The sequence below is a fragment of the Schistocerca americana genome, chromosome 8, assembly GCF_021461395.2.
Source record: "Schistocerca americana isolate TAMUIC-IGC-003095 chromosome 8, iqSchAmer2.1, whole genome shotgun sequence".
Lineage (NCBI taxonomy): Eukaryota > Metazoa > Arthropoda > Insecta > Orthoptera > Acrididae > Schistocerca > Schistocerca americana.
In genome coordinates, this window is record NC_060126.1 from 259409242 (window position 1) to 259481330 (window position 72089).

General features: G+C 40.3%; 1 protein-coding gene across 1 annotated transcript; it reads left to right on the plus strand.

Moving 5' to 3' along the window:
• Window positions 1-18640: 18640 nt before the first annotated feature.
• Window positions 18641-54641, plus strand: LOC124544730 (26S proteasome non-ATPase regulatory subunit 13). Its single transcript, XM_047123380.1, has 7 exons — window positions 18641-18799; window positions 18971-19084; window positions 19160-19349; window positions 19666-19917; window positions 23288-23476; window positions 40186-40383; window positions 54441-54641. The coding sequence occupies exons 1-7, from the start codon at window positions 18684-18686 to the stop codon at window positions 54537-54539; spliced, it is 1158 nt and encodes a 385-aa protein (XP_046979336.1). The 5' UTR covers window positions 18641-18683; the 3' UTR covers window positions 54540-54641.
• Window positions 54642-72089: the final 17448 nt, after the last annotated feature.

Consider the following 72089-nt stretch of genomic DNA (forward strand, 5'->3'; position numbering starts at 1 on the left):
GAAACCTCTGCGAAAAAGCGGCTGAAGGCATTGGAGACATCCTCAGGGGCCACAAGGACGTCATTCGCGACCGTCAAGCCAGAAACTGGTGAGTGGACCTTAGTGCCAGATAGCCGGCGCAGGCTACCCCAGACAACAGAAGGAGTAAAACTGTTGAAGGTGCTTGTGAAAGCAGCCCAGCTCGCTTTCTTGCTTTCTTTAATAATACGACGACACTGCGCACATAATCGTTTATAATTGATACTATTCGCCACTGTAGGGTGGCGTTTAAAGGTGCGTAAAGCACGTCGACGAGCACGTAAAGAGTCTACATGCTGCGGTCCACCAGGGGACTGGTACGCGACGTCGAGAAGAAGTAGTGTGAGGGCTGGAATATTCAGCAGCAGTGAGAATGACTTCCGTGAGGTGTGCAACCTGACTATCGCAGCTTGTGAAGGTTTGATCCTCAAAGGTCGCCCTGGAAGAGAAGAGCCCCCAGTCTGCTTTGGAGATGTTCCAACTAGTTGAGCACGGAGAGAGGGTATGATGCAGGAGATGGATAACACACGGGAAGTGGTCGCTCGAATATGTATCAGAAAGTGCATACCACTCAAACCGGCATGCAAGTTGGGTAGTACATATAGAGAGGTCTAAATGGGATTAGGTGTGAGATGTGTCCGAAAGAAAAGTAGGGGCGCCAGTATTGAGGCAGACAAGATTGAGCTGGTTGAAAAGGTCTGCTAACAGGGAGCCTCTCGGGCAGGATGCTGGAGAGCCCCAAAGGGGATGGTGGGCACTGAAGTCTCCAGTTAACAAAAATGGTGCAGGTAGCTGAGCAATAATTTGCATCATGTCTGCCCTGGTAACGGCAGACGACGATGGAGTGTAAACGGTACAAATGGAAAATGTAAAAAGTGGGGAGAGTAATTCGGACAGCAACTGTCCGCAGGCCGGTGTGCAATGTGATGGGATCTTAGTAAATATCATCCCGGACCAGCAACATAACCCCTCCATGAGCCGGAATACCTACCACAGGGGCAAGCGGAGCAGCAACTTTAAGTCCTCTCGGTTGGAGCGAATGCTGCGAATATTCCAGTGAATAAGTGCCATCGCGAGAAGAAAAGGAAGATGAAGTAAGGGGTCACCTCGAAGGCCGCTGAGGGCCTGGCTTCGAGCGAGCACTGCCCTAGCTATCAGTAGGCGGACAGTCATCGTCCATTGGTTCTATAGGTTCATCGGCCATCTTGTTAAGATGGCCGGGAGGGGGAGCTTCCTCTGCAGGTGAACGGCCAGATGCTCGGCTACCAGCTGTGTGGCCAGGCGAAACGGATGACGGCCTGGGGCGGCAACCGCTGGGTGGCGCAGGAGAAGAAATGCACCGTGGCGGAGAAGGAGAACTGTGCTTCCTATGAGCCTTCTTGGAAGGTCGTTTAGTGGAAGTACTGGTCGATGGCTGGGAGTTCAAGGTACGTAGGAAGTCTGCACAGGACGGTTCCTTCTTGAAGGCCCATGCATCTGACTTCTGGTTCTTCGTCTTGGCAGAAGCTGATGAAGGTGCTTGTGTCTGAGGGGTGACAGGAGGAAGAGGAGACATCGACCGCGCGATCTTAGCACTGGCCGAACGGACGACCATGGTGCTGAAGGTCAGATCGCATGTCTGCGTCGCCACCTCCCTGGTAGTCCGAGGAGAGGCGAGGACAGTACTGTATTTCCCCGCTGGGAGCAGCGTGGGCTTCCTACTAGCAAATAGCTTGCGAGCAGCCAAGGTGGACACTTTCTCTTTGACCCGAATTTCTTGGATACAGCGTTTTTCCTTGTAGATGGGACAGTTGCGGGAGGACGCTGCATGGTCACCCTGACAGTTCACACAACGAGGAGACGGAGGTGGACAGTCACCCTCATGGGCATCCCTGCCACAAGTGACACAGTTAGCCGCATTGGAACAAGACTGGCGAGTGTGACTAAAATGCTGACACTGGTAGCAGCACGTAGGTGACAGGACATAGGGGCGAACAGAGATAACCTCATAGCCCGCTTTGATGCGCGACGGCAGCTGAACACTATCAAAGGTCAAGAAAAGTGTCCGGGTCGGTACAAGGTCATTGTTGACCTTTTTCATGACCCTATGGACAGCCGTCACGCCCTGCTCAGCGAGGAAAGACTGAATCTCCTCGTCAGTCAATCCGTCAATTGATCTAGTATATACCACACCATGAGATGAATTCAAAGTGCGGTGAGCCTCCACCCGGACAGGGAACGTGTACAGGAGTGTGGCCCGAAGCTGTTTTTGTGCCTGAAAGGCGCTCTCAGTTTCTAGTAACAAGGTACCATTACGCAACTTGGTACAAGACTTGACAGATCCGGCTATAGCATCTACGCCCTTCTGGATAACAAAAGGGTTGACAGAGGAAAAATCCTTGCCATCCTCAGATCGAGAAACTACGAGGAACTGTGGGGCAGGCGGTAGTACTTTTGTCACTGGTGGCTGGTCAAGTTTCCATTTGTGGGCAGAAGTCGAGAGAAGAAGAAGAAGAGAAATCCATTACGGAGGGATCCCCCATGATTGCCAGCGTCTCCGATGGCGCGCTCCTTCCTTGTGGGTACCCTCTCAGAGGGCACTCCTGCCTTAGGCGAATGTTTACACCTCAGGTCACACCTCCCGAGAAACAGACAGAGGGACCAATCGGCATGGTCATAAGGTATCAGCTCAGGCAATGACCCCTCCCTGGGCCTGGCCTTTACCAGGGGGTACGTGCGTGCCTTGCTTGTCTACCCAGGGCGGGGAATTACGCGTTACCCCGTCACCGGCTACGCGTGCGAACGCGTGGGTCGGCCTTCAGGCGCACACAGGGAGGAAGAAAGAAGAGGAAAAAGAAGAGAGAGAGGACAGACTGTCTCAAACACCGAGGTGGAGACCAGAGAAGGCAAGGAGAAGAAGGCAAGGGAAAGAAGGCAAGGAGAAGAGTAAGGAAGACAGTGAGATGGAGAAGAACAAAGAAAGGAACCAACCAAAGGAAGGAAGAAACGAGAAGAAGTGAAAAACCAAAATGACCGCAAATATAGGTCATGGAACCATCCGTCTCCGGACGCAGGCACTAACTACCCCCTTGAGTGGGAGGGACTCCTTTTAGTCGCCTCTTACGACAGGCAGGAATACCTCGGGCCTATTCTGACTCCCGGACCCGCAGGGGGGATGAGCAGCACTGAAGTGGGTAGGGGAAACATCGTTGAGGAGACACAAATCAAAGCCTGTGATAAGTTGGTTGATTAGGATGGTCGAGTCATTGATGTAACACTCCCCCACGGAGAATGGCAGGCGTTGAAATCACCAATGAGGAGAAATGCGGACGGGAGTTGCTCAAGTAAGGTAGTATTAGGGGGTAGCTTGTGTTGTTGCCCCGGATGATGATTGTAAGCGGTGGGTCCTTGAGGTACGGCAATATGCGAACACGAGAAGTAAGTTTAAACAGTTTTATTGACGAAGGCAGATTATAAAACACACACGCTACGCGCGCCCATCATCATTGTGCCTGACATCCTAACACCGGCTAATTGCGGTCATATCTAAAGGCTCCATGGTGAGCTAAGAAAAAGAGATATATTTGTGCCCGAGTCTGCGCTAGTTAACACTGCACGCTGCGGACAGCAGCCAGAGGCATTACTCTGTCGCAGTGTGGCCGGACGCAACTCTACTGACAAAGCAAATTATCAGCATTCCAGACAGGTCGGCTGGCGAGCACGTGTTAACGTACCGTACGGCTGCGTGCAATCCATAGACCCTTACAGTAGATAGTGCAACGTAAGCAAGTGGCCTACCTGGAGGGAGGTAGGCATTGCAAATGGTTTGTACTCTAACTGCTATCACTTCCAAGGTGGTACGTAGGGGGATGCAGTCACTAAGGACATCGGAGCAAACCAAAGTGCAGACCCCACCATATGCTATCCCAGGGCCAGCACGGTTCCGACAGAATGTCCGATAACCACGTAAAGTGGGAGAGTGGTCGTCACTTAAATGCATTTCTTGGGGAACAAGACAGAACGCAGAATATGCGGAGCCAAGACGTTGCAGTTCTGGCAGGTGACGATAGTAGCCGTTGCAGTTCCACTGGATGATCGTGTAGTGCGAGTCCAAGGTAGGCATGAAGGAGCTGAGGAGGAGGTCAGGTAACTTGGTCAGCAGTTGTCACTGACAAGGATGGGGTGACATCCATAAATAAGATGTCAGACTTAGGTTGCGAGAGTGGAGTTGGCACATCTGGGGCCACCAGTGATGCCTTCTCTTGGGATTTATGTTTCTTCTTCTCTTTCTGAGGTGGAGGAGGACAGAACACGGGGAGTACAGGCATCTGCAACATCAGGAACTGAAAGAGAGTGGGCAACCTTAGGGCCCACAGATGGTGCTCCTCATGGCCGAGTTGTGGTAACAGTCCTCTGGCCTGAGACACACTGGGGAGAGGGTTCCCAGGAGGGAGCCCGATCACTGACAGATGCCAAAGAAGGGGGGCACTTCTTCAGCTGGGGTGGGGGAGCCACTCCCTGATGGGTGGTCATGGGAACGGTAGGGTAGGTGGAGGGGAGAGCAGGGTGGGGCTGGTGTAGGGACGAGGAGGAGTGGGAGTAGGAGTAAAGGAAGTAACAGAGGCAAAAGTTGAAGATAGTGACACCGGATGGAGTCACTCATACTTTTGGCGAGCCTCAGTGTAAGACAGGTAAGACAGGCAATCCAGGGACTTATATTCTTGTATCTTCTTTTTTCTCTTGCGAGCCAGGCAACCTGGTGAGTGAGGGGAGTGGTGGTCAGCACAATTAACACACAGAGGTGGCGGAACACAAGGGGGGTTCCCTCATGAACAGGATGGCCACAATCACCACACAAAGGGTCCACTGTACAGCAGGAAGACATATGCCCAAAATGCAAGCACTGAAAGCACCAAATAGGTGGGGGGGATGAACGGCTTCACGTCACATCTGTAGCACATAACCTTGTGCATCTCTGGGAGGGTATCCCCCTCGATAGCCAGGATGAAGAGGCCAGTATCGGTGCAGTCGTCTTTGCAACCCTTCTGCACACGTCGAACAAAATGAATGCTATGTCATGCCTGATTAGCCCGAAGTTCCTCATCAGTGTGCAGGGTGAGGTCTCTATAAAAAATGACTCCTTGGACCATATTCAGACATTGGTGAGGAGTGATGGACACTGAGACATTGCCAAGATGATCACAGAAATGAAGAGCTGTGGATTGGGTGGCACAAGAACCTTTGATCAACAGGGAGCCTGACCGAATCTTGTCCTCGGTATTTTCCATGAAAAACCAATGGCTTTGTGGTGGTGAACGTGTCCCCATCTGCCCTAATACAGACGAGGTAATGGGGAAAAGGTTTCAGCCCAAGATGGTGAGCCTGGCCCTCCTCCCATGGGGTAGCCAGGGAAGGGAAGGCTGACAGATCATATGAGACAGCACTTAAGGCTCCTTCACCATTGAAAGAGACGACTGTGTGGGAACAGCCAGATTTTTCGCAGCTTGATACGCTTCATGTGCCAAGTATCCATCCTGATACCACCCACTCCAACCAGGAGCTCTCCCCATGGGTGCCAGCCAGCCACAGCAAGGGCTGTCTGGCATGGCAGCCATTTCTGTTCCGATGCTCCAAGAAGACAAGCAACCACTCCTTGGCACAGGCTCAGGTATTCAAGTATCAGTAGTGTGATCCCTGTGTTGTCAGGGGGCTCAGCTATATGGGTACATAACAGCCCCACCACACGGACTGGCTACACATGCTGGTGACCTAGCAGGGTGGAAGGGGCTACAGTGGGGAAGGGAGAGGGGAGAGAAATCCACACCGTAGACACTAGGGAGAGAGTTCTTCACCATATAGCTCACACTAAAAACAGGAAAATTTGAAGTTGAGGTCAAACCTCAAGTGGGGACCAAAACGTCAAAACGGTGAAAGAACCGGCAAAAGGAACAAAATTGCAACCAATACAAGAAACCAGGGAAATAGCCAGGTTGACATAAAGCAGAACACCGAGAGAGGGTAAGGAGGTGGCAATGGGGAAGGAGTGGGGATAGGGAGGGAGGGGGGCAGGGGAAGGAAAGGCAGCTAGGGAGTGAAGAAAGAGCTGCAATAGTTTGGGGTCCATATGCGCCACGCATGAACTCACGAAAGAACTGTGAGCCTGATGGGGGGTGGGGGGCAAAAAGGTTAATGAAGCACAGTAAAAGGCCTACAATTTACTAAGAGGATGTGGTTTCAATGACTAACTTCATTACTGCTTATAACTGTTTTTATGTAAGTAATCCAAGGATGCCACTTTCAATTTAATGACAAAGAGGAGAGTTTTTAAAAAACTTTAGTGGAAGTTTTAGTTAAATAATTTTATTGTTAACACAAGTGCATGTCCAGACTGAACCAGTGACCATTATTAAAGTGCTTTAACTTACATGAGTGGAGTTGTTCTGCTCATTTTAAACACACTATACTTTCTTCTTTATTCTTCACTGTACTGAACTTTCAAATCACTATTATAGTATAGTGATCATAGAGGAAATTATGTTAATGTTATTACTAAGTATAACAATTTCTGTACATTTAGTTAACACTTTCATGGTCAACATTCCTCCTAATTTTACTGAAAGTGGAAGGTTTAGTTTTCAGTAAATTTAACACATTTAGCTTTACTGTTGTATAACCTCACACTGACTTCTCTATAACAAAAGGCTTTCCAAATACTTGCAAGAATTGAGTGGTACCCTCTGTCCACTTATCTAGCCTCTTGCGCATTGGCGGAGTTGACAAACATGTGGCTACAAGACTGGAGCACAAGCAGAACATTAAAAATTATCCACATACAGAGTGCATTCCACAAGACCTTATAGTATGATTGAAACTTTTAAAATACAACAGGAAAAGTAGCACTTAAAATACATCCCAGTGCACATCATTTTCCTGAATAAAATGATCTGAGAAGATGCGTCCCACTTTGCACCTAAACTATCAATCACTTAGAAAGAATAATAAAATGATGACCATTACAAACCCTCTGTTGCATAGTAGTCAAGATATTGTCCCTCCAAGTATAAGGGGCGATCAGAAAGTTTCTGCTTGAGGGCACTGCTGCAGTTTATATGCAATGTACTGTGACTTCAATGTGGGTATATAAGTGCCAACATGTAGGCATGGGATCTGCATGACATTCATGTCTTTCTGGCACATGTGCAGTAAATGTCGAAATGTGAACCACTGCAATGTTATTACCAAACGCATCCAAATAGGACCAATGTGCTGTCAAAAGACAAACACGCCAATGGAGAATGTGTATGGGGCAGCATATCTGGTGGAAACCATCAAGTTTTGTGCTGGTCGCAATTCAACCCAAGACACTGGTTGATCTGGCTTCATCCAACTCAAGTGGGAGACATTCACGCACCCACCCTATAGTGCTGATCTCTCCCTACATGATTTTCACACCTTTGGTCCCTTGAAAAAGACCTCGAGAGGTTGATAATTCGTGTCAGACAAAGATGAGCAGCAAGCAGTTGAATTGGTCAGGAAACCAATGTAGTGAGGAATTTTGAAAAAAGCTGTTTCAGAAGAAAAATACTAGGAAATAATGAAGTCTGTTCATATGAACTAGTAGCATAGATGCCCCTTGATTGGTATATGCATTAGTTATTACATGAATACTAATAGATGCAGTGTTATGGATGTTTCAAATATGAAAACATCCATCCTTAAAAAAAAAATGGTTTCATAAGAAAAACGCACAGAACAAAATGTTGATATTTTGCCACATTAGTGAATTAAATGTTACAAAAATGACCCTAAGCCACAGAAAATGAAAACATCACTTTTAAACTCATAAAAGGAACACGTGGAAATATCTGAAAAGCTACATAAAATGTGTTTTCACTTGTGATGAACTGTTCCACAGTCATCATCATGTGCTGTACTACTGTCAGTAGTGCAGCTCAAAAGTTCCTTGTAGAATTCCATATGCTCATTTGGAATGTAATGCTGTATCTTTTCTAAGTCTTGAATTTTTGTACTTTGACACTTGCCTTGCTAGAGAGGCAGGGTTTTTTGGTGAAAGAACAGCTTTTCTCTGATGCGCAACAAAGAATGTGTGGTTCACTAACCAATTAATACAATTGATCCTTTTTTAGGAACCCAGCTCTGGCAAGTACACAAAGTGAAAGAAGCTGCTGATTGCAGAGTTATAACTGTCACCTCTTGGCTTGTTCCTTGTTTCTTCAAAAACTGTCATCATCTTACAATATCGTATCAACCAGCCTTTAAAGTCTATAATGTCAGATTTGTCAACTTTAAATTTCCACGTTTTGTTCTGCTTTGTAGAATGCGACTTATTTGATCAACAGTGAATATCCTGTCACTCTGTCGAAGTTTCTTTGAACTGACACCAAAGTCTTGATCGTATGGCAAAAAGCTATGTCCTCTTACTGGGAAATATGTTGAATAAGTCTGAAATCTCCAGAATCTGTCAAAGTAGGAATCTAGACAGTGTTTGGTTTTTGTTCTGTCCCTTGCAGTTATCATAGAACAGTCGAAGCTCTGATATTTTCGGGATAGCCTTCAGATAATCAAAAAGGAACAGACTTCACTCGCACCCTTTCCACCAGTTCCTTCAAAATAAATACACAAAGTGCTTGAGCCCTTATTTGTGTCCTGAATGTTTGCAGTCACCGGACCACTGGCTACTGTTCAATTTCAAAAGGACGTATGTCAGTGACTTATGCATATTCAAAACAAAATGTAATTTTCAGTTCCATGTTAGAAGGCAACCATACATGTGAAAGATGTCCTTTAAAACACAAATGATAGATCTATGCTCATAGTTTATGAATCACTATAAAACATGCTGTAGCCAAAGTAGCGACTTACGCCCTTTTAAAGAAGACCAATTCAGTTACAGACTTCTTCACACAGCAGGACATGTGTTTTACCATATGGGTATATTCAATTTGCTATGTCAGTGGGACTGCCTCAATGCTCAAGGCAATTTCCCTGACTGGCATACTGATTCTGGACTGTACAATCTTCAAATGGAAACTTTTTGATTGCTCCTTATAGTATCATGGTCAAAAAATGTATCAATGAGGAATCACAAAGGAATGTCTTGTATTGTCACTTGCAGGTGAATGAGCTTGTCAGCTACAGAGTGATACCTTCTTAATCCACACTAGAAGTGACTGAAGATTTCTTTTTCCCAGAGTTTATAAAAGGATACTGTTGATAATGTGTTCAAGCATTTTTCTGCTACAATTGGCAAGACAAACACTTAGCACTTTGAAACATGACACTTCTGATTTTATTAGAGGATTCATGGTAGCTTCACTCTGGTAGTTGTGATGCTGTCTTCACAATCTTAAAGGCTGCTACATTCTTTTTTGGTAGCCAGGATGTTACCATTCACTTTGGCACAAAAGCATCTTTAACTGTTGACATATTCATTATTGCCAGGAGACTGACAGCCTCTTTGCTGTTCTGAGGTCTGTGGGATGCATACTTCAGCAGTACAATGGACAACACTTTCAATACTGTTAGATGTCTGTACATTGCCCAATTTTCAGTGGGTAACCATTTTGGTGGTTTCCTTTCAGGAACTGCCCTATGAGGTTTAACAAGATTGGTAAGTGGCCATTCAACTATAAATTTGTAAAAACTTACCACTCAGCTGTGGCCACATGGGCAAGTAAACAAATGGAAAGGTCTGTGGCAGAACAAGATTCTGTTGCATAGTTTAAGTGCATCGCTTGGTCTCTAAGATGCATATGTCCTCTGACGAGACGAGAACCAAGCATTTGGCCACTAGGATAGGTGCTTTGGAGTCCCAGAGATCAAAGGAATTAAGTTCCCAGGGAGGAGGAATAGATGAGGTAGTTCCCTAATTTGCAGAGCCTCTGTCAAGTGGACTTGATTGTCATAGACTCACTGACTACACTGATCTCATCCAATGTGTGAATAGCTAATGGAAAAAGATCGTCTGATGGCTCCCACAAGAGCCTCCAGCCAGTAAATCCACTATTACACCCAAGACTGTATTTCAGCTGGTCATTCCATGAAATACAATGAAACAGAAATTTTGGCCCATACTCCTCTAACTTTTGCAACTCCTATCAATGAATCAGTGGAGATTCAACTGGATGTGGCCCTTGTCAATCAGGATGACTGTTTCTAATTGCATAATTTATGGAATACTGTTACAGGAAAACTTCATGCTCTGTGTAGTCAGCATCATTCTGCAATTTTACAATGTGAAGCAATTGATTCAATACCGACAAATCAAGCTTTCATCTAGGACAGCACTCAGCAGTGCACAGACTTTCAGCAGATGCACATGTGCTCTAACAAACTTACACAGTGATAGCTTTGTAAACTATAAATTTTAAGCAGGAGACCTCAGTGCACTTTCACCCAAAGATGGCACAAAAACAAAGCACAAAATATTGAGGCAGCAAATTACCCCATCCTGCAGTGCGACCAAAATTTCATTTTACTACAAAGTTATTTTCACAGTCTGACAGCAAAAATGCTCTAATCCACCAGCTTTTAAGGGATGGGCTTTGTCTTTGCTGCAGTTTACTCTACTTGTCTGCAATTTAACTCCATATTCTTCTGATGCAATAGAAAAAAATTGCCTTGACTGCATGGTGTACATATCATTAGTTTTGGAGCAGGTATGGGCAATGGTACATTTATTACCTTGCATATACTGGTATTTGTACATTTCCTTGATCTCAGTAGAGACATTCTCTTACATTGCCATTTCTTCAGGGTTTCGATCAAAGAGGTTATATAGCTTTTGAGACAGCATCACCTGCAATGCTCACTTTATTTCACTGTAGTGGATTTACTTTCAGCTGCTTAGCATATACCATGGATTCTCAGCTCCAAATGGGATTACCTTACTGGTAATTAATATGGTTGACTGCTGCACACTTAATATGTATGGATGTTTCACTGCCAGGCCAGGCACACAGCGTGAGGTTCTGCTGTGGATGCCGGCAGCAGTCAGTGTGTTAATATACTTTAATTATGCAGGATTACATGGGGATTCTGTTTCATGAATTGCTGATCAACATCCATCATAGGTTAGTTCACATGTATATGAAACAGTGCTGTGCCCAAATCTCTGGCATTTGAAGCACCTCTTTGGCTTTTGAATATAGGTCACGAACTTAACACACAGCTCCAGTATTTGTATGTTATGGAAATGTATCTGTTTTAAGTAAATGCCTCTGTTTTCTCCAGTATGACATTTTCTTTTCATACCTTTTTATTTCTGCAACATCCACTTCTGACCATTCTTCATGCAACTTTCACAGCTGTTTTGATGGTATCACAGCACAACACATTTGTAGGAATTAAAACTAGGAGTACCAATTTTGATTTACAAGGGTAATCTAGTTTTGTAATTTATATTGAACATTTTGAAAAAATTATTTTTCATGATTTTTTTCACTTATTTCTAGAACTGTTTTAAGTGTTTTAGCTGAACTTCAAAAATTTAAATATAATGGAGGTGTTCGAAGTGACTTCCCCCTTAGCAGACGCAATTTTTCACAACAAATCTCATACTCAGTATTTTCAGGTTCTGTGCCTTGCTTACCCATCACCAATTCTCTAAAAATCTCTCTTTAATAAAAGCCAACAACTATTGATAAAATTTATATAATTTATTTTTTTATTTTTGTGATGCTGATGAAGTAAAACCCCACCTTCCAAAGGCTGTATATGGTTTTGAAAATGTGTTTGTATTGCTGGACTCAAGTGGTGTGCAATTCACAGTGGGATTGAGATCCAGCTTATTAGTTATTTGTAGCTTGTTGAACTGATGCAGCCCCAGTCAGAAGGGTGTCTCCACTACATCCTGATTTTAAGAAAGGTCATTTTTTTTTTAAATGAAGAGGACTACTTTTTTACCTAGTAACAGCAAATTTATGTTGCCAAAGATGTGCTCAGTTATTATTCATAGTTTTACTTCGTTTGAGACCTGATGAGGTCGATATCACTCTCGAGTTCACTTGGTTGGGTGTTTACAGTCCCTAGTGGTCTACTCAAACTCAATGAAATTCCAGTAACTAGTTAAGAATATACGAGTTAACTCAAACAGAACCCCACTTGCCTGAGCAAGCCTTGTACAACTAAGGTGGAGAGATTGCCCAGAGACTGCCCACGAAAAATTATTTTGTTTCAAGCCATCCATTCCACTGGCATATAACACCATCTTGCGATTTTATTTACTGGAGGTTTGTTCAGTCGTCCTGGTCCAAGCTGTTAAACCAACATTTCACTGGTGCACCACATGATTGTTGCAGAAGAATGCCCATATCTCAAGGTTACAGAAGGGACAGTGCTCAACAGCCACACCGCAGGCACACTGGGTTCATCAGACCCATACCTGAACTAGTCTTGCCAAGTTCCCCTGGGGCACTCACCATTTAGTACAACTCGGGAGGCACCTGAAGCCTCCCTCGTATAATGCATATTGCATTGTGGACTGATCTTCTCATAAAACTCAGATCCCTATCCAGAAGTAACATACCGGTACATTAAAAAACTGCCTGGCTATTTGTCACAAACTATAATCATTTAGGGAATATTTCATTCTGTTGAAAACGATGAGCATGTTCTGCCTTACTATTTCTCCAGAAGCATTTCCAATATTTTACACTCTTAGTCTGTTATTTGTACATCCAGACTCCTCGTTGGAGAATATACTGTTTTAGTTTTACTTTTAATTACGCCACAGATGTTTAGCAATTTACAAAAAAGGATTGCAAAGACAAGGAGGATACCGTGACATTACAAATGTCACGATGTTGCGCAATAATACACCATGCGCCCGAGTTGCCAATTCGTTTATTCCATCATTCAGTATACAATTAACTACAGTTTACACAAGAGAATGGAAGCGAACACAAGTTGCTGAGCGTCTGTGGGCAGTTTACCAGTGTGCCCTGCCATTCGTTTCTACACGGTCGCCCGTATAGACTATATAGGAGGCCAGTATTTAAGTAAGCTTATTTTGTATGGCGAACGTGCTTTTTTTTCGTGAAACAAACAAAATAGCACACGAAAAGGGAATGTACCGTACTGCCGATTTGTACGTAAGCATAAAACGCGTGGAGACAGCGCACTTGATATTAAATTGTAGCTCCAGCTATATAATTCCAAAAACTTTGTGCATATTTCCGATGACGCTTCTCTCATTATATTTGAGGACGGAATTTAAAAGCATAACAGTAATTTGCAACATAACCACAAGAACGTATTAGATTTTCTTATAAATCTTAAGTTATGGCCACACGACGATCTCTCCCACGCGCGTACTGTATCAGCACAAGTTTGCCCACACGTTACGACATTGCTCAAGCCATCTGCTTTGGCTTCCCTTTTTTGCTTGTGCTGCGTTTATTGCGATGAAAAGGGGTCAGAAAACAAACTCAAAAGCGACTGTAGGTAAAGAAGAGTTTAAATAACAGATGTACGAGACGAAGTGACAACGTTTAGTTTGCAAATTTCAGAAGGGTGCCACAGTGAGATTCGGATTTTCTACTGGGGAAACTGCAGCGATATGGCTAGCAACTAAATTTCGTTAGTAATTGGCTACTTGTATACGAGTTTAAACTATTTCTTTCAAAACAAAGCAAGCATTTCAATGATTATCCCTGAAACTAGGAAATACTTAAGGGAAGTTCTTAATCTTCATGTGAAGGTTAATTAACTTTAGACGCGTCATTTGCACTTCATAACAAATTTGTTTAAACATATTTTATCATGAAATATACGAAGATTAACATCCTGGGATTCGATAAATTTGGGAATTTCACAGACCGCAGAATCCACTAGAACGGAGGTTATGTTTTCCAATTTCGTATTTTTTGGATTATCAATGATCTCCATTACTGTTTCTAGTAGTTTGTTGAAGAGCTACACAAATCCTATAATTTCTTGTTCTCAGATGTCAAGCTCTTCAGTGATTGTGCTATCAAGTCGCCAGAAGATAAATATTTGTCCACAGTTTTCCTGGAACCTTTTTATACAATTCTGGCTTAGTCCTTTTTTTCTACTCAGAATCTTACGGTAACTTATACTTCACAGCAATACAGATACTTTTTATCTAATAATTGGCACCACATCTCAAATTTTCATTTAAATCTTTAGAAGCGGTATGACTAAGCACGCTTTCCTTTGAACCTACAGACACTTAGCCAAATTGCTCATAAATCGCATTACAGCGTAACCTCACCACACTAGCCAGACAAACACCCTATTGTGGCATATGCGATGCACTCAGTGATTAAAATACGGCACCGGTATGTTATAAGGAAGGTGTCAACGCACAATTAATGAAATGTGGAATGTACGTACAACCCCTCACAGGCTACTTTATAAACTCTATTAAGTAGTTTCATAGACGGGCGTTAGCGTGGCTCGCTGGTACCTACATGAAAATACCTTTACAAGCCAATGATAGTTCCATGTAATTACTGGCTACCATGAACGTAAGCAACGAGAATGATCAGGTGTTTTGTACTTTATTTTAATCAGCATAACATACATTCGTGCATTTTACGTTTTTATTCTCAGGGAAATGTATTATGCTGTTCCTTTCCAGTAAAAACCAGTCAAAGCCTGAATTTATACGCTCCGTTTCTCCGTGACTGAAGTACCTAATGAATTTATTGTCAGTCACGTCCCTAGTTCAACCTTTTCAATGCTTCGGCAGCTAACTTTTTTGTATTTGTGCTATGGATCTCTCTACTCCCAAAAGCACATATGATATCTCATTCTTCTGCTGCCAATTCATTCGCATCCGGATCACTCCATTATCACTCAACTCTCGCTCGCTCTCTTCGATCCGTCATAGCCCACTCCATCCGGCGATATTGAAGTGCGCGTTTCGCAGCTCTTCTGGAGGACCTGCCATTCGGGACAGGTCGGCATAGGATTGCGCTGGCGTTGGCGATTGGCTAATGCCCATGATGTCAAGTAAGATGCAGTCTGCTCACTGGACCTATACGGTACTGTGAGCCTTTGTATCTACAGTATTCAAAACTAATTTCGTAGCATAGTGTGTCAAGTGTTCCGCATGTTTTCAACCAAGTGACATACTGAATGAATCTACGAAACACCTCGTTATCACGAGAGCATTGGTTTTTCTTGTTTCCGTGGTGCATTTGATCAGAAACTTCAGGTTTTTTCGGTACACCAAGACAACGCCTGTCACAAAATCGTGCCCAATTTCCAGGTGCAAATTAGATATGGAAACCCTGTAGCATTGCGAGTAACAAGGGATTACTATACAGAGTTCGAAATTAGACACTGCAACCTTCTGAAAAATACGGAAGACTAATTGAACGAAAAATTTCAGGATTGTAAAGTAGTGTGTATTGAAAGAGTGCTTCTATAAAGGAGACTTAGCAAACGCTCGTGCGTTCCGTCCTTTAATGTTTCTCAAGCATGTGAGATCTACACCAAATAGTATTAACAGACCGTACTAACCGAACTATAGACCTGCCCTATTCAAAGGGGCATTTGCCACGTTAACAAGTCGTCGTCAAAAGTAAAGGTGGTAACAGATTTTTAAAAATCATGGCATCAATGTGGGACTGAACCCTAGACAACGTGTTAGAAGCGACTTATTTACTGAGTGCCACCTAACCCGATAGGTACTACCCATTTAACATGCAAAATCAGCCGTTTACAGCTTGTAGAACTTACTACTTAAAAAAAAAGGTAATTCGCGAGAATGACGTTTGCAGGTTCTGAGCTATGAAAGAAGAAAAAAAAGGCAGCAATACCGCCCAAAATTGCAATGAAAGTGTCACTATAAGATATAAAGAGCTCCCTCCACCTGCTAGAATAGCTACCATCGTGTAGGATCAGGGAGAAGTTATTCTAGATCACGGTAACTCTACTACAGACAGCTGTGCCATCGATAGTCTAGGATACACAGTCAGTCGCTACCGAACTGCGAGTTACCATATTTGGTATAACCTTATATTTCTCTCTTTAGTAGCACTAACTATACAAAAATTCCAGCAGAAAATGTAAAATAACAGCAATAGAGACAGCAAGTAAAATAGGAGTAGGCAAGTGTTGCACACACGTGAGCAGCTACTGCAAAGACCTTAGCTACTGCTACAATTTTAGAACAATTGTAAGTAGGAGTTCTCGGAAGGCGGGTGGGTATAGTCACGTGATAATTTCAAGGCCGATAAGCCAGCGCGGCTGGGGGGGTTTACTGGCACGAAACACTCCTTTATGTGATACTAAGATAAGTGGTACATCCACCACATTAAATAAATAAATAAAAAACAGCCGTAATGCGCGGCAGACAGTGGATATCGTTATCTCTACAGAATAAACCACGTTCACTGAGCATGTGATTCGAACCGATATTTATTAAAGTAACAGGTAGTTACTGTTTTGTATACTTAAAATATTCTAGAGTCATATTGGAGTACGTTGTGACCGTTATCCTGTTTGCTGCTTTCAGCAGTGGCGGGGAAGAGGCTTATTTCCAGTCTTAACATTAGCAATGTTTATTGCACATGGAACGCCATCTTCTAGATTTCCCTCAAAGTTTACCTAAGAACTAGTCAGCTATTATGTCACTTTTAATCGCAGAAAGGGATTTATGCACTAAGCATTTATCCATGTATTCATGTCTAATAATAATAAACAGCAGGTAATTCACCAAAAACAGATCGAAATATGATGAAGGTCAAGAAAGAAAAATTAAGCCATCAAGGGAGTGAAAATTCCCTTCAAAAATAGAAAACAAGCACCAGTAATTATTATGCATATTTTCCATGAATTCTGTTACGAATTCAATTCTCAATAATCTGAAACGGTATGTTATATTTCAACGAGTAACATAAATATCAAGAAAATGGGACAAGTTCTGTCACTGTTAGATTAGCCCAATAACTATTTTGCTTGTCTTATTACGGCCCCCAGGAATATTACAGAACTTTTGTTATTCTTTGTTTTCAGAGTCGTGATTCAGTGGAATGGGTAATACTTTTTTCATGGATTAATTTTTATATAATATGGAGTCTCCCCGTGTCAAAGATTCGTTTTAGAAACTTAGGGCTTTAGTACTTTTCGCTGTAGAGTGTCTGCAGGTACTTTCAGAGCCGACCCGTTTGATCACGGTGCGGCTGGTTTCACATTTTCTGACTATAAAACATTTATCAGCTTGTGACTTCAGCATTGTTAATAAATATATAAAAATCCAACTTTTACTCAACTGTAAATAAAATTCAAAATATTTTTGTTGAGCACCGATAACTTGGTAAATGCGGAAACATATTACGCAAACAGGGGACAAATTAGATAGTATAGCTGCAAATGTTTTAGTTTCTTTATGCTCAAGGCGTCTATTTAACTCTCCAGCATTTTTTTAAAAAAAAGAAGAGGCAAATAAAGAATTTTGTTGTTTCAGATGGGTACAGTATGTCACTTTTTAGTTTGTACAAGTAACCTACCAAATTTACATTTTCAATAACGCTAAAAATTCCAATGAATTGACCCAAATAATGGATATAGAGATGATCTTCGCACCAAGGAAAGGAGCTGTATAGTAAAAGATAACTAACACTGATCGACTCTTTCATCCAGCAGAAAGTATACTTCACAATTTCCTGATATCACAGTTTTTTGACGGCCACTAGGGACTAAACTAGAGTCTCTGCCTCGGGCATACAGTTTTAATCTGTCGAGATGTAATTAAACTGATACAAAGTACACTCTGCACTCCACGAGTTTCTATATTGTTACTGATCACGTTAATCATTAGCGGTGCTAATACCTTGCTAAAGCTGCGTCAATCCCGCCACAGTCACCAAGGCTGGCCGCTGTATGAATGTCCATCAAAACTACTTCTTCCGAAGTGAGCCAATAGTTCTGAACACAGCATTTAAGCGTATTTGACATATCGCTGAAGAATTCCCTGTACATGTTTGCATGAATGTCACGCCTCTGTTCCTTTCTCTTCTTACTTGGCTGATCTTCCAACGATAAAATTCTTGGTAGATCATGAGACACTGTATCTGTTTCCTTCGATGTACTCAAGCTAGTCACTTTTGTGCTCATATTATATAGTATCAAGTCTACATGAGAAATTTTTTTAACATTTGCATTCATAATCTGACAGATTATACGACCGGACTGACGTAAATAAAGTTAAACTGCCACTAACTTGTTGGGCAATTTCTTCTACCGCGTAATCTCTTATTTTAACTGCCAAGTAGAACTACAACTCTAAACACGCGTAGACATTCATACAAAATTATCTATACTAAGCTGTAGCGAAGGGAGAGTACTGCTTCAGGTGTACGAGAGCCACTGAAATGGAACGGCCCATAGGTCTCCTCGGGCGTTCAAATGTGTGGAAATGATGGATACTAGAATCTACGAATCGATCGTTAATTAGTGTAAGAATATTAAAATTTCAGAAGTTTTGGACGTTTATTTAGCAATTCGTTATGAAATAGGTAATGAAAGATTCCATGTGAATAAAATTGTTTGCCTAATGGCATTATTGACTCTATGGACTATGAGTATTGGGAACATTTTAGCACTTATTTGCTCTGGCTCAAATTGTCGATATGTGTTGATGTCGATAGCCAGTGCTTACACAGTTCAAAATATGCAACGTGATTGTTAGAAACATGGCGACTGTAGCTGTGAAAGATGTTAGTAATTACCTATCAACCAAACAACGAGAAGAATCTAGTAAAGAAGTCGCGTCAGTTTGGGCTCAGCTTGAGGATTTATACAACAGAAGGTTAGAACCGACCTATACGAGTCTTAAATGTTATTATTACTCAGTGACTTGGTTAGAATTTTTGATGCTTATCGATGTTACAGTGAGCTCTAGTATTGATGGAAATATGTCTCGTCACATGATGTTTTTTTTTATGTCAGTGAGGGGAATGTAAAATTAACTGAATTTCAGATTATGGCATCAGATAACTCTTCTGCTGGAATCTTTTGTCACTCATGACTCCTTGCAAAAGAAGGACAGTCTAATTCAGCTGTACAACAACTTCATACAGGTGTTTGAGAATAAGTAAGTAAACGTATTGTGCATCTCTTGAACATATTTCAAGTCAGTCTGCTGTCATTGATGTATGCACTCTTACAGGATAAATCCACTGTCACTGGTAGAAATCGTTGCTCATGTTGTGGTTCAGTTCGAAGATAAAAGAGAAGCGATTTCATTTTTGGAGAAAATCGAGGCAAAAGTAAAAAGTAACAATGAAGCTGTTGCGTTGTGTAAAGTGTTAGCAGGTCAGATACTACTTGACAAACTAAATGATCAAGATGGCACCAAGGTAAACAGAATTTTATACCATAGTAGTTGTAAGTAAAAGTTAATGAAAAATATGATTGATATTTATGGTGTGAACTTGTGTGCTAGTCAGTTCCTTTAGGAACAAATCTATTGTGTTCAGCTTTCTAGGCATTTTAAAGGATGCTATTTTTCAGTACAGTGAATGACTTGAGGAAAAAAAACATTTTTTTGGAAATGTGTTGAGGTTTCTGTGGCCCTGTTTGCAGCTAATATAGGCTAAGTTAAGTTTAAATGTTGTCTGTAGTCTCTAGAGTAAACTTGAATACATGTAATTTATTTATATTTATTTTGTGCAGAAATTGATAGATGAAATTGAAAAGATGCTCGATGAAGAAGATGGCATAACAACAGTACACGGACGTTTTTACCTATTGGCTAGCCAGCTGTACAGATTGCAAGGGAAACATGCAGATTATTATCGCACAGCTTTACGTTACTTGGGCTGTATTGAGTTGTCTAAATTATCTAGGGAACAACAGGTGCAACATGCATTTTTTCTTGGATTAGCTGCTCTTCTCGGTGAAGGAGTGTACAATCTGGGAGAGCTGGTGAGTATACACGATTGAAAGTTCAGTTCTGAATGTGTCATTGGAAAATTACTTTTGATAGGCCTAAAATTTTACCCTAGGCTGTTGGCAGCGTACTGTACTGATGTTATTGAAGTAAATAATTAATGCAGTTCCTGCTCTTTCGTTAACAGGCTCTTGTATGTGTCCTTGTGTGCTGAGTAAATTAATTATCCTCATAAAGCAAACATCTCATAACAAAATGCTTGCATTTATGAACATTACATAATTTGCAGCATTCAGCAATTCATTGCCAATATCAGCTTACTACTAGTAAATTTTTACCTATGTTTATTAGCACTGAATTTCATTGCATGTTACGAATGCTCATTGTGAATGCATGGTGCGGTACATTTATCTATTTATTTATTTATTTATTCATTCATCCATCTGTTGACCATTTCCATTGTGTAGATGTAATTAGGACAGGCACAAAATACACACATCCTGATTCTGTCAAAACTATCACCCCTAAGATGTGTCCACACGATACATCTTTTCTGGTGCACAGTCATGGGTGCACAGGAACAAAAGTGCATGCATAAAAATTAATAGAAAGAATACATGCAGTCATGCATGTTCTCATGTTCATTTGTTACTTCGTTTTCAAGCAGTCTTCTGTGTCTTATTTCTTTGCTTGGCAGTTTGTGCTGCATTTATTGTGATGAAGGATAATAGTGGAAAAAAAGAAACAATGGCAATAATGAGTACAACAGTATCTAAATAACAGAGTTTTAATTAAATACGAAGTGACACAATGTTTTATTTACAAATTGCAGACAGAGCTTACATCGAGATTTTAGATTTGCTCCTTCGGAGACTACTGCAGTAATGGCGGGAATAACATTTCGTTAGGTGGCAACACTCTTCTTATATACCAATTTTAGCTTGTTATTTCATGTTTCAAAACATGATTATTCCTGCAACTGAGAAATTCTTAGGGGCGGTTCTTAGTCGTTACATGAGGGTTAATTTACTTTCAGTATGTCATTTGTATTTAACTTTATAAAAAGTTATGTAAACAGCTTCAGTCTAAAAAGATTGCATGCAAATGAATATCATTGCTCAAAAAATTCGGGAATGCCCCAGAATCTCATAGAGGTTGTCTTGTCCTACTTACTATTTTCTGCATCGCTGATATACTTCATTTCAATTTCTAGTAGTTGTTAAGGAGGTCTATCTATCCTAGCTTTTCATTTATTCAGTTTTCGAACACCACAATTGTGTTATCAAGTTGTCGTGACATCAATATTTATCCACTTTGGGAATACAGAAGTATGACCCATGACATCACCAAATGGCGGAAATGGCCATTCTCAATGTCTCCACTATGGCGCCTATGACGTCATTACATAAACGACAACAAACATGAAAATACATATAAAACCAACACACACCTCTCTCCAAAAAATATACTCAAACTAAAGGGACCAGTGCGGGAAATGGGGGTTTTTGGGTGGAGACAAACTAAATATAAACACATTCAGACACAGGCCACAATCCCAAACCACACAAAACGATGACATAAAAACACCACAAAATCCCAAGTTCCGCTACACTTACAATATCGACAGAAATTGGTCACTTCCCTTCACCTACATAGCTCAACCACAATTGTTGATACCACAAAATAAAAACAAACTATTCCAAAAATTATAATCACACCACAACTGTCGATACCACAAAACCTACACCTAAAACAACAAAAATTGGAGTCTGACACTACCCTTGACCTATATAGGTCAACAACAGCTCACGATACCAAAACACACATAGCTGCGATGACAAATTGCAATCTGTCACTTCCCATGACCTATGGAGCTCAAATACAACTGACGATACCAAAATAATTGAAATTGACTACTTTTCTCTCAAATACATAAATAAGCCACAAGTGCTGCTACACATGCAGTAAATAACACTGACCCAGCCACACACAAAAACCCCACCAAACATCATAACACATGAACAACAGACCAAAAAAAATGACTACTTACCATAAAAAAGTTCTGCCGCTGCATATTAACCCCCAGCTCACATATTCCGCTTGCATACGCCGCATGTCGCTATCCCCGTCACAACCCCAAAAAGTTGCAGAAACTTAATTACGGACAACATGTCGCCCCTCATTTCAGTCCATAGACGTGTGCACTATTAAACTTAGAAGTCATATCCATATCTAACAAAAGAAGCCACAAATTGAATTAAACGACTTACCGCACGCCAAACAGAAAACCAATAACATCAAATGACACCACAATAACATAAACACAACAGAAATTTAATTCTTAACTCACTGAAACTAATTTCCAATCTACTATAACAGTCACAACCGATAAATTGACACTTCAAGCACCGACACCCGGCCTCAACTTTACTCATCATGAATTTTATGTTGCCATTTCACTTCAAATTGCTCTACACACACTGATACTAAGGTGGACACAGCTCCCCTTATCAGGTGCCCAACACTTGCTGTAACAGACAAGAGAGATCCAAAGGTATTCATGTTTTAGTTGCAAGTGCCAAGGAAGGAAATACCGGTTTTATAATTTTTTTAGGTTTTGTTGAGTTGGCATCTGGAATATAGTGTTTAGATTTTAATCGACATTCAAGAGTACCAAATAATCACGGCAGGTTTTGACATAAGTCTGACCATTCTCATATAAGAATGCATGACAGCAATCCACATCAAATTCAGAATAATAGTAATGAGACTGCAGTAGCAGATTTTTCAGTTTTATTGTATTCATATAGACATTAAGGACGGAACTAGAACATATATGATGGGGAAACTGAAATTCATATTTCTAGGCAACATTCACATTTACCATGCATTGTATTATTGAGTATAGATATAAGTGAATGTTTGTCAAAGCTATGCCAAAGGTAATGTTAGTTAGAAATAGAAATTGGACATCAGTGGATTCAGTCTGAAAAATTAATTTCCCATAGAAAGGTTGTTAAAAAAAATGGTGATAAATGAAGTATAAGGAGAGACTTGCAAATACTGTCTTAATGTCAATAGCTTATTTCTTCATTGTTAGGAGAAGTGTATTCTTGTTACATTTCCATTCTGAGAGTATTTTCAGTATAGTGCTCATAAATTTTATTTTATATACCTCCTTAAAAATGTGTGTGCTTGTGACTGAAAGCAAATATCTCCGTAACGATATTAGAGAAGGAAAGTTGCTACTCACTATATAGCGGAGATGCTGAGTCGCAGTAGGCACAACAAAAAGATTCACACAGTTATATCTTTCTCTAATATTGTTACATCCCATCCTGGATTTTCCATTGTTCATTTTATCCATAAAGAGTGTTTCAGTATGTTGTCTTCCCAATTTTTCAGTTGGCACATCCTGTACTTGAGACCTTAAGAGACACAGATAAGGCATGGCTAGCAGAATTGTTGTCTGCTTTCAATGCAGGTGACATTGCACAGTTTGAACGTATGAAGCCCCAGTGGTCTGCTGTCCCTGACCTGGCAGCTGAACAGTTACGTCTACGCCAGAAGATCTCATTGCTCTGTCTTATGGAGGTAAAGTCATTACATGGAAACATTTGACTTATCTAAAATATGGTTAATATATAAATAACAACCAGTGGCTGCCTGAATCAGCTATTAAAATCCAATACAGTATTAAACAGCTCCAGAATAGAGAAAATTTTGCAGAACAAAACTGGTTTAAGTATTTGAGCTTGTAGTTGCACTGTTTTGTGCTTGAGTTTTTACATGATTCTTAAAAAAACATATTGGCATTTTAATTGTTGGCATAAATAAATTGAAGTGCCAAAGAAACTGGTGTAGGCATGCATATTCAAATACAGAGATATATAAACAGGCAGAATATGGCACTGCGATTGGCAGCGCCTATAAGCTGTTAAATTGGTTACTGTTGCTAAAATGACAAGTTATCAAGACTTTAAGTGATTTTGAGCGTGATGTTGTAGTCGGCGCATGAGCGATGGGACACAGCATATCCGACATAGTGATGAAGTGGAGATTTTCCCAAATGACCATTTCACAAGTGTACCGTAAATATCAGAAATCTGGTAAAACATCAAATTTTTGACATCACTGTGGTAGGAAAAAGATCGTGCAAGAACAGGACCAACGACGACTGAAAATAATAGTTCAGTGTGACAAAAATGCAACACTTCAGCAAATTGCTGCAGATTTCGATATGGCTTTCGGAACCAAATGCCCACTTATGTACCACTGACGACTGCATGACACAAAGCTTCACACCTCACCTGGGCCCATCAATACCGACGTCAAAATGTTGATGACTGGAAACATGTTGCCTGGTCGGACGAGTCCCGTTTCAAATTGTACTGAGTGGATGGACATGTATGGGTATGGAGACAACCTCATTAATCAGTGGACACTGCATGTCAGCAGGGGTCTGTTCAAGCTGGTGGAGGCTCTGTAATTGTGTGGGATGTGTGCTGGTGGAGTGGTAGAAAACCACCGATAGATCTAGATAGGACTCTGACGGGTGACACGTACGTGAGCATCCTGTTGTTCATCTGCATTCTTTCATGTCCATTGTACATTCCAATGACTTGGGCAATTCCAGTAGGACAGTGTGACACCCCACACATCCATAATTGCTACAGATTGGCTCCAGGAACATTCTTCTCGGTTTAAACACTTCCACTGGCCATCAAACTCCCCAGAACATTATTGAGCATATATGGAATGTCGTGCAACATGCTATTCCCAAGAGATCTCCACTCCCTCATACTATTGTAGATTAATGGATAGTCTGCAGGATTCATGACAACTCCCTCCAGCACTACTACAGACATTAGTTGAGTCCATGCCACATAGTGATGCGGTTCTTCTGCATGCTTACAGGGGCCCTCCAGGATATTAGGCAGGTGTACCAGTTTCTTTGGCTCTTCAGTGTATGTGAATATTAACTAGTAAATCGTGTATTGTGGCAGTGTGTGATTAAACTTTTCTACTGACATCTGTATGAAGCTGGATAAAATCGCAAAACTTTGGGCAGTGAGTGTGTTTCAGAAGTAGTTGGCAACCAGTTTTAAATTTAAAAATGAAAAAAAACCTTGAATTTTTGCAGCTGCGCAGATGAATGTAACCATGCTGAAATGTTGTTAATATTCTAATGTTAAACACCAGTTTGTTCTGTTTACATGCTTCATTAATGGTGCTATCTGTACTACCTGTATGTGCACAATCACCTGCAACTCTTATCGGTAGTGAAATAATGAATTTGGAAGCCATTAGTGAGCCACTCTCTTCACTGTCTGTAAATATGTGCTGCTACATTCAGTTAACTGAGCCTGTTCTCTCTTAGAGCTGTACCACAAAAACAACTTCCATTGTTACAGAAAAAAATTTCTTTATTTACAAGGGGACATTGCTTTCCATGCATTATAGCCATTAGGGAAGATGTGTTGGGCGAACAATATACCACAAATAATGATGTCCAAGGGCAAACTGAATGATATGGTACTCATGTTCACTGGTCACAAGATAAAATACTGCCCAGTAACATTGGACTACCAAAGATGATAAGAAATAATGGGATTTTACGTACCTATGGAATATCGTAGGACGATTGCATTATTAAATTTGTATATGATTTGTGGTTGTGCAGAATGTGAAAGTTTGTACACAGAACTGCTACCTCAGGGTGCAACAATGACTCTTAACACAAATGAACAGAATTGAACTGAGCTTGGATAACAGATAAGGGTCCGTCACTCCGTGCTTTGTGAAATGTATGCCAGAATTGATCAGTTGTAGTGTCATGTGAATATTGTTGTGCCAATTTCTCTAAACCGCACGCGCGTACACACACACACACACACACACACACACACACACACACACACACACATTCCACGTGGGAAAAATATGTATAAAAACAGATGCTGTAACTTACCAGAAAGCGTTGGTATGTTGATTCAGACAATAAAAAACATACAAACACAAATTTCAAGCTTTCGCAACCCAAGGTTGCTTCATCAGGAAAGAGGGAAAGACGAAAGGATGTGGGTTTTATGGGAGAGGGTAAGGAGTCATTCCAATCCCGGGAGTGGAAAGACTTACCTGGGGGGGATAGGTGTACACTCGTGTGCGGGCGCGCGCACACACACACACACACACACACACACACACACACACATATCCATCCGCACATATACAGACACAGGCAGACATGTGTAAATGCAAAAAGGTTGGGCAGAGATGTCAGTTGAGGCGGAAGTACAGAGGCAAAGATGATGTTGAATGACAGGTGAGGTATGAGCTGCCGCAACTTGAAATTAGCGGAGGTTGAGGCCTGGTGGATAACGAGAAGAGATGATATACTGAAGGGCAAGTTCCCATCTCCGGAGTTCTGACAGGTTGGTGTTAGTGGGAAGTATCCAGATAACCCGGACGTTGTAACACTGTGCCAAGATGTGCTGGCCATGCACCAGGGCATGTTTAGCCACAGGGTGATCCTCATTACCAACAAACACTGTCTGCCTGTGTCCATTCATGCGAATGGGCAGTTTGTTGCTGGTCATTCCCACATAGAAAGCTTCACAGTGTAGGCATATCAGCTGGTAAATCACGTGGGTGCTTTCAAACGTGGCTCTGCCTTTGATCGTGTACACCTTCCGGGTTACAGGACTGGAGTAGGTGGCGGTGGGAGGGTGCATGGGACAGGTTTTACACCGGGGGCGGTTACAAGGGTAGGAGCCAGAGGGTAGGGAAGGTGGTTTGGGGATTTCATAGGGATGAACTAAGAGGTTACGAAGGTTAGGTGGATGGCGGAAAGACACTCTTGGTGGAGTGGGGAGGATTTCATGAAGGATGGATCTCATTTCAGGGCAGGATTTGAGGAAGTCGTATCCCTGCTGGAGAGCCACATTCAGAGTCTGATCCAGTCACGGAAGTATCCTGTCACAAGTGGGGCACTTCTGGGGGTTCTTCTGTGGGATGTTCTGGGTTTGAGGGGATGAGGAAGTGGCTCTAGCTATTTGCTTCTGTACCAGGTCGGAAGGGTAGTTGCGGGATGAGAAAGCTGTTTTCAGGTTATTGGTGTAATGGTTCAAAAATAAAGATCATGTAACTTACCAAACGAAAGTGTTGGTATGTTGATCAAGACACTAACAAAAACACACACACACAAAATTCAAGCTTTCGCAACCCACAGTTGCTTCGTCAGGAAAGAGGGAAGGAGAGGGAAAGACGAAAGGATGTGGGTTTTAAGGGATCTCCTTCCCTCTTCCCTGATGAAGCTACCGTGGGTTGCGAAAGCTTGAATTTTGTGTGTGTGTGTGTGTGTGTGTGTGTGTGTTAGTGTCTCTATCAACATACCAACGCTTTCGTTAGGTAAGTTATATCATCTTATATATTTTTCCCACGTGGAATGTTTCCCTCTATTATATAGACACACACACACACACACACACACACACACAGAGTCTGTCCAATACATTGGCTATGGAAACCAGAGATGGTGATACTGGGTCTGTATGATTGACAGATTTAATCTGACATATGTTCACCTTAGAGCCCCCACGGATAGATACATCAATGGTGTTACTGGGTGCACCACCATGGACATGTCTCCCTTCTGGTGTGCCAAGTGCTGCTTCTAAAAACCTCTCTATGTGCTCCATACATCAGTACATTGTTGCAAAAAGAGAGAGAGAGAGAGAGAGAGAGAGAAAGCAGCACATTTCGTGGCTCAGGGTATGTGTTGTCTGTTTGATCCTGTGCAACCAAGCAAACAGTATCTCTCCTTTCAGTTGCTAGTCATGCAGGACTGTTTGGATTCTGCTTGGCATTGAGGGTCCTCATAAACCCCATGATTCTATGTTCACTTGACAGTCAGGGGATCCTGACCAACACAAACAGCAGTATTGCAGAATGTGAAACTGTAGTCTTTGCAGGCCACAATCCTGGTGCTGTCGAATTCTGACATGCTGGGCCACATTTTTCCACATTCCGAGGTATAACACACACACAAGCATAATTCAGGTGTGATTATTGAATAAGAAACTTTCAACATAATCTTTCCTCGCATACACACAATATAGGTTGGATTACTCTTTCCTACTTTAGGCTAAAATGCTAGTAATTTACATATCCAAGCATGCAGTACACTTCACACCAAAATGACGGTTTTTGCATACCAACATCAGTGGTTCCAACATTTTAAAGCCCAGCAGTGTATTATATATACCGCTTGACAAGTAAGTTAAGCTCCTGAAAGTGGAGGATGAAACAATATAAAACTTCACAAATTGAGAGAATATGTGATGATATGAGGGTTGAATGAAAAGTAATGCCTCCACCTTCACTAATTGGGTTTGGATTGGAATATTTTAATAAGTCAAATGCAGAAATAATCCTTATAATGTGATCTTTAGTTACCAATATTCACTTTTCCACGTAATCACCAGCCAATTGGATACATTTCTGCCAATGATGAAAAAGTTTTCTGAAACCATCGCGGAAGAAGTCGACACTCTGTTTCTGCAACCACAATCTCACAGTTCTCTTAACGTCTTCATCAGAAGCATAATGATGTCCCCGCATATTGTCTTTCATTATCGGGAACAGATGGAAGTCGGGTGGTGCTAAATCTGGACTGTAAGGAGGGTGCCATATGGTGGTGAGATTGAGTCTCTGAAGTTCTGCTGTGGTGGCACGTGAAGTGAGTGGTTTGGCATTGTCATGCTGCAGGAAAACATTTCTCCTTTCCTTTCGGACCCTTGTTAGCCTTCGTTTCAGAGTTCGCAGTGTTTTAATGTAATGCTCTGAATTTATCGTTCCATGATGAAGGAAATCAACATAGATAACACCATCTGCATTCCAGAACACTGTGGCCATGATTTTTTCCATCTGAGGGCAGCGTCTTGAATTTCTTTTTCTGGGTCGAGTCTTTTTGTCGATATTCTATAGACTGACGTTTCATCTCCGTCACAGTTGAATGCAGAAAGAAGTCACCTTCATTCTCATAACACGAAAGGAGTTCCTGGCAAATTTAGAGTCTGTGCGCTTTCATTTCAGGACTCAGCATCCGGGATATCCATCATGCACAGATCTTCAGATAGCCAAGCAAAGCAGTAATGTGACACACATGTTCTTGTAAAATACTGATTGTGCTTGCAATTTCTCTCTGAGTGATATGATGATCATCCTGAATCAATCTGTCACAAGACGTCCAACTCTGTTTGTCACGAAGGTCAAATGTTTCAGTCTCAACATCTTTAACCTTACTTGCCCAACGATGCACGGTACTCACATCAACACAATCACCGTAAACTGCTTTTATTCTCTGACGAATCTCCTTTGGGGGGACACCTGCTGTCAAGAATTCAGTGACTGTACGTTGCTTAAATCGCATTGATCGACCGTCTGTGCAGGATTCCATACTTTACAGTGTAACAACACAACAGTTCAATGCTAAGGCTTCCCGCCAACTGGAGTTGTAGAGAAGTGGCTACGGAACAAGTCATTACCTGCCAACTGTTGAACAGTTACGTAGGTGGAGGCATTACTTTTCAGTGAACCCTCGTATTTTGGTGATAGCAAAATAGTCAGTCTTATAAAGAACTTGGCATTATGAGACCACTTATCAGTATGACATTGTGTCCTCTCCAATCTGGATGCACACACCGACTCAGTGTGGACTTGTAGCTACGTAACAGTCAACCACTCCCCCCCCCCTCCTCCTTTCCCACCCCTTGGTGGGTACTGTATAACAGAATTGTGAATTGTACTGTTGTGTTAGAATGAGTGCACATTGCACATCCTATATAATTCAGATAAAGATCAATTGAATTAATCATTTGTTTTAGAAATATTTGTATCCAAGTAAAATATCTGAAAAATGGTTTGCCAACAGAATATTTGACACAAGTAAGTGATAGAGAGTATGTGCTATCCCTTGTGAAACACCCATTATATAAAACACACTGTCAATGTAAACTTGTATTACTGTGACACCCTTTTAGGTGCACAGCATTGCATTAAGAAATTCGGAGGAGTGTACAGTGAAATAGCATCTTCAGAATCAGTGCAGGTATACCACAGAGTCCACACTAGATAATCTTCCATCATATTTCCAAGAAATTGATGTCATTATATTTGCTGGCAATGCAAGTATCACAGTAAAAGCCTAACGGAGAGACTTCAACATTTGACAATGTAAATAATATTTTCATGAAAATTAACTGGTCCTCTGCAAATGTACTTTCACTGAACTTGAATAAAACACAGTACCTGTAATTAGGTACTGTATAAGGCCTGACGACAACATTAGAAATAATGAGGGTAAATCAGTAAATGATACAGAATACTTTAAATTCTTAACAGCAAATATTGATAAGATCCTGTATTGGAAATCACATGTTACAGATCTTATTAAACATCTAAGACTTGCAACTTTTGCATTGCAGACTTTAGTGTGGAAAATTCAGCAAGTTGACTAACTTTTCCTATTTTCATTCAGTATTTTCAGTCATCATACTCTGGAGTAACTTGTCATTTAGGAGAAATGTGTTTGTTGCACAGAAGTGTTTGAGGAGGATGGTATACATTGTCCACTCCAGAACATCTTATATAGTCCCACATTGCACTTACAGTATTTTTTGCTTGCAGTTTTCGTACATGCTGCTCATTTCTGTGTGTTTGAGATTTTTGCAGATGTCAAAAGGAACATGAGTGTTTGAGAAGTAGTGAAAGACTTTTTGGCCGCCTTATTTTTAGTCAGATGTTGGTATAGACAGAGCAAGATATGTTCTGGCAACCACCCTTCTGTAATCCAGTAAGGAAATTTTAGTTTTTGAGACAAAATAGTACATGAGAGTTCACCAGTACGTCAGTGGCATTGGTAAGAAGATGGAAGTACCACTGTGCCCTTTATATTGATTCTATATTTTTGGATTTCCCAGTCCATCTTGAGTACTCCTCCTTAATGCTTGTGGTACCTGGTAGAATTGAACATTTATTTCCACGTAAAACATGTCTATACAGTATAGCTTGCAACTGTAGAAGGCTGAACAATTAACATGGAATCGTCTAGATCTCTAACATCAGAGAGTAACTATAGTGACGAATACTAGTCACATGGAATTTTTGTGCACCACCATAAAATCGCATTTGCAGGGACATAATAAGGAAGCTGGATGGGAGGAGATCAAAAACGAAATAGTTGAAATAGCAAAAGAAAATTGTCTCGTGAAAAGAGTAAGAAGACATCCATGGTGGGACAATGAATGTGATGAGAACCTGGAGAAGAGACAGAAATTGTGGCAGAAATGGAACTCCACAAAAGATCCTCAAGATCTTGACAATTTTAAAATCCAGAGAAGAGAAACAGCCAAGCTTTTCCGTAATAAAAAAAGAAGACAATTTCAGGATAACCTAGAACAGATTGAGGAAGACTTTAAAAGAAATAATTCTAGAGATTTCTACAAAACTTTTAGAAAACAGCTAACCAAATACCAATCCCCAAATTTATGTTTTAAAGATGAAGAGAACAAGCTAGGTTTGACAAACAAGACTAATTGTGAAATATTAGCAAAATATTTCGAGAATCTACTAAATTGTGAACCACCCAAAGATAAAATGAGTTTTGAAAACCACCGAAATACTAATACCGAGTCAAAACCTCCAGACGCTGAAGAAATAAAACACATAATACACAGTCTAAAAAACAATAAAGCCCCAGGTGAAGACTCCATAGTACCAGAAATCCTAAAAATAATGGATACCAACCTCCCACAAGTTTTGGAACATATATTTAAGAAGATCTGGGACGAAGAAAGAATTCCTGAAGACTGGCAGTGTGCCCTGATACACCCACTACACAAAAAGGGGGATAAGATGAATGTTAATAATTATAGAGGGATCTCGCTACTACCAGTAGGATACAAAATTTTGTCAAGGAAATTACTTCAAATCGTGGAGCCAGTTCTGGATAAAAAAATAGGTGAATATCAAGCAGGTTTTAGACAAGGTAGATCCTGTGTTGAACAAATATTTAACCTGAAAACACTAATTCGTTACAGAATCTCAAGAGGCCAGAGATTTGCAATAGTATTTGTAGATTTCAAAAAAGCATACGACTCGGTAGATAGAGAAACATTACTGAAAGTATTGGAAGAATTTGGGGTCGATAAGAAAACAATTCAAATTATCAAACAGACGCTAACAAACAGTAAGGCCAAAGTTAAATTTATGGGTGAAATTTCAAGGAAGTTCGAAATTAAAACAGGTGTTAGACAAGGTGATGGTTTATCCCCAATCCTCTTCAACTGCGTACTGGAAAAGATATTGAGAATATGGAAAGAAGAACTCAAAGGCACCAAGAATGACATCAGAATTGGAACAAAAAAAGAAAAAATAGAAGTGGACTGTTTAGCTTTTGCAGACGATCTGGCAATAGTTACAGAAAACGAAGAAATAGCTCAGAACTACCTGGAGAAACTACAAGAAGTTTCGGCCAGAGCTGGACTGCAGATTTCATTTGAAAAAACCGTGTATATGTCTAATCATAGAAATAACAAGAAAAATCTTATTACTAAATACGGCAATATTAAGAGAGTAGAAAAATTTAAGTATTTAGGTGAAATAATTCAAGTGAATGGTTTAGACAAGAGTGCAAACCAGGCGAGAGCAAGGAAAATGGAATTTGCTTTTCAAAAAACCAAAGACATATATAACAAAAAAAAACATTTCGATTCAAGCTAAATTAAGACATTATAAAACTGTCATTAGACCAGAATGCCTGTATGCATCGGAGTGCCTAACTCTTAACAAAAAGGGGGAAATAGAAAACATGGAAAAGAAAGAAAGGAAAATTTTGAGAAAAATATTAGGACCGAGAAAGATTGGAGAAGAGTACAAGCTAAAGAGTAATAAGGAAATATACAAAACTATTGAGAAAGTGAGTGAGGCAATGCGTAAACGCAGACTAACGTTTTATGGTCACCTGTCGAGGATGGATGGAAACAGACTAACAAGAAAAGTGTTTGAACATAGTAACAGGAACGAAAAAACCAACAATAAATGGATACAGATGGTGAAAAAGGATTTGGCCTATTTTAATGTCACCCGTGAGTCAATCAGGGACAGGGAAAAGTTTAGACAAATAGTGAACGAAATTAAGTGTTTTCCAGAAGAAACGAAACTAAAGAATAATAACAGGAAATGGTCGGAAGAGCGGAGGAGGAACCACTCGAAAATGATGAGGAAATATTGGGAAGAGAGAAAAAAAGATCAAAAAGCCGGGCAAGTGAATTGTTGAACGTGGTCCAAAGATGGCCGAAATCGAAAGAAGAAGAAGAATGAGGTGTTCACGACTCCTAATGTTAATGATATCGCAGATTGAACTTGACATGCTGCTGTGCATATGTTACCACTGCTTTCTTGAAACATGGCATTGTGCCACTGGAACCAGTGGTTCCAGCCGGATGTGCGGTACCAATCTTCGGCGTCGTTTTCTTCTTCGAGACACCTGGCATCCGTAGTGTCTCGTCGTGGCTGTGGGGTACTGGGACATTTTCTGTTGCTACATTCGTGTTTTCTCGGTCACCTCCTGCAGTCCTTGCTGTGTTCAATCTGTCAGGAAATGTGGCTGGAGTCGGTCTAGTGGAATGGTGGTGAGCATCCCATTTACTCTCATCTGGAATGTGTGGCCAACTCTGGTTTTACAGAAAAGGCGTATGTTAGCGGCTTGTGATATGTATAAATAGTAGAACTATTACCCTCCTAGTAAATGCCTGAATTTCTCGACTGCTACATAAGGTGCATACAATTTGCGATCATAGGTTGCCCAACGCTGCTGTGAAGGTGACAACTTCTGACTGAAGAATGCTGTGAAGGTGACAACAATTCTTGACCTGTTGTTGCAGTACAGTGCCAATGGCTGTAGACGAAGCATCAACCATAAGTTCAAGGGGAACGTTTGCGACGAGGTGTGCTAATTGTGCAGCTTCTGCATTTACTGTTTTTACAGCTTGGAAAGCATCTTCTGCGTCACTTGTCCAATGCAACTTGTCATTCGCCTTTGGTGTGCCCTTTAGGGGCGCTGTAATCAATGTGTAATTTATACAAATCTTTTGTAAAAACTTATGACCCCCTAAAAACCGGTGTAGCTATCTGATTGGAAAGGGTCGAGGATACTTGTTTATGGCTTCCACACTATCTTGGGAATACCATGTGCACCTACTGTGTAACCCAAAAATTGCACTTCCCTTGCTCAAAAAGTACACTTTGAAGGATTAATTACTAAGCCTTGTGTGCTTAAAAGACTAAATATCTGAGCCAGATAACGTAAATGTTCTTCTTCAGCCGCAGACAACACCAGAATATCATCTATGTAAACATAACAAAAGTCTAAGTCCTTATTACCTCATCCATGAAACATGGACTAGATCAGTGGTGGAAAATAGTCTAGCCATGAATGTTGGCAGAGAAGTCTTCTATATGTGGCACCAGGTACTAATCCAGGATGGTCATTGCATTGAGCTGTCGGCAATGACCACATGGACACCATCCGTTCTTCTTTGGTCCCACATGGATTAGGACTGCCCAACTGCTAATCAAAACTCTGCAAATGCTCATTGACAGCATGCTTTATGATTTCCTGCTTCACCATTTGCATCTTCTCTGGCATCAAACGTCTAGGCCTAGCATGAGATGGCGCATCTGGTATGGTCAAAATGTGATGTAGCATTGTGTGTTTAACCGTTGGGAGAGTAGGCGACTGCTGCATGATTTCGGGAAATTCTTTTAGAAATCGTGTACGGTGTATCTCTTGTTACAGTATATACTGTAGTCGAAGTGAGGCAACACACCTTCCCTGGAGTATGCAGGTTTGTAGTGGAATCGATCAGCTGCTTGCATTGGAGGTCGGGAATCGGATCATAAAAGAATAAAAAATCAGCTCCTATGATAGGCCGCAATATATCTGCTACTGTGAAGTGCCATTCAAATGTACAGCGTAGTCCAAGGTTAAGCAACAATTGGACCTCACTGTATATTTTAATCTGAAGAGTTGTTAGCCACAAACAGACAAGAATTGTCGCAGCTCCGGCGCAGTACTTGAGTTACTGGGTACACGGACACTTCTGGCCCTTTGTCCACTAGGTATTGTACTTTCGTGTTGCAATCTGTGACAAAAAGACAACATGCATTACAAGGGTGAGGAGTTGTTACTGCTATGCCTTACACTTCGTTTCCACTTGCCTGGTGTTGTACACTTTCGCACATCATTGCCGAATTTCTTGTGGTACCAACACAGATTTTGTGCCGATAGTGAGTGGTTAAGACTTCTTGACGACTGGCGGTGTGATCTATGACGTATGTGCATCGTCTGTAATGCAGCCACTTGCATGGTAAGCTCCGCTAATTGTCATTGAAGGCTTATTTTCTTGCCATGGTGTCAGTGTTGACATGTTTGTTTTGGGATGCGGCTCGACAATCCTGTCTGCTGTTTGCGCTAGTGCATTTAAATCACCTGCACACACTGTCAGAATTTTTCGAGTGTCAGAAGGTAATCGGGACAACCAAATGTTGTGCATCATGTCATCACTCGCGGTGTTGCATGCCAGCGAATGCAAATGGCGTAAGTTGTTATGGGGTTCAGTCGCCGAGCTCCTCAGTTCGTAAAACTTGTCTAGTCATTTCGCTTCCAATTGTGTTAGGGCATCACTAGCATGTTCTTAAGTGGCGCATACCATTCAGCGTTGGATTTTGTATCAAGTGTATGTTGTATCTCAGCAGCTAAGTTTTCTGTTAGTGTTGCGACTACATAGCTATACTTCACTTCATCTGCTGATATCCGTGCAAGGATGAACTGGCTTCCGAGCTGTGCAAATCACAACACCGGGTTATGTTGCCAGAATGTCTGGGGTTTAATTGTAACCCTGTTAACTGTGCTGATGGTGGCTGGCTCTGTAGTGACTGGCGGATTGTCCGTTTTCATGTGAGAACCTAGAGCGGTGCGACTGATGTGGACGTAAGGAACATTCATGTTACTTTACAATGCGATACGGAATGCTACAGCCGACACTATCATGTTGTGTTGTTGTCAGGGCCACCAAATATGTAGTATTTTGTAAAACTGAACATTTCTGCATAAAACACGTGTATACAGGATAGCTTGCAAGTGTGGAAGGCTGAACAGTTGCATGTTAAGTGATGCATAGAATTGTCTATCGCTAACGTCAAAGAGTAACTATAATGACAAATACTAGTCATGTGGAATGTTTATGCACCACTGTACGCTTGCGTATGTGGGGGCAGAATGAGGTGCTGCATGGTTAATCAAAGAATGGAAAGTCCAGGATGGAACAACAACAATATTATGAAAAGAAAAGATTGCTTCTCATCTTATAGAGGCAACACTGAGTTGCAGACGGGCACTACGAGAAAGCTGCTATACATTGTAGCTTCTGGCCAGAAGGCCTCCTCCTGAAATAGAAAACACATGCATATGCACACACATGTGTAGGCACACATATTTTTTCCCTTCCAATGGTTCTGGCCACTGTGGCCCTTATACTAGTTATACTCTGGGATCAGCTTAGGTTGGAGGATGTATTTCATCATGCTCCATCACTTCACTTCTGGTTTCATGGTTGGATAATAGCTTCGTGTTTTTGTTGTTGTTGTTGTTATTGTTGTAAGTGTCAGCCAAAATTTCATTTTGTAAATCAAATCTGTTGTCAGATGTTCCACACTGTTCTTCATCTCCTTGTCTGTTAAAATGGAACGCTCATTCATTCTGTTGAATTGAACAGTTCATATTGTTCTGACATCAATATCTTGGCAATGTTTCATCACAGAGAATCATGTGAAGAAATTGTCAAAGTGAAGTTTGTCAGTCTTTAGTGTCTCTAAAATAGAAATCAGCAGCAGCAACAGATGTCCTGACGGACTGGCATCGTCGTCTCCAGGTTCCATTGACTTGCGTGCATCTGATAACCTATTTCTAAGCAGCTGGTTTTCCATTGTTCAAAGCCAAACCTGACAAGCTTACTACGTTTAAACTGCTTAAGATACTTGTGCGCATAATATCGAACCATTTGTTCATCAGTGCACAAATATTCAGAGAACATGACAAATTTCAGAAAATTTTTATTTAGTTTATCAAGGGGAAAATATTGGAAAGTTTGTTTTGGAATAAGTGTGTGTGTGCAGAATTGTTATTGAGAGGAAGAAACCACTTGATTTCAGGATATCTGTGTCAGCTCTTGCACTTCCTCATGCACTGAATATCCATGTCATCATCTTCACACCAATCTAAATCATCTTGGGGAATGATAACCAGTGAAAAGAGTAATTTACGTTTCTTGGTGCAGTCGTTTGAATGAGGAAAGTGGTAGGCATTGCACTTGCGGCATAGGTCATATTCTGTCGGACACGTGTCCTTTTTCCTTGGAGTTTGCTAATGAGATCATTCCCCTTGTCATTGCAGCACTTTAATTTATGTACACCTTTGAGTAATTGGGTTAGTTTTTTTGTGGACTTCGAATTCAATGACAATTCTCTCATTTTAGCAGGTTATGGGGATGCAACATCACCTCTTGGTACTCTTAGATGGTACAGTTGATGTCCACCATAGGGAATTCATCGCTCCCTGTCACAAATGAATTTCAACATGTTCAGGGACATCTGCTGGTTTTCGTCATTGTTAATATCATCGTCAGTATCTTTATATTGTCAGAAACTGTATACATCCATTATGGAGGAAGTTCCACAATGTCTACAGAACAATTGTTGCCATCATCTTCATTGTCAGAAACCCAAAAGTTTGTTGAGGAATTCACAATATCTTAAAGTACTTTCAAAGAAAGAAGCTTTCATCAAGCTACGTCATGTAAAATGCAATTTATAAACTGTTGGCTGAAATTCTGGTCAGTATCAGATGTGATCCCCAAATAGGGCTTTGGGTCTGTTGTTCCCGTGTAAATTATACCGACATGAAAAAGAGTGCTATTACCTTTTTCAACACTCACCAACAACCAATAAAAAATCAAGACGACCAAAATCAGCCTTGCTCTGCCGTCAGAACTCGCATTTCAAATTTATGGTAATGCAAGGTGTGTGGAGGAGGGAAAATGAGCAAATGTTCACAATACAAAGTACGCACATAATTGCTTTAGGTTTGCTGCTACACTATGTCCTGTGGAAGAAGTGTATGTGCTAGTTTTCTCGTATGCAGTCCCTGAAGGGGGACCGTGGCAGCTTATAAGTTAATGCATCCATGCAGTCACATTGTGGTTTACAGTATAGTTGGATGGAGAAATGAGTAGTGATGATCTGCAGTTGGAATGGTTCCATGCCCCCCCACTGGGCTATCTTACCATGAAAACTGGGGGGTGGGGGTGCAATTATGAGTTTCTCTTAGAAAGTCATGAGATCTGTAGATTTTTCCTTAAACCACATATTTTACAAGACATTCGGAACAATTTGAGAGTATGGTGGAAGGTGCCTTATTAATGTAATGATGAGGTAGTGAATTTTGCAGACTAGCAAAGGATGTTAGCCAAAAAATGTCAGAGTACTTTGCTTGAACAACCAGTAAATGATGTAGTTTTGCTAAACAATTGCTATGGAGAGCGCTTGGAACTTGTTTTATCAGCATCAAAGTTTTCAACATCATTTTCTCAAAATGGGAGTTGGATTTTGTATTGTCTGCAGCAAAATGCACCAAAGTAGTGTGTGTCACCTCACAGGAAATTTTAATGGAATACACCATACTGTTTGAACTTTGTACATATAACATGAAAATTTCTGTACTCATTGAAAGAAGCTGTTTTGATTCCCCTTTCCAAACTTTTGAAAATTAGTATTTACCCAAGTAGTAATCAAGATGTTAACCTCACTAGTGGTATTGCAAGAAATGTCTTTGAATTTATTGGCAACCAATGTCTTATATGTCCTAGTATCCAGACAGCTTCTGTTACTTTTATTGCGGGTTCAGGAGATGTAACACTACTACCAGTAATCTGGTTATGCTGTATGTGACCATAAAACAGACTCTCCTGGAAAGGTTAAATACAAGTAGCTTGGCTTTTAATCTCTGAGGTACTGGTCAGAGGCACAAAGACCTTTGTCTTCATCTCAGATGAGGTTTGTGAGGGTGGTTTTATAACATTACCATCCCTAGTTTGAAATAAAATTTGAGTTTATCAAACCTAATGACAGGCATATTTGAAGTCGTGTAAATGATTTATTGAAATCCTTTCTTTGTTGCAACATTATAAGAAGAACAGGGACCAAACAATGAAATTATATCTTTTTTTGATTCATCATAATTAATTTGCATGACAGGCAAGACTAATTGTCACTGTTATCAGTTCCTTGGCTGGAATTCTGAAATTAGCTATGGCCCACAGTTTGCTTGGAGAATATTCGTTTGGCAGTTCTTTTACTGTGAAGAGAGATAACGTTTTTTATTCAGAAAGCGTTATCTAGAAAGATTCTTGGGCTTTGTGAAATAAATATGATTGCAGATTCTAATGAGTGTAACAGTTAATTGATATTCACACATAAGATGCTGCATAAAAAGATCACGAACCAAATGAAAAGTCTTCATATTTAAATGTTTCACTTTTTCACTGGTATGCTTTTACTGTATTTTCCATTGACGGGATGATTAAATAATGTAGTCTGTATGCATAAAATAATTTTTTTGCGTTTTTTAATGCAAAACACCTTCACAACACTTACAGGAATTAATACAGTCCAGTGATGATCTTGTATCGGCAATGATAACGGAGACAATGGCATGTGAGAGAAGAGCAAATAAGATAGCAAGAGATTTTTTCACGCTAGTATTCATCTTTAATACAGTACTTGAAGATTTTTTTTTTTTTAGGGAAGAATTACAAAGTTCATGCATCACCACATTATAAAGACGCTTGTCAGAATACAATTAAACGTTATTTCACTTAAGCATACTACATGCTGTCATGTAATGATTCTTTCTCTTGATATGGGGAAAAAGTCTTGCAACACTGGCTGTGATGTCACAGCCTCATAATCTTTTTCCCTGCTCTCAATGCATATGTGTTATCTTTTCCACTGCTGTGCTATTAACTTTACAGGCTCTTTCCATTTTCTTGTGTTACAGTTCTTAATTTTTTCTCTAATCTCAGGTGCCAGTTTTTGCGCAATGTCTTAAGCCTGTTTAGTGAGTATTTGAAAAAATAGATTTTTAAATATTCATTGGTGCTTTATTATACTTTTTGTTCTTACAGATGACTTTTAAGCGGGCTGCTACGGACAGACAACTCACTTTTGAGGAAATAGCACGAGAAACTCGCCTTCCTATTGGAGAAGTGGAACTTCTAGTAATGAAGGCCCTTGCCCAAGGATTGGTCCGAGGTGCCATAGACCAGGTTGCAGCCACCGTCCACATGACATGGGTCCAGCCCCGTGTACTTGATAAGCAACAGGTTCTGTCAATATAATATTTGCACAGCTCTGTAATTGTAGAGAGAGATAGGAGAGGAAGCATATCCAGTAAGCACAGTCAGTTATGAGTGAGGTGAGGCCAGTCCTCCCTACATCACTCGCCTTCTCACATGCAGCCGCTAGTGCCTGCAATTTGTACCAGTCATTTATTTTAGCATAAACAGTTTCAATATAGCACTCAAAAACTAGAGAGACAAAGCACCAAGATAAATAAGCCCATCATTCTTAGCTATGACAAACTCTAAAAAAGTATATTCTGATTCATTTATTTCATTTACAAAGCATTAAATTGTTACATTGTATTGAGTGTACTCCATCCCCGTGGGAACAAAGATACCCAGTAGAAATGTAGAAGATTTAATTGAGAAGAACATAGGTGCATGCTGTTGAACATTTATGTTATTGTTATTAATCCTCTGACAATTGCATTTCACAGGTAGCTTGTCAGCCTAAGGAAAAGGGGAAGTACCAATATAGATAGCTGACGACAAACAAATATTCTCCCTAAGAAATCTCTAGTAAAATAACATCATCAAAGACTTTGCATTTTATTGGCAAAAGGTGGCAATAAGCACAGTTACTTTAACAATAAAGTTTATTGCAGTCAAGTGCTCACATAAGTAATTTAGTAGTGAAACTGGTTTTGACTGACTGTAACTTTCATTAGCTCATAAAACTTCCGTTTGAAGCCTCCACCCCTCATGTATAATGTCTCAATTTCATCATCTGTAATACCTTGCTATTGGAAAGATTTCAGAAGTCACAGTTGAATGATGTGAATATAAATTCTAAGTAAGTGTGAAACTAATGATATAGGTATTACATACAAAGTGGTACAGTCTTGCACTTAATGTGCCTTTCAGGCAACAAAAGTGTCAGCAGTATAAATGTGTCAACGTGCTGAATAGTATAAACTGAGATTTAAGCATAAAAATTTGTGTAGTGGACATTAGACAAGTGTACATAAAGATTTATAAATGAGTACAAACATGACAAATGAGATACTAAACAAACATCAGTAGTGCTGTTGGAATAAGGAATGTTCGTGGAACCTGAGTGACCACCCATAACAGCCTTCATGAGTGGAGGAACATACGACAGAATACATCACATATCAGACTAAAAACGTAGCAAGCAAACAGCCTACCAAGATAAAACAGTCTAAGCTACAATCAGTTAAAAGGATACAGGGATGAAGTGTTGTTTGCTGCTTTGTGTCATAAAATGTACTGTATTTACTCAGTTATAAGATGAGGTTTTCTGCCCAAATTAGTCATTCGAAAAATACAGGTCTTATATTCACAGAGTAAACTATTGTTGCTGAGGTTAACATTTTTATGTTTTAATACACCATATAGGAGTTATCTTAAATTTACAGATGAAGTTTTGGCAACTGAGGTCATATGCAGATTTATTTTGAAGAATTCAGAAGGGCGGGGCTGAGCAAAACAATATTTCCGTTGGACGAGGTCAAAGATTTCCCGGCACACCAAAGTATCAATGTCACTCAGTCACATAACATCTGACTCGTGTTAGACCAGCCACTGAACTAGCAACTTCAATGATCTATTGCTGTGCTTAAAATTTGACAATTTTGTGAAACACTAGAGGAAATAGCACTAAATCCTATCATCGTACTAATTCTTGTTGTATTTGAACAGGTTTACAATAAAATCTCTCATACATGTATGGGTACCATGTACAAACATTTTTAAGCAAAGGTAATATTCAAAAGTGGAAATGTTGTTCTTCAAAAACCATTACTTGATCTGAAACAAGATCAACATTTTATTTGACTATGAGAGACTGTAATGAATTACTAAGTGGGTTCCAAATGAGAAATTCAATCACTGTTCATCACGGTTCACATATCAGAATACCATCAGCTTTAGAACTTGATGGCGACCTTTAGATGAAACGAGGATGAAAATTAATCCAAAATGATATGGTTAACAGATGAAATAAATAATATTAAACTGACTGCACTTGTTGCGAGTATAAATTATGGCAGCAAGACGTGTCATGGAGATAGTACCAAAGGACATCAGTAGATCGTAGGAAGAGTAAAGTTTAGTAATTGGACTGAATCGTGTATGTATGTATTATTTGCTTTTGTAACTTGCACACTAAAAGATACTGCAACCTTTGTTTCACAGTTGCTTAAGCACAGCACTACGGAAGGGTTCGAGGGGGAACAGTGATACCAGCTACGCTGAGAACTAGATGAGTGTGGGGAGGGGAGTAGTGAGTGGGCGGCAACTTACATCACGTTGTCAACTATGGGAATCTGTGCTGCATACTTTGGCTTTTTAGGAACATTTACCATGTTTAAACTGCAGTTTGCGTGAATATATTTGTATTTGGAATTGAATTTATTTAAAAATTGGTCAAATACTCAACAATGGTATTCATTTCTGAGGGAGACAGTAAAAGTCTAGATAGGGGGCCAGTGGTGTACTTGTGTGTTTCATGCTGCAATGTTGCCGACGCTTGCCATGATGTATGACAGGAATGGGAGGGTTTGTGTCAGCGGCTGGTTATACACAGCCAATGAGAGAGTGGTGGGCAGACAGTAGGTTTGGAAGCAAGAGATATTCTAACATTCTCATGTCAGTATAGAAGCAAAATTTGATTTGTTTTCAGGTGTTCTCAGGTCTCACAGTAACCACAACCTCGGGAATCACAACATATTCTAAAGAAACAGCCAAATATTTGTGATGACAGAAATATAAATTTCACAGCTGTGCTATTAGGATAATGATTATTTTAAAAATAGTGATACCACAGACAACAGAGCAGGTACACAGAAAATGTAGAAAAGAAAACGATCCACAAATTAATGTAGACAGTCAATAAATGGCATAAATGTAGAAAAAGTATAATGCTAACTATTTGGGCAGATTCTTTGTCAGTAAAAGAGCTCATACTTTTGATTAGTTAGAATATGTTGAAAATAAATTTTTCTTGAGAAGCCTCTAGGGAAAGAAAAGAAGAGGGTGTCTTATGCTCAGAATTGTCTTATTCTCAGGTAAAGCAGTAGGTCTTGGCATCATAAAAAATTACAATTAAAGTAATAAGACCTAAGAAAGTGTTTTGGACATACAGGAATGACTAATTAGTATCATTATAATACTTTTACACTTTTGTTCAACTGAGAAAAGGTTGCGAGTAGCTAGAAGGGCATAATTGCTGATGTCAACTAATACAACACCATTCTATTCTAGGGTGCCTACAGAAATAGAAAAATCTACATATAAATTTGGAATGTTCCATTTTAGAAGATACAGGTTGAAAATAAGTGACACTCCCTTCACACAAGACACACACTGCATTACTTCAGGTCTGCAAAGACAATTCAATTGGAGTTAAACAATGCAATATGGTTACCAGTAAAATGCCAATAAACACTTCGGGTGAAGGAAAGAAAGAGCAAAAGCTCTCAGACCCACCCCAAAGAGCCCTTGTAATAACTACAGTAAAACAACATATTAATGAACTTGCTTTCAAGAAATTGCTGTATTTAATGAATATTTCCATCAGTACCAGTGCAACTACTATGAGTACAGCATTACTGTTATCCTTTTTAGATAAAAATGCACTTTTAGGGAGCAAATATGAAACAGTTTGCAAAAAAGACCAATTTTTATAAAATCCTTAACATGGCTAATTGTTTTTTCCTGATCACTTATTGCTAAAAATTGAATCAACAGTAATTTAAAACTGCTTCTTTGTCGTCAGATAGAGCACAATTTTTTTGGTCAGTAATTTCATACTCCATAGTGAGTGCACTGTGAAGCAAAAAGACCACAACAAACAGTCAAATAATCATTAGGATGTGAAGTGCTTTTTTGTAGCTCATTCATGTCCTTGAGTTTTGGTTTGAAATGTGTGTTTTCTTAGAATGTAGATGTCATGGAAAAAACATACCAAAAGTCAATTTTTCTGTTGGCAAAAATATCCTGAATAAGGATAGCATGGTCCAAGTGAGGATAAAAAATGTTCAGAATACAAGCATTTATGTAATAATTTTCATTTGCATGTGCCGTGTAACATAGGTCAAGCGATATGATGCTGCAGACATTGCCTTGAAATCTAATATTGGAACAGAACTTGTCGTTTTCTTTTGAAAACTGATGTTTAAATCTGTAACTATAAACAGTGTTCGGTGGTTTTTTTTTTTCCAAATGCCAAAAGATATGTGACAGCTCATCATGATTTTAATTTAATATAGCTGGTGCATGAATTACCACCTAAAGTATGTCTTTCATTAAGTTATAATTGTCAGTCCTCACTGTTTGTGATTTGTGGCGTGTTGCACCAGACTGCCTTCACTGTAATGCAAGCAAGCAAAAAATGGGAGAATTTCTGTTTTGTGTTTCATAGTATCTGTGGGGCATGGTGTGTCAATAAATATAAATTTTTACATGTGTAGATTACAGTGAAGTTTCCACTATCATGCAGGCTGTAGACACATTAAACATGTCATTCAACTGTCTGTAATATATTAAAAATGACTAATGTGTAAGATAAATTAAAAATCATTTTGCAGTAACAAAACATTTTTATGGTAAAAAGGAAATCTTAATCAGATTCCATTTATTGAAATGTCGAATATTGTTGCTGTCAGGGAAACATTCCACGTGGGAAAAATATATCTAAAAACAAAGATGATGTGACTTACCAAACGAAAGCGCTGACAGGTCGATAGACACACAAACGTACACACAAAATTCAAGCTTTCGCAACAAACTGTTGCCTCTTCAGGAAAGTGGGAAGGAGAGGGAAAGACGAAAGGATATATATATATATATATATATATATATATATATATATATATATGTGTGTGTGTGTGTGTGTGTGTGTGTGTGTGTGTGTGTGTTTTCCCCCTAAGGTAAGTCTTTCCGCTCCCGGGATTAGAATGACTCCTTACCCTCTCCCTTAAAACCCACATCCTTTCGTCTTTCCCTCTCCTTCCCTCTTTCCTGACGAAGCAACCATTGGTTGCGAAAGCTAGAATTTTGTGTGTATGTATGTGTTTGTTTGTGTTTCTATTGACCTGCCAGCACTTTCGTATGGTAAGTCACATCATCTTTGTTTTTAAATATATTTTTCCCGCCTGGAATGTTTCCCTATATTATATATTGCTGTACAAAGAAAACATTCTGTGCAACAGATGTTGACCTATTATTGACAAAATCAGACAAACATAATACAGGGTGTTTCAAAAAGGACTGTACATCTTTGATAATTTGTATAAATTAGTTCAGAGTACCTACAGAGGTGACTGTAGTGTCAATTTGTAGGGAAATACATCAAGTTTTGTCTAGCGTAGTTAGCTAGTGACGGTCGCACCATAAGGAATGCTAGCAACAGTTGCATTAAAGATGGTTGCCTTCACTGGACACGAGCATGCTAGTTGTATGTTTTGGTTTGAACAATCGAAGTCAGCGACAACAGTTCAGTGTAATTTCCATATCAAGTACACTAAAGATCCTTGTAGTAGACGTACAATTCGAGTGGTATAAATAACCAATAAGACGTTGCAAATAATCAGGTCGTCCAAGCACATGTGTGGCCCACGCATTCCCCATACCTGACACCACTCGAAATTTTTTTTTTTTTTTTGGGGTGGGGGGGGGGGGAGATTCATTAAGGATATTGTTATATTGTTTGGACCTCCTGTGGCGGCTTCTCTACCTAGGCTTAGATCAAGAATTTACACCACCACTGAGCAAGTTATACCCGCAATGTTACAGTGAGTTTGGGAAGAAATTGACTTCCGATGGGATGGGTGCAGGATAACCAACAGAAGCCACATACATCATCTCTAGTTTGGGGGGAGGGGACAGAACTTGTATTTCCCCACAAAGTAACACTAAACCCAGCTTTATATCTTCTTTCAATAAATTTACACGAATTTTAAAGTTGTGTAGTCCTTTTTGAAACACCCTGTATTAAACTCTGAAGATTTTGCATTAACTTCTTTTTTCCGTCTGTTGAAAAACCCCTTCCAAATACTGAATCTAAATGCTCTTCTACACTGAATATGAAAAAAATATTGTGTGTGTTCATTTTGAGATTTCTATCCTCCTAAAATGTTTCCATCGAATGAGGTGGGGAAATATTACTTCATATGGGAACGTCTTCAGAGAGAAGTAGCAAGAAATCACACTGCAGATTGGGATTGAAGAGTGAGCATACCAAACATCTGTCTAGGTTGATTTAAAAAGTGTTTTAAATGTGAGTGGAGAAATAAGGCTGTGGAATATTGGAAGAACAACAATTTGCTAGGCCTGATACATCTTAATCTAAAAACATTCTCTGTTTCAGTGGCATCAATATCTTTTACAGTTTAGTTTACTCAGAAATGTAATCTTGTCAAAGAGAAAATATATTGGAAGCAAAAAGTAAAAAGAAATTAAATATTGTTGTGTGATAATATTTATGCAAATGAGAAGTTAACACCATTGGCAATTGGATAGTGTAAAATCATATGTTTTAAGAGCATATAAACACTAATTTACATTTAGACTTAAATAGCAGTGCTTGGATGATGGCAAAAATTCTATGATTTACTTAGTAGTTAAACAGTATGAATTAATGTAGATTGTTACTCACCACATAGGAAGGCATTGAGCAGTCAACAGGCTCATGTTGTTTAAGCTGTGAAACAAAGCCCTTCATCTGATTCATGCGCACGTGCATGTTTCCATACATAAGTGTGTAGTGATCTCGGCAGGAGTAAGTGTGGTACAGTAGAGGTCTAGGGTGTGGAGGGGAAGGATACCTGGGTAGAGATGGAGGAAGTGCTGCCTGTGGGAGTGTGTAGAGATGTGGGCTGCTCAGTGCAGCATCAGGGATCTTTGCTATGGATAATAAGGCGAAAGGAGAGAATCAGAGAAGGGGAAAGGACTATGTAAGTGCACTGGGGGTTGTATGCATGTGAGAGGCTGGAGTGGCAGGAGGGGAGGGCACAGAGTCAGTTGGACAGAGATTGCTAAAGTTTGAAGGGGGCGGCGGTCGTGTACAGAAACAGTGTGTTGTTTATAAAGTTCTCGGCTGCTCAATTCAGAATTTGTAGCGTTCGTGGGAACAGTTCATATGGCACAGGCTGTGAAGCAGTCTTGAAGTCAGTACACCACATTGTGACATTTTGCGGCATACTTGGCAATTGGTGGGTCCAACTGTCTCGTGGTCACATTTTGCCAGATGCTATTTGTATGGGCAGACAGCTTGTCTGGAATGTGGCACAGTGATTGCAGCTAAGTTGATAGACCATGTGGTTGCTTTGAGGCGATGGGAAATGACCATGGCAGTGGGAGGATGTATGGGATAGGTCTTCCATCTAGGTCAACTACAGGGATATGACCCATGTGGAAGGGGACTAGGAAGAGGGGTGGAATAGGGGTGAGTACAGATACTGCGTAGGTTGGGTGAGCGGTGGAATACTATTGTTGTGGAAGGGGTAAGGTAGCTATTTCCCACCTTCGGACACAAGGGGAGGTAATCAAAACTTTGGAGAATGTGATTAATTTCGTCCTGTCCTGGGTGATACTAAGTAGGGGGGGGGGGGGGGGGGGGGGCAGGCAGGGTGTGGCCAGTCAGTGAGTACGTATGAGATAGTAGAGGTTTACAAGATGGGGAGGGTAGTTTGTCTGCAAAGACCTCAGTGAGATACACTTGCTTATTCAGAGAGGGACTACTCATCAATGCAGATGACTAAAGGTGGCTAGGGTGTATGGAAGGGACTTAATTTGGTGTGGAATGAGTGACAGGTGTTGAAATGGAGATGTTGTTTTCAGTTACTAGGTTTGATGTGGATAGAGGTACTAAAGGTCCCATGTGTGAGTTGAACCTGATATTGAGAAAGTTGGTGTGGGGAGGACTGAGTGCAACAAATGGGGAGGAATGTGGATCAGATGCCCTTATTGTTTGATTACTTTTTACTTTTGATGCAGTAGTTGGTGCAGAGATAGGATTGTTCTTAGTACTGGTAGGTGACCCCCTACATCCAGAGGAAACTTCATTTCAAAGGAATATTAACGTTCTGTTTTCCCTGGTAACTGTAAAAGTCACAGACACCCCTGGATCTAGGCATAACTTACTCTGTGAAAGCAGAATACAGAGCAGATCTTGTGCAGAGGTGATTTTTTTCACTCCTCTAGCAAGAGGCATTATTGAAAGAGAAAATTTGCAGGATACATTCCATGGTGTGACTTGATTGACAGCTTTAATCGTTTTTCAAGTTCTGACTGTGGTAAATCATCAATTGCAATTGAAGCTGATTTATGCACTAAGAATGACTGGAAATTCATTACAAGTGTTTTAGTAATTTAGGTACTTCAGGATTTTCTCTTGTAGTCAGATTTCTATTCCCCAGGTGGATGTAAGTGAGCTGTGTGATGATTTTGTGAAGGAACGCAGAAAAATAGATCATTATGGAGGTAGTGACAGTGATGATAGTGACAATGAGGAGAATTCACCTGCAGTAAGGGTTGGTGTAGTTGTGCAAGGGCTTCATACTATTAGCTCTTTTCAGTCGAATTCTTGCAGTGTAAACCAGTTGGAGTGATGACTCTTTGTTAGTACATTATAACAAAAGAAACAAAGATCTTAGTTTAATTCTGTCACAGAAGATGATGGTTTTTAGGAAATTTTTCTCAACTTCTGTGTCATTTTGTGGGTGAAGTAATGTTTCAATAAAAACAGTGTTATCTTCATTTTGAAAACTTACTTTAAATCACCAGCAGCTGATTTAACGTATGACCTGAAAGTGAAAACATATTGTTCATTTAAACTATATTTTTGTTTCTAACTCATGATAGCTAGTGATTAATAAATAGTTGCACTATATAAGAAGTTTGAATTCATGTTCTGTTGCAGTCAGTTGCTTTTGTAGACATTTATTTTTCCATGATGACATTTCTAAATGCCTGCCATTCCATCTTCAGCTGTGCACATTTGCTTATGTATCATGAACATTGTTTCTTTACCACATTGCGAAATTTTGCAGAAGTAGTTTTTAAGACAGCTATTGTAAAAATAGTTAGTATAGAAACAATGTTCATGGAACAAATGTAAACATCTGAAGATGTAATGAGTGCAAAATGAATGTACTCTCTAAAATACATTTTTTGAGGCACAGTGCGTACCATGTCAGGAAATTAGTGTTTTTCGTATCATTGCATTTCCCCATTGTATTAACGTCACAGACACTACGGTTTTGACTTTACACACTAGGAACACTGCTGTCATGTTGTGTGACAAGACGGCCCTGTGAGTTGAGCAAGTAGGTGAATCAGGCCTTTGGGTTACGAAAGGTTGCTCATGCCTGACCTGTAGCAATCCCTCATTATGGAGAAAAATATTTACTACTGAAGTAGTTCAAGAGATCATATAAAGTCCAGTAATTCAACGAGCCCATTCCAGACTCTAGCAGTAACCTTTTGAATTTCAAGCCAATTTTGTTTAGTAATATTAATAGCATCTTATAATTAGAGAGTTAGTCAATAAATTAACAATGTCACGTAATACAAATTTATCCTATATATTTTGATCAAAGTTGTTACATGTGTTGAATTATTCACTGTGTAGGCAGTTGGGTACACACTACATACTGAAAATTATACTTCAGTTCCTTTATGACCTTCTTGATGGGGCTGTCTGTATATTTAATGATACTTAAAATTTTAATAGGAGTACCAATCTTAAGAATTTTAGGTTATCCCACAAGTTTGGAGTGTGAAGATTTGTAACCATTTTACTTATTTTTGTGAAGATGATTATTTTTACTGCTTTCCTAATTAGGGTATTAAACATGTCAGACCTTTATTCAATTTTATAACACTTTGGCAGATAAGAAATCATAAATTTTAGTGGCATAATCATTTTGATTGAAAACAGACACATTCTGTTCGTTTGGAGGATGAAAGTGTTGCCATTGGCTAGATACTTGTTAATTTTATTAATTGTACAATAAATTTAACTGTGGAGTTGTTTCTTTCACTATTCTGACCTATTGATTCTACTACGATCTTAGTTATCTAAGTTGTTCTCTTCAAGGTATGCTAACAGGGTCAGTTTTGTGTTTGCATTGATGCTCTTTACCACCTTCATGGTTGGCAGTGAAGACCATTAGTTAAGGCGCAACTATTTTGGAACATTTAAAATTGCTGTTGCTCCTATTTTGTTCAGGTGCACAAATTTCTGGCTGTATGTTCAACTTAACATTTCATTGAAACACTGTATTGAATGCTAGCCAGCAGCAGATTTTGAATTAACACGTGCACTTTCGAACCAGACTTGACTCCACTTTAGTTATTTTGTTTCTATTTCATAGTAAACTTTTTCATTTCATCAGATTTATTTATTCATTCCCTTCTCCCTTTGAATCTAAACTTACACATGTTCACAGGTGTACTGGTTTCTACAGGTGACTAGTATGGAATTATATGAAAATAGAATGTAAATTAATAACCAACTATGGTGTGCACACACTTTATTCAACATGTAAATGTCACTACAGATATTCGGACTTAGGTTATGACATGTTTGATACGCCTGCCATCATTGACAATGACGTGGTGCAGAAGAATTGCGAAATTCTGCATGACCCACTGAAGTGCCAGAACACTGATGCTGTCGATGACCTCCTGAATGGCTGTATTCAGCTCAGCAATGGTTTTGGGGTGATTGCTCTACATATTGTCTTTAATATAGCCCCAAAAAAAGGAGTAGCATGTGTTCAGATCTGGAGAATATGGCAGCCAATTGAGGCCCATGTCAGTGGCCTCTGGGTACTCCAGAGCCAGAAAGGGGTCTCCAAAGTGCTCTTCCAGAACATCAAACACTCTCAAGCTTCGATAGGGTCAAGCTCCGTTATGGATGAACTTGATTTAGTCGAAATCAGGGTGACTTTGGCCAATGGGGACGAAATCATCTTCTGAAACCTTCACGTACCGTTTAGTAGTCATCGTGCCATCAAGGAATATCACACCGGTTACTCTGTGATAGGACATTGCACACCACAGAGTCACTCATTGGAGGGTGAAGAGATTTGTTGATTGCAAAATGCGGATTCTCAGTCCCCCAAATGCATCAATGTTGCTTATTTTCGAACCCATCCAAATGAAAGTGGGCTTCATCGCTAAACCAAACCATACCATGCGCATACTAATTCCCATCATGCCCTGCAGCCAGCCATGCGAACCATTCAGCAGTTATGACGATTTTCTTTCATACATATTTTTTTCATTCATTCATTCGTTCATTCATGTCTTCCAGTGTGTTTTCTTTATGCTGCTGTTACTCGTTTGTGGTTTGGAATTACAGATATGTTTAACATTATATTTTAATTTAGGCCACCATCAGCTGTAACTTGGTTCACATAGTTAACAAACTACGTTAGAAGTTGTGCTATAGCGTCCTATTTGTAAGTACTGTTTTTTCTATAATTTGAGTCTTGTTGAAGATTACAATGTTTCCTGCTTCGATCTCTTTTTATAACCATCACTCACATAGATAATGTTTTCAGATACACAGTAATGACAATTTGTTGAGATTGGAACATCAGCCAGTAAAATCTGTTGGGAGCCATATGCATAAATAATTTTGAAGAACTAAATGTGACGTTTTCTAATTTTTGCATAAAGAAAGTGGTCACTGGTCGTGAGAATCATTTATTATGCCAGAAGTCATTAATAATCTCTTATCATACATCATAGTGCCAATAAAGCTTTTGTGATTTTAGAAGGCAAGTTGTGGGAGACCCACTGAAAATCATCTGAAGTGCTTCGAATGTCATTAAAGAGACTGATGAAATTCCAGTTCATAGTGAAAACTTTAATTGGCATTGACGGAAGTGGCAGTGTATGGACATTAGTATTCTGAACTTATTCTAAATTATTCATTGTGCTCTACATTTAGTATTAACAGCACCCACATCATTTACGTGTACGTTCTTACAAATATGACACAAGGATATCAATGCCTTAAAAATTTCTACTGCTTATCATTAACAACTGCTGTGCCAGCTGGTGTGGCCAAGCGGTTAAAGGCGCTTCAGTCTGGAACCGCGCGACCGCTACGGTCGCAGGTTCGAATCCTGCCGCTCAGAGCCATTTGAACCATTTTTGAACAACTGCTGTGTTTCTGTGATATCTTTTTGCCATATAAATACTAGAAATGTTTCAACCTAGGAATCCTCAAAGTGTATATTCAGTACTTGATGCAAGGAAATGGCATTAAAGGCTTCAATTAAATTTAAAAAAATTGTATTTTCACCTTGAATTTAATTGTAAGGAAAATTAATGTTGATTCTCAAAGTTCATATAGCCATTGTAGTAAATAACACCATACCAATTCAATAACCTACTGATGTCAAGTGCATACAATTAAAAAAATCCATATTAAGATGTAATTTGTGTGTGTGTGTGTGTGTGTGTGTGTGTGTGTGTGTGTGTGTGTGTGTGACAGGAATGAAGCCACTATTGTATTGTCGACACTGCAAGTCATATTTAGGGCACATGAACTTCAACATTGACATACTTCCCTCAGTGTTTAGTCATTTATACATTTTTCTCAAGAATATAATAATTCCAATCCCAAAGAAAGCAGGTGTTGACAGATGTGAAAATTTCCGAACTATCAGTTTAATAAGTCACGGCTGCAAAATACTAACGCGAATTCTTTACAGACGAATGGAAAAACTAGTAGAAGCCGACCTACGGGAAGATCAGTTTGGATTCCATAGAAATATTGGAACATGTGAGGCAATACTGACCCTACGGCTTATCTTAGAAGCTATATTAAGGAAAGGCAAACCTACGTTTCTAGCATTTGTAGACTTGGAGAAAGCTTTTGACAATGTTAACTGGAATACTCTCTTTCAAATTCTGAAGGTGGCAGGGGTCAAATATAGGGAGCGAAAGGCTATTTACAATTTGTATAGAACCCAAATGGCAGTTATAAGAGTTGAGGGGCATGAAAGGGAAGCAGTGGTTGGGAAGGGAGTGAGGCAGGGTTGTAGCCTCTCCCTGATGTTATTCAATCTGTATATTGAGCAAGCAGTGAAGGAAACAAAAGAAAAATTCGGAGTAGGTATGAAAATCCATGGAGATGAAATAAAAACTTTGAGGTTCGCTGATGACATTGTAATTCTGTCAGAGACAGCAAAGGACTTGGAAGAGCAGTTGAACGGAATGGATAGTGTCTTGAAGGGAGGATATAAGATGAACATCAACAAAAGCAAAGCAAGGATAATGGAATGTAGTCTAATTAAGTCGGGTGATGTTGAGGGTATTAGATTAGCAAATGAGACACTTAAAGTAGTAAAGGAGTTTTGCTATTTGGGTAGCAAAATAACTGATGATGGTCGAAGTAGAGAGGATATAAAATGTAGACTGGCAATGGGAAGGAAAGCATTTCTGATGAAGAGAAATTTGTTAACATCGAGTATTGATTTAAGTGTTAGGAAGTCGTTTTTGAAAGTATTTGTATGGATTGTAGCCATGTATGGAAGTGAAACATGGACAATAAATAGTTTAGACAAGAAGAGAATAGAAGTTTTCAAAATGTGCTACTACAGAAGAATGCTGAAGATTAGATGGGTAGATCACGTAACTAATGAGGAGGTGTTGAATAGAATTGGGGAGAAGAGTAGCTTGTGGTACAACTTGACTAGAAGAAGGGATCGGTTGGTAGGGCACATTCTGAGGCATCAAGGGATCACCAATTTAGTATTGGAGGGCAGCGTGGAGGGTAAAAATCGTAGAGGGAGACCAAGAGATGAATACACCAAGCAGATGCAGAAGGATGTAGGTCGCAGTAGGTACTGGGAGATGAAGCAGCTTGCACAGGATAGAGTAGCATGGAGAGCTGCACCAAACCAGTCTCAGGACTGAAGACCACAACAACAACAACAACAACACATTTTTCTCCTTCATTTCATCTATTTCAATTTTAAATTAATTAGTGTTAATGCTTTAAGAGAAATTGTGAATATTATTGTACTAACCTAAGTTTTCCTTCTGCTTCACAGATCTCCTCCATGGTTCAGCGCCTCGATGTTTGGTGCAATGATGTTAGTGCAATGGAAACGCTCTTGGAAACACGTGCTCATGAATTTCTTACTTTGTAACAGCAGTGTTAATTGTTTTATAACAGTTTTGATTTCATTTGCTGAAATGTGTGTATGAATGAGAAGTGGAAATGTGTGATAAATCATCCATCTGTAACATTTTTCATAGAGTTTTAATGATTTCCTCCTCTGTCACTCCACCTGTATGCTAAAATACTACTCCAATACATGTCATAATCTTTCTTGTGATAAGTTTGTCAGAAAATTAACTGTTGCTGACAAAGAGAGTTAGTAAATTTGTAAGTGTTTGTATATTGAACTAGTTATCTTCCAGAAGGCCTCATAGTAAACACTAAAATTCCTTCTTCATGAGAATACGTTTTACAAATTCTTACATTGTAAACATTTTAGGGAGAGCAGGTTACTAATAACAGCGATTGAGTTATTCCATAAGGTACCATCTTACTGTAAACACCATCATAAGCAAACTTTTTGAGTTCAGGGTAAACTATCAAAAACTCACAGGGTAAACCTTCAAAAATGCATTGGATTGTTCTCTAAGATTGTCACCTTGCATCACATGAATATGTGTACTTATTGCTTTCTGTATGTGTTACAAAACTTCGGTAAACTATTAGGTTATAATTAAAACCTTCATGTATGGTGGCATCCATGAGATAAAACTTAGGAGTTGGCATCATAGTTAGCATTTTGGCAAATATTTTATTTGTTCACCCATAATTGGTGAAATCAGTTTGTTCTGTGCCCATGTGCAAAACATAAATTGTAAGCTATTCACTCTTATTTATTTTGTGTGTAATTCCTTGATTGGGTTGGAAGTATATGGGTACTATATTAGTGAAATCATTGCCCTTTCACAAACATATAAAAATAAACTAGGCATTTTTAATTATGTTTGCTAAAATCTTTTGCCTAGCCATAATTGGAATATTACAGACATGTCAAAATTTATGCCCATTCCTTGTCACCAACAAGACAATAAATATAGTCATTTGTACATTAAGCTCTGTTACGTTAAGTTGCACAAAGTCAAATTAGTGTGTCACATTCATCTACTGAAACATTATTAAATTAAAACTCGTACCATAATAAATGGCACTTTGTATTGATCCAAAGTGATTCTTTTCGCAATTTGGATGTGTTGTGTCTTTCATTTTGATGTGATTATAATCCAGACACGCATAGTGGCATCATGACAACACTACAGGTAATAATTACAAAAGTGCACTAATGTAATAGAGGCTGATTCTCAGGTGACGCCACCGCAAAATAAAATGCTTTAGGAAATACGGATTCTTTGATACCCCCCCCCCCCCGGCCCCCCCCCCTCCCGCCCCCCCCCCCCCCACACACACACACACACACACACACACACACACACACACACACACACACACACACACCACCACCACCACCACCACCACCACCACCACCACCTTTTTTTTTTAACTGCTACACTTTCATGCACTAAAGGAAGTTTCAGAAATACAAATATCCCAAAGGAATAGATTTTTAATTGTTTGTTTGGGGTAACCTTAAGAGGCGTTAGGCATTGTGAAGCAGGACCTTGACTATCTTTTGTCGCATCACCACCACTCCCCACAGCTGCCACAGTTTCTCAAGAAGCAGCACTATCTAAATGATGACCCAAAGTTCAGGCTTTATGTTAAATGCCAGTAAGTTTGTGAGCTAAAACTATTAAAAATAAGTTTTCTCTTTGGCACAGTTGTAATGGTTTAATAACTCAGTATTTTTACACATCATGGAACTTTACATTATTTGTCATATCTTATTAAGAGTGAATGTTTTCAGATGGTAATTGAATCCCTTTCTGTTATGTGCTGTCATATTGCTCATTAAAAGTGAAGACAGTGAAACATTTGAAAGATAGCTATTTATTGATACTTTTGCATATTATTTAAGTAATAAGTTATGCATAGTACTGAATCACTGTGATTAAAGTCCTTATTTTCTCTTCTAAAATGGATAGATAATATACCGTATTTACTCGAATCTAAGCCGCACTTTTTTTCCGGTTTTTGTAATCCAAAAAACCGTCTGCGGCTTAGAATCGAGTGCAAAGCAAGCGGAAGTTCTGAAAAATGTCGGTAGGTGCCGCCGCCCGCCACAACTAACTTCTGCTGTCGAATATATGTAGCGCTACACAGGCATGGTTTGTAGGCACAAAGGTAAATACTGGCGCCAAAACCTCTGCGTCAGTAAATAATTTTTTTTTAAAAAAAAAAAGGTGGAAGATGAGCTTTTTTTTCTCCGCCCCGACTTCCGACCACTGCATTTTCATACATTATCCAACGAAGTAAATACAAACTCCGTATTGTTCATCTTCGAATGTAGCAGAATTTCAATGTACTATGAAAATCCGACTGGCAAGACTGTTTGGGATGTTTGTCAATATGGCCAACTCTACGTTCTGAAATTTTTCCTACCTGTGACAACAGATGGTTGCTAATAGGAACTTTTATCAATTGTGAATCACATGCAGTATTCTCTTCACCATAAGAATAATATGAATACAAACATTTTGCCATGTTTTCTTTCGTGTTTGCTGCTATCTCGTTTAAATCCTGCCTGCCTAATAAACTACGAAATTAGAGTGAGACAACAGCAAACGCGGAAGAATATACGTATCATGTTTATATTCGTATTAAGTGACACAGTCAGAAATGAAGCACGGCAACTGACTAGATTTTCAAATCTAAGATGACTCTAATTTCTGTGCAGAATTTGATGTACTAAAGAAGCGGCCGCAAAGATTTTGAAACGGAGAAAAATTTTCGCCTAACTCTCGTTCAGAACGTGTTCTATCATACGCAGTCTATTATTTGGTTCTTGTTGATCACTGTCAAAGAAAGCAGCAGTGTAAGTAACAACAAATAGCCATCTCTTGCCATTGTTTCGCTAATGAGACGATTCCTCTCTCTTTTTTGTTATTGTTAGCGGCACTAGCGCGCACAAAAGCAAGCCATGCCGCAAGCGGCGACAGTCCGTAAACACGCACTATCAGAATGCGACAAACAATGCATGACACAGTACAGTAATGCATTTTCAGCTTAGAGTGACGTAAACACCTATAACAGAGAAAACGGCACTTATCAGATCGAAGCAAAATAAGCAATAGATTCAAACCAGACGAAGCACGTGAAAAAGGAAGGGTACCCGTATAAATACTGACGGAGCGCCTGACGCATGCTAAGCATGCGTCTTCCCCGCATGCTAAGCTTATGACTCGAACCAAACTACTGTAGCTGTATCGTCATTCATTCGACCTAAATTGTGTCTCATATTACAATGGACCAACTTTGATTCGATTTGGACGTGCGGCCTAAAACTTTTCTCTCCCCTTGAATTTAGAGTCTCAAATTTCAGGTGCGGCTTAGATTCGGGAAATTTTTTTTCCTTTATTTCGAGTATCATTTTTCAGGTGCGGCTTAGATTCGAGTGCGGCTTAGATTCGAGTAAATACGGTAAACAGTATTGACTAAAAGGCCTGGCTTCTTTTAAGAAACATACAAACTGCAGTACAAAATTAACCAACTCTTCAATTCCATATTGAAAGGAAATACGTTGTGATCTTAGGATCATCAGTCTCAAATAATCTCTCTGTCCTCACCACTGGTATCAGGATCATCATTTATCCACATGGAATTTGTTTGTTCATGAGAAATAATCTCTTATAGATCAAATGGCATGGGTTCAACTTTTGTCTTGCCTCTGGTATTTGTCAAAGTTTGAAACAAAACTGTAGGTATTTTCTTCCGACTGAGGGAGTCAGATATTGTAGGCAGATCTACAACAGAATATTTCTTGTTGTATTTCGTAAATGCTTTTGGATTATAGGACACCACTCATGAAAAAAACAAAAGTGTTGAGCTGTCAATAGACTTGCACACACTAAAAGAGTGAGAACTTGCTAGATAAGGTGGGTAGACGGAGAGAGTCGGGAGGCAGAGAAAGGCATTGTGGATGGTAATTAGTCGCTCAGAGGGAAGCAGCCAGTTTGTGGAGGGCGAGGGGACAGTGGATTATTGGAGTTTGAGACCAGGGTGATTATGGGATTGAAGAATGTGTTGCAAAGATAAATCCCGTCTGTATAGTTCAGAGAAGCTGCTGGTGGAGGGAAGGATCCAATTGGCCTGGACTGTGAAGCAGTCATTGTAATTGAACATGTTGTGCCACTGGGTGGTCAACTTTGTTCTTGGCAGCGGCCATTCATCCTGGTGGACAGCAGATTGGTAGTCACAACAGCAGAAAAGGCTGAGCAGTATTTTTAGAAGAGATGGTGTATGACATGGCTGTTTTTGCATGGAGTTTGGCATCTGATAAGGTAAGATAGTCCTTTGAAAGGACTGAATAGGAAGTGTGGGAGGGGGAGGGGGGGGGATCTTTATTAGGATGCCCCTCATTTCAGAGCTTGATGAGAGGTAATGAAAGCCCGGATGAAGGATGTGGTTCAGTTTGATTCAGTCCCGTAATGAGGGACATTCTACCAAAGAACTTTCCCACCTTCTTAAAGTGGTGGTCTGTTGACCACACAACATCCTAGTCCATCTCTGTGCTACTTCCAGTCTCAACCTGTTGCCACAGGGATCATTTCACCATGGTAGACAAAGGTGCAAGACCAGCCCAATCCATCCACTCAGTATTTCCTATTCCAGTCATGTCATAGGCTTATTCTACCACATTGGAGGTCGGACGCCACCTGTGAAAGCAAGCGTGCCATGTATCATCTTAGCTTCAAACCGTGCACAGCTGTTTATGTCGGTAAGACCAGCTGTCCACCAGCATGAGTGGTCACTGCCAAACTGTTACCAAGAACAAGGTTGACCTTATGGTGGCACAACATGCAGCTGACCGTAATGTGCTAAATTTCAATGGCTGATTCACAACTTGTCATCTGGGTCCTGCCCTTCGCCACCAGCTTCTCTAGACTCAAGATGCGTTAACCTTGAACACATACTTCACTCCCATAATCATGCTGGATTCAGTCTCTGGTAACCCACTGTCCCCACACCATACACTTTAAGTTTCCCCTTCCTCCATCCTGTTACCTCCTTCCAGTTCACTCTGGAACATTTCAATCAGCATATTTGAATCTATTTTAGACTACTGGGGGAGAATTCTCTCTCTCAATGGGTACTGGTCCATACAAAGTATATTTCCTTACCTTGGATAAACTATTAACTACCACAGTTCAAAAACTATCTTCATTGAGTTAACTACAATAATGCAAATCATAAAGTGTACCCAGGATAACTTACATTGCTTTAACAACAAACGCCAGTTGCCAGTCGGCCTCACTGCTGGGGTGGGGATTGTAATTATCAGCAACTACCATTAGTCAGAGTGGTATCAACATTCACAACACCCACCTGCCAGCTATGGTGAGACCCTGTTTGGTGGTGGCAGCAAATTGACAGTACTGGTTCAGCCTCGTTTGGGTGCAGGTAATTGGTGACTGCTTCATGGGGTCAGTGATTCTTCCACAACATTTCACAGGTCAGGCATATCTGCTCATCTGCACCCGATTCTGTCCAGGGTCAGTGTAATGCCTATAAATGGCACAAGCTGCCACTTGGGTTGTCGAGCTAAGAGGTACACCACAACTGTAAGATTTCTATACAGGATGTATCTTAATTTGGTAGTGGCCACTTGGGTTGCCAAACTTAGAAGGGCTGCAAGCTGCAAGATTTGTACACTGTGTGCATCACAATTAATTATGGAAACTGACACAGGTGAAAGTGTAAGAGACAGAAGGGTTGGAGGGGGGGGGGGGGGCTGCCAAATAAGGAGATCATGTGAAAAAAGTTCTTGGACCAGCCCTGACTCTGCTGGGAGACATGCCTTTGGTAGTACAGAGAGTAATGTGGCTACTGCATGATGATGCTGTAGCTTACTGTCATCTTGAGTGTGGAGCTGAAACACTAGCAAAGAGAGAACATTTCTCCTTGCCTGTTGTTCTTATGTTTGCTTTCAGTCATTAAAATCTACACCATCAAAGATCTTGTAGTTCCACATTCAATTGGGTGTACCTCCCTTGGAACATATAGGATCTTTTGTGCTCCATATCCTCTCAGGGATTGTTACTTGCAGTTTGTCTCTATTTAGTGAATCATTCTGCATAGAATTAAACAATCGAATATGATTCTAGTGATCATGTAGGAGACCACGCATTATAAAATTAAAACTTACTCTTGATAGTAATAAAACTCTCGCACTATAAAATTAAAACTTACCCTTGATAATAGAAGAACTGTAAATATACGTAAGAAATTCATACAGCACTGTCTGTGATTTTTCTATAGTTTCTTAATGTTTCATTTACTGTCGGATAGAATTTTTAGCTGTATGTATGAGGGAGTGTTCATGCTGTTCAAGCCCAAGGCGTGCTGGGCCTGGTGTTGACCTGCCAAGATATCAAACTTGTTGTTTTCCATTGTGGTCTTCACACTGGTGGCTGGTTCATGACAAGACAGCGAACCAGGCCAGGCTGTGCCGATGATATACAGGATGTTTAATACTTCTGGCAGGAGCCAAATGGCATTATCTCAAGAATTTTTGCCTGTCATTCAGTGCTTGCCACAATATGACCGTTATGAGATGTCATAATTTTCTCCAGTCAGTGAACCATTGCCACTACGAAGCACCACATTGATAAGAAAAAATTACTGAAAAATACGTTGACAAGAAGAACAAAGTACCTTTAATGAAGGCACAGCAAGATCTTACTGATGACTACATTAATTAACTTTCTTGTGTGTCTCAGGAGTCCATCAAAGGAAAACGTGTAAAATGTTATGTATAAGAACTTGGCGATAATGAATTGGAGAGTTCTTTAAAGGTCTACCTCAAGACAATGATTGGCACTAATTTATATTTCCTTATCTTTATGCACAATATTTCTTCTGCTGTTATACTCCTACGTAAATTTGCTTTCTTTCAAAAATTTTGTCTCAAATCTTCTGCAGCACATACTGAAATTTATCACGATTCATTCTGTAAAATTTTTCAGGAAAGTGTTTTTGTTCATGTAAAGAAAAAAGAAAGTCTGTTATTTATGGGATGAGTCTGTAAGCTAGTGTCTTCAGTGCTTCAAAACTTGTTGAGCCATTACACTGTCGAAACAATACCAAAAAAATAATACGATAACACAGATTGGCTGTCAACCTGCTTATGTGAGCTGTCAAAGAATGGGAATTCCCTTGCTGATGGGGCTCAGTTGCCAAAAAAAAACACACACACACACACACACCCTTACCTGCTGTAATCAATACTAATTCATAATTTTTACAGTGTTCAAAGGTATGCTGAACCTGCCTATTCTGTTAACCTTCTCTGATGATCTCAATATTGACGAGAGGTTAAATCTTAATCTTCCGATCTTCCTTCCGTCTTTCTTTCTGTTAAAGTAGAACGAGTGAAATGGAAACTCCTTAGAGACAGAGCAGAGAATTTAAAATTGGCAAGTTGAGCTTAAGCGATTCGGGGAAAAGTACAGTGAAATGCAGTTCCACTTCCCTTGGGTTTCCATCTATGTACCATTGCCCACCTTCATACCGTGGCTGTAGTGTTACTGTCTACCAAACCGGGGGCCCAGCAGGGGACTGGGTGTTGTGTGACCATCATCATTGACTCGCAAGTCGCCGTAGTGGCATCAACTAAAAAGGGCTCGCAATACGGTGGCCGAACTTCCCTGAAGGGGGGCCTCCCGGCCGACAATGCCATATGATCATTTCCATTTTAGTACCATTCTTTGAAGTGGAGATAACATTGATCTAAAGCAGATAACAATTTGCGACTTGTTATACTACAATCTCACAGAAATATGAAAGAGAGAAATTCAATAAGCACTGTCTTGCATAAATGTAGAAGTAGAAACAGCTATGAATGTGTAGTGATTCTAGTGTGTGTGTGGGGGGGGGGGATGCTAACAGAATACCAGTACTTGCACTGTGTTACTGACTGGATGTGCAGCAGAAATGCATGTGCGCAGGACCCTTGTTCATTGTGAACTGAGCAGGCTAGTGTGTGAACGATATTCTTCCCTCTGTGAGGATTAAACACTGCCATGAAATTTTATTTATTTTATGGCACTGATGATGAGATCCACACAGAGCAATCCCCCACCCCATAGTGTAGAGCACTGCAGAAAGAGGTTGACAAAGGTCGCGGCTGCTGACATGTTCTTCATGCAGTTGCACATGACCAGCCATGCCTTGGTCGCCTGCGAGAAAGGACATGACTGGACTGTTTTTTCATGAAGAAGTGCAGTGATGGTGCCAACTCCAGTTCATGGGTCATGGTGGCAGAAAGGTTGGTTTTGGTGGTGACGAAAGTGGTCGTGCAGTATTATCCTTCTCTTCATGCGTGCTTGCTGGAGGCAGTTGTTTCCTAGAAGCTGTGATAGTTAGGAAACTGTAGGCTGATAGCCTGGATAATTTCACCTCTGGATCAATGCCATTTGGTAGCTTATAGCGGCAAGTGAACTGTCTGAACGGTTCTCAACCTGTCATTCCTCATGCAGTCCTTCAACAGTGATTAAATTTTCTACCAATGTTACACTTATTTTGTTTGGCTTTGAATTGATGTTCACCTCAAATGTGTTGTTAGTGTTCTGAATATTTGATGTTCCATTGTGCCCCATGGTAAAATGAGTGTTGTCTTCTGTCTGAACAGCCCCTGCATCATCTGTGCTGGATGCATCTCCCAAAATTGAGGCAGGTTTGAGGCAATGTATGGAGACAATGACTGGCTTGCCATGTAGTAGTATGTTGAATGTATTGTCTCCTTATTTTAGTATCCTGATCCAATCCATAACATCGTTGCTGCTGTATTGGTCTGATTGTATTGTCTCATAAGTGACATACTTGCAGTGTGCTAGAGCAGTGGTTCTTAACCTATCTCAGCCCATTACCCCTGAACAAGATTGTGCAGAGACCAATACCCCAATAAAGTTTAGTGTCTAAATAAAGTTTACATTGGGAAAAAAAAGTTTGAACATATCTATTTTTAAAATTACAAGAAAAGTTCTACAAATAAAATTCTAATTTTTTGGCTGGTGTTATGCCAAACCAAGATGTAATTGATGTCAGTGAGCTGGTCAGTATTGCTTATTTTTAATTTCCACCCACCCTACCCTCTTCCCCCTCTTGGCCAATCCACACCGTAAATTGTGTTCAAAATTCAGTTGGTTCCTTGCTTTAGTCTTCATTGCCACCATAGTCACAAATGCAGTTTCACACCTGTAAGTTGTGCCAAATGGAATCCGTATTATTAAGGCTTTTTCTGGTAACAACAGGTACTCATCACCAATCTTTCTCCGTAATGTTGCTAGTTCTGCTTTTGAGAAATCTATTTTGAGTGTGTCATCTTCATTTAGCCCAAGAAATTTTGCTTTGGGTTGAACTCCACTAACTGCAAAAAAAAAAAAAAAAAAAATCCTTCATTTGCAAAAGATGGTCTTGAAACCCAAGTATTTACTACCTGCTGATTCTCCAATCCAGGAAAAGAGTTACTCATAAAATTTATTACTGTGATAAGTGCTGACTTATTTGAAGTGTTGCTTAATGTTATTTGCTATTGACATCGAATCACTATCAGTTTGGGGACAATTAAAGTGCATTGAACTTCTATCCTGCATTGTGAAAGCTCCAGTCCGCAAGGAAATCTCACAACTTTATCTTTCGCTGTCAAAATATTTACAATATTTCCTGGAAAATCGAGATTAATCATCCGAGAAATCTCAAAGGTATGCCACTTTGGAAATAAGTATATTATCTGTCACTTTGGTATGTTAAGTCTTTCTCCTTTTTTATCTTCACACTTTCAGGAAACATAGCACTTTCTTGTTGAAGCTCAAGTGGTCTGACACCCTGCAAAGTTAGAACCATCATACTTCTTTCTATGTGGAACAAGATCACTTCAAATTTGACTCTAGCTTCTTTGCATAACTTTGAGAACTGCATTTGTTGCACTACCTCAGACGTAGTATATCTTCACTGCATGAGTTAGTACATTTAGCACATTAAGTGGAAGTGTTTTCCATGTCAAAGCATGGAAGGTGCTCTGTCAGTACATACATCTACCAATTTTGACTCATGCATTTTATTTTCCTCAGGAAAATTCTTCACTGATTACAAACCATGTTCACCATGTGTAGTAGCGTCCAGTGATTCTGAGGACAAGTGTTATTGTTTCAGGCTGTCATCTTTTATGTACTTCACATTGACATGCAGCTGGAAACAAGGTGCAATGTCGGTTGATTCAACCAACTGCAGTGCAAAAAAAGATTTAATCTTATTTCATTGACTACTATGCCCCAATATCTAACCTCATGTCACTGATACTATTTCTGATAACGTTGTTAGAAATGAATATCTTATTTACCTGTTTCACATGTTACTCTCATAGAACTAGCTTTCCCGTATCTAGTAAGCGAGGCTTGATGAGATCCTCTCTTGATGTACGAGGTTCCTCAGTTACAAATAATTTGGTATGAAGCTTCAGTACCAGCCTCTGCTGATTGGGGAAAACAGCCTGCTGAATCCATACGTGAACTCTTCAGTGCAGTTTCTTCCTGTTTGAAAAATTCAATGTTTTTTCCAGTGAATTCTGCATGATTTCTTCTAAAGTGGTATTTTAATTTGCTGGGTTTCAAACTATCTGCAGTTAGCACTTTACTGTTGATTTTTTTTCAAATGCGTAAATGGAAATATTTAAGAGCAACACACACTCCATGAAGCATTTCTGAGGAAAAAAAAGCTATAAAAATTGTTAGCAAAGTACATAATGCAACTGATGTTTGCTATATTAATGAGTTTGGAGTTATCTGTTTTCAGTTGCATTAATGCAATTTATATTTTACCATAAACGTTTCACCTCAGTTTGTTGTGAAGTACCTCCAGCCTGAAGTAAATAGGTATATGAGGGCCAATCAAATGAAAGAAGACAGATATTTTATAGTGAGTATGACTTGAATGTTGGTAAGGCAGGTGTGTGTGTGTGTGTGTGTGTGTGTGTGTGTGTGTGTGTGTGTTTTTACTATGGAGGCCAGGGAGGAGGAACAGAAAGGTGCAGTTTGCGACTGCAGAAGGGGTGTCTGGAATGCTGCTTAAGGTGAACACAGTATATCATGCATGTAGGTGTTTCCATGGATTAAACGATTTTGAGGTCAGGTGAATTGAAAGGCAGCAGTTGACTGAGACAGGCTCATCGTGTCATAACCCCCTTTATGGTGGATCTTGACATCTAGGCAGAGCATCTGAAGTTTCAGAAAATCTGTGTGCACTGGGTTCTCCAAAGCTTGACGGAGAAGCAGAAGTTGAACAGAACGTCAACATCACTGCAACACCTGGCATGCTGTCGCAATGAAGAATACCGTTTCCTGTCCATTGTGGGAGATGAAACACGATGTCATCATTTTTAGCCAGAGAGTAAGCATCAGAGCCAACAATGGAAGCACATGGATTCACCGCCACTAAAAAAATCCAGGGACATGCACACCAGTTCCAGAAAAGTCATAATGACCTCTCTCTTCGACTGCAATGGTCTTCTGCTCAGTGGCTTCCTGAAACACGGTACCACAGTTAATACACGGAGGTATATGGACAATTTGCAAAAACTGAGGCAGACCACTAAGTCCAAACTTTCAGGAATGTTGACATACTGAATCATCGTGTTGCAGGATAATGCCCGCCCACATTTTCCCAAAGTTGTGTCGAATACAGTGCAGAAGTATTGCTGGGGAGCCCTTACATACATACAGTCCCAATCCCTCCCCTCGTGATTCCCATATTTTTTTTTGGCTCTGACGAAAGGCATTCGTGGTCATCAATTTGCTTTGGATGAAGAGGTGCATGTCTGGATACAATCATGCTTCTGTAGGCAACCAAAAACATTTTTCCATAACGGCATTGACTGTCTTGTCTCTCAGTGCTATAAATGTATTAACAGTTATGGCGATTACTTTTCCATATGTCCCATTATCATTTGATTGCCTCTTATAAATACATGGTGCTCATGTCACATATTAGACAATGGAAAACGCAGGATATTTCAGAAAAGGTAGTGTTGATCAGAAGGATCAATTTGGTGCAGGCTGTGAAGCAGTCATTGAAATGTAGAATGTTATGTTGGGTGGTGTGATCAGGAACAGAGTGGTCCACCTTTTTCTCGGCCACAGTTTGTCGGTAGCCATTCATTAGGATCCAGCTTTTTGGCTGTCATGCCTTTGTAAACTACAACACAGTCATTGCAGCTTAACTTGTGGGTCACTTGACTGGTTTCACAGGTCTCCCTGAATTTGATGGAAGTATTAAGCCTATATCTTCAAACTGATCATTCGCGTGTTATTTCCCGTACCTTTCCTGTGCCAGATGAACTTGTGTCTCATCCGACCAACCCCTCCCCACCTTCCAATGCCCCACTCTTCCTCCTCCTCTCTGTTCCAGTTACTACTATCTTCAGCTAATCTAGTCATATCTGCTGTCCCCCGTCTTCAAACTTATCCACCTACAGACCCGCAACCCACATTAAAACCTTTTTACTAATTTTATCTTTGATCTCATTGTGTCTCCACGCCTATTACAGTTGGTTTTTGCCTTTCACTATGGCCTATTCCCTCAGATTTCATCATGTTTTCCCTTATTTCATTCTTTCTGTGATTTTTTCCACATGTTTGGGTGTATCTTTATGAATTTTTTTGGACATAATTCTACATTATTTACGTATGCATTTTTATCCACCACTATGGACCCTTTCTCCCTCCATCTGCATCAAAAGAACTTCCTTATCCCTAGCCAGAACCCAGCTTCATATACTGTTCTCGTATTGTTGGTTGGCTCATGGAATCCCCCCAAATGGCCTTACCAACAAATTACCCGTCTCCGGCAGACACCTTTCCTTCCACAATGCTCACCATCTGTTCAGATTCTGCCAATTCTTAACCCACACCAACATAGTCCTGCAAAACCATATCAAACAGGCCCAGACCTCCTCGCAATACCTTCTTTCCATCTGTAAAATTCTTCTGCTATGCAATCCCAAATTCCTGGATCCCAGAACGCATTGAAATTCATGTCCTCCAGGAACTAGAGCATCACTCAGACTGCCAACTCAAAAAATTCTCCATCCTGTTCACTACCTACTGCCTCCTTGGACTACCACTTCTACAACCACCTCCAAACCTTCCCCACTTCCCCTCATAGCTGACAAATCCTGTCTTACAAACCTTCTTTGCTTACCCCACCCTCAAAATCCCACTCCCACCACCACACAGGATCCAGAACCTAAACACACCTGAAACACAGTCATGAACCTCTCCTCTGCCTTTGCTCCGCAGAAGTATCAGTCCTTTCCAAAGACTTCGCCTTTCGTCCCACTCCCAAATTCAATCATGCAGGACTTGTTAAAAGTGGAAACACTTTTTCACCACCAACCCTACCCATCAGACTCAACCAAAGACCAATGTTGAACCCTACCTGGCTCATTTCACTCTGCCAACCAACCATGATCCACCCCCATTGCCCCAATTCACCCCCTTTTAACTATCCAGAATGTCTTAACCTCGAACCTTGCCCCACCATAATTCCCCAAATCCCTCAACACGAAAACTAACCTTACATCCACAGAAAGAACTGCAATCCACTGCTTAAAGACTGGCCCTGACCATATAATCCTATCTGCAGACAAAGGCTGCAGCATTGTTGCTTTGAAAGGCAAGGACTACCTGGCAGAAGGACTCCACCACCTTTTAGATTCATCCACCTAAAAATCCTGCCACAGTGACCCAATTCCAGGAATCAAGCAGGATCTCCTATCTCTCCTCAAATCCTTAGGCCCATCCCAGAACCTCTTCCCAGAATCCACCTCTCTCCCCCCCCCCCCCCCCCCTTGCACTCCCTGCACTTCTATCGTCTACATGCTTTCTAAAATCTGTAAACCCAACCACCCACAATGCCCCATTATGGACGGGTACTGTGCCCCAAGTGAGAGTATCTCTGCTCTCATAGACCGACGCCTTCAATCTATTACCCAAAACCTACCCTACTATACAAAATATATCAACCATTTCCTCCTCTGACTCTCCACAGTTCCTGTTCCTGTTCCTTTACCACATGGTGCACTGCTCATCACTGTTGATGCCACTTCCCTTTGCTACTAACATCCATAATGCCCACGGCCTTTCAGCTGTTGAATCCTACTTTTCCCAATGCCCGACAGGTTCCGGACTAACAACCTCTTTCCTAGTCATGATGCCCAACTATATCCTAACCCACAATTACTACTCCTTTGAAGGCATTACCTACAAACAAATCTGGCATAAAGCTATAAGCACAAACATGGCACTATCCTATGCCGACCTATTTATGGACTATACCCAGAACCCCAGATCTGTCACCTGGTTCAGATGATGCTTTCATGATCTGGATTGAGGGTGAGGACACCCTATCCACATTCCTGCAGAACCTCAACATCATCTTCCCCAGTCGCTTCACCTGATCCTACTCAATCCTTCCTCAGTGTTGACCCCACTTCAAATATGGTTACATCAGTACCTCTGTCCATATCACACCTATCAACCACCAGCAATACTCCACTTTGACAGATACCACCCGTTCCATACCAAGAAGTCCCTTCCACACAGTCTAGTCATTCTGGCTGTTGCATCTGTAGTGACAAGCACTCCCTCTTAAAAAAATACTGGGTGTCTCAGTGATGCCTTCATGGACCATAATTACTCTTCCAACATGGTACAAAAACAGATCTCCTATGTCTTATCTTTCCAGTCACCAACCATCTCCTGAAGTCCCGCCGTGCAGCCACAGAGGAGCACTCCCCTCATGCCTTTGTACTACCTAGGACTGGAGCAACTGAACTGCATTCCTTGCCAGGGCTTTGACTCCCCCTCGTCATGACCTGAAATGAGAAATGTCCCACCCACTATCCTTCGCATCCCTCCCGCAGTGGTATTCTGCTGCCCACTGAACCTACATAATATACTCACCAATCCGTGCATAACCCCTGCTCCCAACTGCTTGCCTCATGGCTCATATCCCTGTAACAGACCTAGATAGAAGACCTGTCCCATACATCCTCTCACCAACAACTATTCCAGTCCAGTCACAAACATCATCTATCCCATCAGGGCTACCCATGAAACTAGTCATGTGACCCACAAGTTAAGCTGCAACCACTGTGCTGCATTTTATGTGGGTGTGAAAACCAACAAGGTGTCTGTTCTAATGAATGGCCACCGAAAAACTGAGGCCAAGAAACAGCTGGACCACGCTGTTGCTGAGCACACTGCCCGACACAACATTTTTCATTTTGATGACTACTTCACAGCCCATGCCATGTGAATCCTTCTGACCAAACCAGATTTTTTGAACTGTACTAATGGGAACTCTCTCTGCAATATATCCTATGTTCCTGTAGCTCTCCTGGCCTTAACTTCATTAGTCCTTGCCCTTACCCACGTAGCCCTTTCCCTGTTCCCATTCAAGCCCTACACAGCCCTTTATTTTACCAATGCACCCAATCTTTTTACTTCTCTCCTTTTCTGCAACCCCTCCCCTCTCCTCCACCCTCCGTCTAACCTCTCGACTGCACCTCGCTGCACAAACCCTCTCTCCATCTCATCCCTGCTCACTCCCACAAGCAGCACTTTACTGCCTCCCACCCCTACCCTGCTATCCCTCCGCCCCCCTAACCCAGCCTTCTCCTTAATCCCACCGACTGGTTGCCTCTCCCATCATGCACTGCTGCTCGCAGTCTGTTTCCAGAGACTGTGGTATATATGTGTGTGTTGTTTATTTTTAACAGAGGCCTTGGTGACTGAAAGCTCTTTCCAACAGTCTTTTTATTTTCCCTATCTGTGACTCACCATCTCCGCTATATCATGAGTAGCAATTACCCATTTCATAATCATTTCATATATTTGTATGCATATGGACATAATAAGGAGTTTTGCTATTTGGGGAGCAAAATAACTGATGATGGTCGAAGTAGAGAGGATATAAAATGTAGACTGGCAATGGCAAGGAAAGCGTTTCCGAAGAAGAGAAATTTGTTAACGTCGAGTATAGATTTAAATGTCAGGAAGTCGTTTCTGAAAGTATTTGTATGGAGTGTAGCCATGTATGGAAGTGAAACATGGACGATAAAGAGTTTGGACAAGAAGAGAATAGAAGCTTTTGAAATGTGGTGCTACAGAAAAATGCTGAAGATTAGATGGGTAGATCACATAACTAATGAGGAGGTATTGAATAGGATTGGGAAGAAGAGAAATTTGTGGCACAACTTGACTAGTAGAAGGGATCGGTTGGTAGGACATGTTCTGAGGCATCAAGGGATCACCAATTTAGTATTGGAGGGCAGCGTGGAGGGTAAAAATCGTAGAGGGAGACCAAGAGATGAATACACTAAGCAGATTCAGAAGGATTTAGGTTGCAGTAGTTACTGGGAGATGAAGCAGCTTGCACAGGATAGAGTAGCATGGAGAGCTGCATCAAACCAGTCTCAGGACTGAAGACCGCAACAACAACATGGACATAATCTCAGAATCTTCCATATAGCATTGCTCTACTTTGTTCATTGTAAATTTAACACTGATTTAACATTTAAGTCAATTAAATAAAAATTTAAAATTGCACTGTGTGTTACCCGTCAAAAGAAAGAAAAGACTAGACCGAGGTAGCTTCACCATGATGATGTCTGAGAAACAGAGAGATGGAGATAATGAAAGTGTATGTTGCAGTGGCATTAAGTCTGATAGACACTGGAATGCAAAGGTGCAGCTCATGTCACAGAACTGTGCCTGGACTGCAACTCGAGTGAGTCCACAACATTTTGATTTGAGTCCATGATGCTGCATGCTGAATCCGATGCTTGCAGGACAGTAATCCTACTTGAAATGAGATTCTCAGACTTAAAAATGTTGCAGAACATTGCTAGTGTGGATGTGTGCCAGCGACAGGTGAACAAGTTTGAAAGTATAGATCTGTTTGTGCAACATTTATTTTGGCTTGAAGCACATGTGGAATTCATTTCTGTTCTTACTGTACAGAAACTTTTAGATTGTAACTTCTATAATTTTTTACCCATTAGTTGGTACTAAAATAGTAAACATTTAGATACCCTTCTCCTGTTTCTTGTCTAACAATCTGAAATACATTGAGAAGGTAGTGAAATTGGAGGCACCAACAGTGCATTCCATTCATTTGTCCATTGACTTAGTTGGTGAGTGAACTATTGATGAAACAAGAACAGTGAGTAAGCCGGTAACTCAGTGGAGCCAGTAATGGATGTGCCTCACCAAGGCTGTAGCCAGCTGCGGCTAGTTCTCATCAATGACAGTGCACAAATTTCAAATAATGTTGTTAAAACATTTAACGTATCCTCCGCTGCATCCATCGGGCATTAATGCTTATACTTAACAGTTTTAGAATTAATTATCAATCTAAAAATTACAAGTTGAACAAGTTAATAACAATGAACTTTTGAAACAATTTAGTTTTGTAACTAAACAACATTAAACCCTTCCTGTGTTTACTCCCAGAAAATTTTATTTCG

Excerpts from the sequence above, each read along its gene's own strand:
- LOC124544730 (XM_047123380.1), top strand. The coding sequence starts at position 18,684 with ATGGCGACTGTAGCTGTGAAAGATGTTAGTAATTACCTATCAACCAAA. Across the intron at positions 18,800-18,970 it reads GAGGATTTATACAACAGAAG|ATTATGGCATCAGATAACTC; the intron begins GTTAGAACCGAC and ends ACTGAATTTCAG. Across the intron at positions 23,477-40,185 it reads CATTGCTCTGTCTTATGGAG|ATGACTTTTAAGCGGGCTGC; the intron begins GTAAAGTCATTA and ends TTGTTCTTACAG.